Source organism: Periplaneta americana, chromosome 1 (assembly GCF_040183065.1).
Source record: "Periplaneta americana isolate PAMFEO1 chromosome 1, P.americana_PAMFEO1_priV1, whole genome shotgun sequence".
NCBI classification, from domain to species: Eukaryota; Metazoa; Arthropoda; class Insecta; order Blattodea; family Blattidae; genus Periplaneta; species Periplaneta americana.
The window spans coordinates 201805465-201877553 of record NC_091117.1 but is presented as its reverse complement, the minus strand read 5'-3'; positions in this window follow the sequence as shown (position 1 = coordinate 201877553).

Genomic DNA, 72089 nt, shown 5'->3' with positions numbered 1-72089 from the left:
GGTGAAGAATACAATGCATGCAGCTCTGTGTTGTGTAACTTTCTCCATTCTCCTGTAACTTCATCCCTCTTAGCCCCAAATATTTTCCTAAGAACCTTATTCTCAAACACCCCTAATCTCTGTTCCTCTCTCAAAGTGAGAGTCCAAGTTTCACAACCATACAGAACAACCGGTAATATAACTGTTTTATAAATTCTAACTTTCAGATTTTTTGACAGAAGACTAGATGACAAAAGCTTCTCAACCGAATAATAATAGGCATTTCCCATATTTATTCTGCGTTTAATTTCCTCCCGAGTGTCATTTATGTTTGTTACTGTTGCTCCAAGATATATGAATTTTTCCACCTCTTCGAAGGATAAATCTCCAATTTTTATAGTTCCATTTCGTACAATATTCTGGTCACGAGACATAATCATATACTTAGTCTTTTCGGGATTTACTTCCAACCCAATCGCTTTACTTGCTTCAACTAGAATTTCCGCGTTTCCCCTAATCGTTTGTAGATTTTCTCCTAACATATTCACGTCATCCGCATAGACAAGAACCTGATGTAACCCGTTCAATTCCAAACCCTCTGTGTTATCCTGAACTTTCCTATTCAATATATTCGCAACTACCCTCCATATCTGGAGGCCGTCTCCTCTATCCGCAACCTGAGGACGCGCCATGCCGTGGTGATAGGGATCTACAATACATGGATTAATAATAATAATAATAATAATAATAATAATAATAATAATAATAATAACTTATTTTACATACAACGTCAATCATAGTCTTTTGTTACTTGGATGCAGTTTGGGGGTACGAATGTAAAAAAAAAAAAAAAAAAAAATATTTTGAGGATACGCTAGCAACCAATATTGAACGCCACTGTTCTAGCCCCTATCAGCAATGGTATCAGCTACAATCTGTTCACAAAATGTTTAGAATCGACATAAACAAAGGTGGGTGGTTTGCGGTTTGCGCTAAGCGATAGTTCACGCTGGGTGGGGCATTGAAACGGATTTGTCACTGAGTTTTACTGTAAACTACTGTATTATACTGTATAGATCTGAGAAATAAAAAAAACAACATGTCGAAATTGCATGCAATAATTTCGCGATAATAAACAAGTTTTTTCGACACATTTTGCCCCACTTGAAATTCGAAATATCCAGCTCAGTACTTGTTTTGTATGCTGTGAAGCCCATCAAATCATTTTTATTGCCCTCTACGGCTCTCAGCTAATAGCAAATTCGGTAGGCTAGAATTTGTTTTGCTCACTCTAAACATTTTCTGAATTAACTGCACACTGGAATTTAGCAAATCATTCTATATACATACTGTACATCGGAATCTAAACTTACACTGTATTGATTTCTGAAGCTCTTTGCTGCATATAGCCTATTGAAACTGTGTTGCTCAAAGCCAACTCCGAACTGATATTAAAGAATTACGAATATAACAAACCAAAATTTTGGTAACGAAAGAGTATGATATTCAAAAAATGAGTTTACGATGGTTGTTTCCAAGAGGAAAGGCACAAACCTTTGTGGTCTGAGTAATCAGACACTTTTTTAAGGAAAGCAGTCAACCAGAAATTAAGGATAAACAAAGACAATCCAAATTATTATGTCTCATGACGAGAATATTGTACGAAATGGAAATATAAAAATTGGAAATTTATCTTTTGAAGAGGTGGAGAAGTTCTGGAAGCAACAGTAACAAATATAAATGATACTCGGGAGGAAATTAAACACAGAATAAATATGGGAAATGCCTGTTATTATTCGGTTGAGAAGCTTTATCATTCAGTCTGCTGTCAAAAAATCTGAAAGTTAGAATTTATAAAACAGTTATATTACCGGTTGTTCTTTATGATTGTGAAACTTGGACTCTCACTTTGAGAGAGGAACATAGGTTAAGGGTGTTTGAGAATAAGGTGCTTAGAAAAATATTTGGGGCTAAGAGGGATGAAGTTACAGGATAATGGAGAAAGTTACACAACACAGAACTGCACGCATTGTATTCTTCACCTGACATAATTAGGAACATTAAATCCAGACGTTTGAGATGGGCAGGGCATGCAGCACGTATGGGCGAACCCAGAAATGCATATAGAGTGTTAGTTGGGAGGCCGGAGGGAAAAAGACCTTTAGGGAGGCCGAGACGTAGATGGGAAGATAATATTAAAATTGATTTGAGGGAGGTGGGATATGATGATAGAGAATGGATTAATCTTGCTCAGGATAGGGACCAATGGCGGGCTTATGTGGGGGCGGCAATGAACCTCCGGGTTCCTTAAAAGCCATTAAGTAAGTAAAGACAATCCAAACGATGTATTTAAATGTAGACACAAGACTACCGGGTTAAAAAGAGAAGTTCATGACACTAACATTAAGAAGGTTATTTTGTAATTAATTTCTTAAGTAAGATAGTAAAACGTTGCCGTCGGTGTATCTCCTAGGTGGCAAGAGGGACTCCTGACCTGAGGCTGAGTTCGTGCGTGGGTTCGAATCCCACTTAAGCTGAATACTAGAGTTGAACAAAGATCGAGAAAGCAAGACTTAACAGCGCCCGCAAAGCCGAAAACCCGCACGACAATATTGTCTACGTCGTTGACTGCTTGTAGTGAGTGAATCAAGAGAGCGTTGAAGTCATCGGGAGTGGTCAAGCAGCTTGAATCATCACAGTTGTTTACACCAGACTGAACTTTTATCTGTTTTGGCCAGGGTTGCCAGATAAATGAAACGCAATCGTCGTACCAACTTATGAAAAATGTTGTACTTTAGCATAAAATTGTCGTACATTCATCATTTTACTATTTTATAATAGATAGTGCCCACAAATATATTTCACATAACACCCATAAAAAAGTGGTTCATAGGCCTATAAATTTATATTCATTCATTCATACTGTTGTGTTCAAGGGCAGATCTTTCACTGCAAACCCAGCATTCTCCAGTCTTTCCTATTCCAGCATCCATTTCTTCATCCAATCAAGAATTTAGTAATTATAGTTGATATCCACAATGGCATTTAGCATTCAAATTACCATTTCTTCACCAACATTGTCATTTTCGGTAAAGCATGCATGATGACGCTTGGTCGGAAACAACATTATTATACTGAAAGCCAGCAGAAACTTTATTTTTGGCCGGCGTGACGGCAGATATTTAAAATAACAATTAGTCTGGCAGCTGATGATTACATCAAATTAATCCACCTGTAGTCGACTCAAATCTGACACCTCAAAAAGTTTAGGGCGTCTAGATTTCTTAATCCTAGCGCGGTAATATTTTATTCATAAAAAATACTTCCATTGCTGAACATACAATGAAATTAGCAGATCTCTGAACTCGTGTTACTTTGATATAACCTCACCCTACATGAAACCTGGAGCTCAAGATGACAAATTTATGATTTGCATAGCAAGTGTAGTCACCATATTGATTTTCAAAGCATCTTTTATCCCTTTAACGTATATATACGTGTGATCTGGGACATACTGAATGAAGAAAAGTTGTCTAGAAAAGGGGCAAATTAACTGTTATTTTTTAAATTATAGTCCGACATTGTGAGTTCCAAAATAATTTTGTCCCTTCAGTAAAATAGTCGTACAAAATTGCGTACGACTTAGAGTTCGGTCGTACCTCGTACAATTAGTCAAAATAGTCGTAAGCGTACGACTACGACTATAGTCGTACGTATGGCAACCCTGGTTTTGGCAACTGTTATGTATGTATAGCTCGCGCTCGAAAAGCAATGGTAGCGTTGCTGTCTGTTTTGACGTGTGTATGTAGGCACGCCGAGGGAGGAGAGGTGCGATCCGATGAAAGTACTGTCTCTTCCAAGAAGATGAACAAATGAGGACATCGTTGTGGAAATAAAGAACGCAGCAAGAGAAAAATTCGAAGCTAATTAAACGCGCAACATATGTTTACAAATGAAATAATAATACCGTGCGATACAAGACACGTATTCACATGCAATGGAACAAACCAAAGTCGTAATGTAGGCTAACTATCACAACGCAAGACTGATTCTATCGATGTCATTTCTCTTCCGACTATACTCTTGAATGTCATTCAAGCTATCTCGTGACCTTTCCTGTCGTCCGCTCTTCCTTATCGCAGTGTTTGATTCGCGTTCCTTCCGTCGGTAATCCGTACTTGCGAGACCAACAATCCAGTAGCCTACTGTACTCTAACCACGAGAAAGTCTTTGGGAACTGAGACGAAGCGGGGTAATGCTGTGAATGAATGTTGATGTCATAAGATGCCATAAGGTCACACACGTGGGTACTTGTATCTGTATTGGCTAGCTCTCACAGCACAAACAATAACATTGATACACGTACATATTGATACTACCCTAGTTACAAAATTATATCACTGTTAATCTCCTGGTCTTTTAATCTCTCCATACAGGAAATAACATATGCAGGAGAGAACATGGTTTTTAAACTGACATTATAACGGTAATATTATCTTTCTACTTCGCTCCAATAGATGACGCAATAGTAAGCACATTCCTTTCACGGTTGATCTCCTGGTTGGAGAACAGTATTTGAAACATATCTACCTTCCAGTGTATAATAATCCGTTCCCCAATCTTTATTTAATTACTAGGTCATTATTAAAAGGCTAGGATTTTTTTCTTATGTTTGAGATCAAGTGTACAATCTCAAGTAAAAAAAAAAATATATATATTAACTCTTTATTTAACGTTACGTTATATGTTTCTCAGAAATGCAAATTTATTTGAGAATTTTTTTTTACTTATATAGGCTAAAGATAGGTAATTGATACAGCCTTGTTAAATAATAAACTAAAAAGGAGAGGTTGTTAAAATGTGTAGTGGTGATGCATAACATAAAGTACAATTTTATTTGCGTTGAGTGACCGAAATGCAATTAACCATAATTTGTAAAACGTATGTGCAAAGAAGTTTTTTAATCGCAATGAACGTGAGGCGTATATTTTAGTTTTTTGCTCGAAAAAGGCAATTCACTAATCATTTAAATCTGCGAAAGAGGAAATAAGCATGTATAAAAACGAGAGTATACAAGAACATTAATACAGATTAAGCCTCACAATCTGCTTTTCGTTTGATTGAACTTCACTAGTAATATATTTATAAATATTTTCGGAGACCAGTGAAACGAAATAAGAGGCTTTAATTATTTATGTTGAAAAACGCGTGGGTATTGAGGCTTACACGAACAACGTACAGTACATACGTTCGCGTGCTCTTCATGATTAACTGCCAATGTGGCCGATTGATTTAATGCAACAATTTTCCCCTTTCCTGTTATTCACATTATTCATAAAATCGTTCTGGCTGCGTAGCCCCTATGCAGGGAATATCCATCTCTTTATCACTGAGGATTTCTGCAATATCCAAATTCAGTAAACGAGGCCGGCCGTTTATCCACTTTATTTAATTGACAAACAAGGGAGCCCCTGGCGTAACATGCACAAGCTGTGTAGGGCCATAACCTCGTTAGCTGTGGCGGAAGTTCACACAGCGTTGGGTTCAGGGAACCAAAATAAAAATTTAAATACAGACGTAATGAGGCAAATTGTGGTTACTTTCAGTACCGTATGTAGTCATTTAAATGCAGAAATTCATTTTGTGCAACAGAACGTTCAAACACTTGTTCCGATGTTGTTGTTATTATTATTATTATTATTATTATTATTATTATTATTATTATTATTATTATTATTATATTGTTACTACTACTATTACCCAAAGGTAGAGAGCACAATGATTTATCAACAGTAATCTCACTAGAGGTTTTGATTTATCTAGAGAAAATCAAAACACGAGTGGGATTTAATTGACTATTACACGATTAGAAGAGAGTATATAAAGATTAAAAGAAATAAAGTATTTTAATACAATAAAATATTAATTAACTTACTGAAATTATATTTCACTAATGTTAGCTTCATCAAAACGTTTTAACGGAGCTGCCATTTTCAGTTGACAATCTATACGGGAAACAAATGACGATCGCAAAGCCTGTTTTATAGTACCGTAAAGAATTTGCAGTTTGAAATGTTTTCAAACAAAGAAACAAATGCTAAGGAAGTGACAAAAATAAACAAATGGTAGGAAAGTGATGAAAATAAACAAATGCTAGGGAAGTGATAAAATTGTAGCGATAAACTGCCAGGATTGGTTGAAACACATCCTTTAGTACCGTTTTATTGGTCAAAAGTAGTATGACGTAGTAAAAGTGTAATACTTACTTACTTACTGGCTTTTAAGGAATCCGGAGGTTCATTGCCGCCCTCACATAAGCCCGCCATTGGTCCCTATCCTATCATTCCCATCAGAACACTGTTAGCAACATTCCGATCCCAATGCAGCAATCTAAGGAACTTCCAAGATAATGTGAGCCGTTCAGAGCAGAAGTGGTGGAAGTCAAAATTGGGTAATGAATTTTGAAGTAAAAATTCTGTAAAATACAGCGCAAAGTAGCAATTAGTATGTCCTTCGTGCTATCCACTGACTACTATTAGTTTAAATAAAATGAATATTAATTGCTAATTTGCGCTGTATTCTACAGAATGTTTATTTTTATATGGCTTCTTTCTGTTTAATATTATCTATATTGTCTGTAAAACAAAAGTACTAACACTGATTTCTTAATATTGCACTTGTGTTTTAAATCTTAATAACATAAAAGAGAGTTAAGAAGGAATATTCACTTAAATTCCATAGTAGTATAATATTATATTGTATTAAGTGGATGAAACACATCATTCATAAGGAAAGTGATATTCCAAAGAAGGAGATTGAGTATGACATGATAAGTTGGAATTTATATTGATGGTATCTTTAGCCTTACAAAAGTAATCAATAAACTAATCTAAACAATATTACAGTACAAAGCAAAGTTACCTATGTACTGTATATGTTTATGTGTAACTAATATTACATAACAAAACTCTTATCGCATTATGCTTTTAAGGTGATATTTGTGAGCAACTTCCTATCATCATAATATTAAATTATTTTCTCGAAATCTGCTGAAGCTATAGAGCTGACATTTTTACAACACATGGGCACGTATTTTTGCTTATGATGTAACAGTAGTTGCTTTATTAATTCATTTCCTTACAAACAATTACCATGCGAATATTTTCAAAATTTTCAATACACTATCTTCAGTAATACGTATGTACGGTATATTAGATTTACGAAAACATTCGTTAAGGCTATTAAATAAATAGGCCTATACCTGAAAATTTCACTTTTCTATACGAAAAGTTGAGAAAATATTTCTTTTGAATAAAAAATCAAACTTGTGAAAAATGAGCATTAAAATTAAAACTTACATTCTTATAATGCACTTATACTTCTCAGGCAAATCTAAAAATTAACATGGATACAGTTTTAATAAGTTCTCTTCCCTTTATGTATTGAATCAGTGCTGGCCATCTCTGAATATAGCTCGACCAAGCGGCATATACAACCTCTTTCGTCTGTCTCTTTCCTTTCCGCTGTAAAGCGCTCAGGCTCTCCAGGGCTCTTAAGCGCGTGCTTGCTCCTGTGGGCATCAATTGACATTTCTGGCTTATGGTTATAAAACTCCAAGAAACAAATTACTTAACTTTTTTTCTGCATACTTTGTTAATTTTATCTTTTTGCGCAATTATTTATAATATTGCACAACATTTCTAAATTTGCACAATATAATTTTTCTCTCTTTTCTGTAAGGGCTACTTTCTTACTTGCTCCGAAAGTTCTATCGTACTCTCTCAATCAGCTGCATTCCCTAGGATCCCGCACAAGCACGTGTGAGTAGAAATTTATGACAGAGCTGACGGCTAGAATTGCACCTTCCTTAAGTAACTTCTAACTTATACGTTTTTGTATAATAACTGCTACCTTGTCTCTATATTTCTCTTTTTTATACGGCGCAGAGAGATAAATAGGCTATAACTTACTCCTATATAAATAAGAAAACTTGAAGTCTCCAAGCTATACGATATTTAGGCCGTGTCTCAGAGCTCAAGTCTATAGCAAGTGCTAATAACTAGCAACTAGCTGACTTGTAAACTACACACTACAGAGCTTTGAACATGCATGCTGGAATCATGGCCTTTTTCATAGATTATTTTTCTCAAAGCCATGAAATTACGGTATAGCACTAAATTAAGAAGGCAGTGTCCTAATGCAGTTTAATTAAGAGTTATCAGCTGTTATTTTTTGCAAATTCGAATTCTTTGTTTATAAACAGTTCAAGAACTTTAATTCTCAGGTTTATGAACTCAATAGTAATTTCCTGAGACAATGCAAAAGAAACGTAGAAAGATGTAGAAATGTAATAGATGTTCAGAAGATATCTATGAAAATTACGTTTGGCTATCAACAATCGAAATACAGTAGCGTGCAAATTAATCCGAACAACGTAATTACTTATGCAAAAACACTCAAACGGGATAAAAAAAAGGATCTAAGACATACCTCAGTAATCTATGTGGCCTCCCTTGTTCCTAATAACAGCTCTGAGACGATTTGGCATGGATTCCACTAATTTCCCACAAATATTCTTCATTTCTTCATCGCGAAACCATACACCAATGCGGGCAGAAGTCATCTTCTCCTTTGTAGAACAATCCATTTTTTGCATTCTCCTTTTGCAAATTGACCACAAGTTCTCAATGGGGTTGATGTCGGGTGAGTTGCCTGGCCAGGGGAGTACCTGAATATTCTTCTTGTTGAAGAATTCTGTAGTTTTTCGAGACGTATGGCATGGTGCCAGGTCTTGTTGGAACACACCTCTGCCATCCGGAAATGATTTTTGCAGCTGGGGTACGATTCTGGTTTCCAATAAGTGAATATATTTGTCAGAATTCATCATTCCCTTGATAGATATGAATGCTCCAGGCCCTTCATGTGTAAAACAACCCCAATACATTACTTTAGGGGTGTATTTGGGTGCTTGTTGGAGATGAGCTGCTGTTACTTTTTCGGATCCTTTCCGTACGTAAGAAACACGGTGGCCGTGGACCTCGAAATGAGACTCATCGGAAAAAAGTACATTCTTCCAGTGATTCACTGTCCAGTGTTGATGTAATTTTGCCCGCATTAAGAGTTTTTTGCACATAACAGGGGTTAGCAGTTGCTTCTTAATAGGCTTACGAGCCTTCGTCCAGCTTCCAAAAGCCTACGCCGCAGTGTTGTGACGTGAATATTCGCCCCAGTGGTAGCCATTAACTCGCGGGTTAAGTCAACAGCAGTTAGTCTAGGATTTAATTTACTTTTCTTGACAATTAAACGATCATCTGCAGGTGAAGTCTTCCTTTTCCGGCCACAGTTTCCTTTTTTTCTGGGGTGTGATGGATCCAGTCTCCCTGTATCGTTTTATGATCGAATTAACAGTAGGTAGCCAAACCGATGTGACATTCTGCAGCAATTTGCCTCTGTGTCATTGAAGAATGCTCTGCTAATGTTATAATTTTAGACCGTTTTCGTGGAGTTGTATCCATTTGTGAAGACGACAGAATGTACACAGGATTGCAGTATTAAGTCTTCAACACAACTGAAATGCTTATAAGTACAAAACCACAGGCAAAATGTCACATATTATAAAAAAAATAATAACGACAGACCTTCAACAATGGAATTACAAGTACTACAGATGTCAATTAAAGCGGTATGAGCCGCTGTGAGGCCAACAATGACAGAAAATGTAAAAATATGTCGTGTTCGGATTAATTTGCACGCTACTGTAAATGTGGAAAAGGTAAGGGGCTGAAATATTACAGTATTAAAAAAATGTAACACAGATACGAACAATGTCAATGTTCCAAGTTACGTGTTATTCTACATTGAATTCACATTTTGTTTCCAAAGCATCATTAGATTTCATAACCCCCAATTGTTGATGAGGTATCCATGTTTGTTTAGTGCACAAGTCATCAATCAAGCAATCATTTTCGTTTACCAGCTACTATGGGCTTGATTGCTATGCACTATGTAGCTTTGGATCGTAACTTCTGACGTCACATCCGGCTATTTAGTCAACAATCTAGTTCACTTCAGCTGAAAATGCAGCTTTGAGACACGGCCTTAAAATGTTTAAAATTTAGAGCTTGGTATCACTATTCGCAGATAATCCCAAAAATCGAGTGCGTTGGAAGGGAAGACAAGTGCAGTTGATTGATGACGTGCAGCTGTCCGACTGCGCGCGTGGAATTGTTTCAATTAGCCCCACTGTGCGCCATGTTTAATGGTCTAGCAACACTCGGCTCTTTTTTATTGCCAATTAACTTTGTAACGAATTATTTCCATTACCGTTACTCAGTCCAACAGCGCCACATCCCATGAAACTATTATTATACAATGTTGAATGCCTATAATTATGGAACGGAGACCAGGGAATTTTTATTAACGTGAATATGACATCCCTACAGTGGCGTGGCGTAGCTTCCGAAAAAGGGGAAGCAATCAACATTAATTTAGTAATAATAATTATTCTTAAAACTAGTTAAAAATAAGATTATAATTAGTTTACATAATATAGGATAATTAAGAATCACAGATATTCGGATAAGTAAAGTAATACTATGCTAACAGTCTTACCTTATCACTTATAATGCAGTAAATTATTTTTATGCTCGACCATGCATTATACACCTGGTAGCAGTCCTTTAATGCATGTCATTAAAGTACACCTACTCATTAAAGTTCAGGTTTTTTCAGCCAATGACAACTCAGCTTACAGGTGTTCAGCCAATAACGAGTCAGCTTTGTACCGTTATAAAACCGCAAGTATCGATTATTCTCGGATATGCAATCGAAAGAGAATTAGCGAAAAGTCACGGAGGCTGGAAATCCAATACTGTCGCAGAAGGTTATGTTCTGTTACTATAATAATTAGCGTCAATTGTAAATAATATTCAAATAAATTCAATTTGTCATCTCGTTTTTCAATGTCGAATTCAATAATCAAAGTTATACCAAGTTTAACGGATTACACAAGGTCAATGACATTATTGTTCCTCGGAAAAAATCAATACTTTCGCGTCTGCGCACATCTCACAATTCACGACCTAGAACAAGGTCACTTCCGATCTTGTCAGATACAAATAAAATGTATACATCTGAATACTGTAATTTCAAGTTAAAAATATGGTCGAGCATAAAAAGTCGTATGAAACTCGCCTATAATGGTAATTAAGAAGCTCGTATGAAAATTATGAAACTCGCTTGCGCTCGTTTAATAAACATCCATACTCGCTTCTTAATTACTATCATTATAGGCTCGTTGCATAATGTACTATTAAATGCTTTATTTAAAAGTTATATACCGGTACTTTTATTTTCAATAACATACGTACATACATACATATATACATACATACATACATACATGCACACATTTATTTATTTATTTATTATTCATTTATTTATTTATTTATTTATTTATTTATCATTTTGTTAATAATTATTACATAACATATAATATATACAGAAAAAACTTTAGCTCGCCCCTGAAAGAGAACTCGTGCTCACACATACACATACATACATACATACATACATACATACATACATACATACATACATACATACATACATACATACATACATGCATGCATACATACATACATACAGCCACAGGCGTAGCTCGGTCGGCTAAGGCGCTTGCCTGCGGATTCGGAGTTGCGTTCGGGCGCGGGTTCGATTCCCGCTTGGGCTGATTATCTCGTTCGGTTTTTTCCGAGTTTTTCCCCAACCATAAGGCAAATGTCAGGTAATCTATGGCGAATCCTCGGCCTCATCTCGCCAAATATTATCTCGCTATCGCTAATCCCATCGACGCTAAATAACCTTGTAGTTGATACAGAGTCGTTAAATAACCAAGTAAAATAAATACATACATACTACATACTTTCACTGCAAACCCAGTATTCTACGATCTTTCTTATACTCTGCCTTCCTCTTTTTCTCCGCATATGAGCCACATATCTTAATTTTTTTATCTTTTTTTAGTGCTGCTTATACTTTATATCTTTATTCTTATAGTCAGCATGGGATATATTATCTGATATCTTTTTCTGCCCCGAACTGTTCTCCCGTTCACTGTTCCTTTCAGTGCATCCTTGAGTAATAATTTTCTTCTCAGCCAGTGACCCAACCATTTCCTTTTTCTCCTTCTAATCAGTTTCAGCATCATTCTTTCTTCATCCACTTTTTCGAACACAACTTCATTTCTTTACTATTTATTTTCTGTAATATTCTACGTTGCTTCTTAATGGCAGCGGACCGATGCAACCCGCAACATATCATTATTGGAAAAATAAATTAAATTAGAATTTCATCGTAAGTTCCCTATATGTATTACATTCAAGTTATCACTACTGGCTTGACCAGCCACATTTCACGCAATTACAGGGATTCTACGAATCCCTTGCTTTGCTTTTTAATTCAAATATTGTTAGGTAATGGATGGCAAATCCTCGGCCTCATCTCGCCAAATACCATCTTGCTATAATCATTTCCATAGACGCTAAATAACCATGTAGTTGATACAAAGTCGTTAAATAACCAACTAAAAAAAGAAAGGAAAAAATAAGCTTCAGATGTCCCCGATCTCAGAAATTTCTTCTAGTAACCCTAGTTTAGTGTTGAAGAACTATAGATATCGAACAAATTTGTGGAAGAGATTTGTGTATTTAACATTGTAATGGAATCTTTCTGAATGCACAATAGGTAGAATACGAAAGATCGGCTTGATTAGTAAACGAAGATTATTGTATAAATATAGCACTCCTCCCGAGTGTCATTTATATTTGTTACTGTTGCTCCAAGTTAATTGAATTTTTCCACCTCTTCGAAAGATAAATCTCCAATTTTTATAGTTCCATTTCGTACAATATTCTGGTCACGAGACATAATCATATACTTCGTCTTTCCGGGATTTACTTCCAACCCTATCGCTTTACTTGCTTCAAATAGAATTTCCGCGTTTTCCCTAATCGCAGAAATTAAACGCAGAATAAATATGGGAATTGCGTGTTATTATTCGGTTGAGAAGCTTTTGTCATCTAGTCTTCTGTCAAAAAATCTGAAAGTTAGAATTTATAAAACAGTTATATTACCGGTTGTTCTGTACGGTTGTGAAACTTGGACTCTCACTTTGAGAGAGGAACAGAGATTAAGGGTGTTTGAGAATAAGGTTCTTAGGAAAATATTTGGGGCTAAGAGGGATGAAGTTACAGGAGAATGGAGAAAGTTACACAACGCAGAACTGCACGCATTGTATTCTTCACCTGACATAATTAGGAACATAAAATCCAGACGTTTGAGATGGGCAGGACATGTAGCACGTATGGGCGAATCCAGAAATGCATATGGAGTGTTAGTTGGGAGACCGGAGGGAAAAAGACCTTTGGGGAGGCCGAGACGTAGGTGGGAAGATAATATTAAAATGGATTTGAGGGAGGTGGGATATGATGGTAGAGACTGGATTAATCTTTCTCAGGATAGGGACCAATGGCGGGCTTATGTGAGGGCGGCAATGAACCTCCGGGTTCCTTAAAAGCCAGTAAGTAAGTAAGTAAGTATAGCACTCCTTTTTTGTTCAATTCGCGAGCAAGCTTCAGTTTAGGAAGATTAAGTTTTACAACAAAGGGCAGTGACACAACACTCACCTGATTCTACACCGAGCTTTGTGTTTTTGACAACAAGGCTTGGTATCGCTGGTTTCAGTCGTTGCACTCTGCCAGCCTACAGTGACAGGAACCGGAAGTTACCTCCAACCTTATCAGCGACGGTAGAGTGGCCACACAAATTGTCGAGCCTCACTTGAGCGGGTTGTTGTTCGAGTCAAGTGACAAGGTAGTAATTTACCAAGTTACTGAATATCACTTACAGTTATTTCTTCTGTGATGGCGATGTTCTCCTGTTTATTGTAGTTCTGATTTTGAACTAAGGATTCATAAGTATGCAGAAAGCGATAGGAAGGTGTTCCTTAAAGACTGAGGAAGAACATCTCAAATGCTTCAGAAATATTTTGAGGTTTCATCGTCGGCGAACAGCGAGGAAGGTTGGTTTGTTTGCACATCCTCCCCAGTCACTGAAACATTACGAATTCTTCACCTTCCCCCATTTAGCCCTCATATTGTCATGGCACTTCTTTGTTGATAAACTTCCAATTCTTTGAAATGTAGAAATTTGTATTATAGTAACTTATAAATGTTCTTTCAATACAGAAGATTAAACAAATAATATTAAAGTTTTACTTATTTTCCTAATATGATTAGCCTCCTTGCTAGACATCAGTTTAAAGAGCAGAATCAGAAACGATAGGATTGCACTAAATGTCTAGAATAATAAAAATGCACAATACTATATAACAGTGATCGCCAAAAGCTGTGTCGCGACACATGCTCCTGTCTCCACTCAAGCGTAACCATGGCATCATAGCCCCCCATCTTCTGTTTACAGCCTTCACTTCGATATAAGTAAAGACATTTATCAGCAGCGGACGTACACATGTGATGTTACAAGTGTGTAGAATAAAATGTTTCGATATCTTTTCCAAAACAGAAAATTTAATTTTAAGGAGGATGGAAGCAAAAGTATTTCTTTTGTGCAGACAAAAATATGAGATAGTTAATTTGTTGTAAAATTTTAAACGAAGTATAAAAGAACAATGTACGTTGTCATTATTCTTCTTAATATAAATACTACCACGCCCTTACCTGTAAGTTGAATATCTTGTTAATAAACGAAGAATAAAAAGTTTCGGCTTCTATGTCTTAATCGGAGTAAAATACTTCGACTTTGTTTTCGACGTATGCAATATAATTTGAATATTTAATTAATAAACGAATAATAAAAAGTAACGGCTTCTATGTCTTAATCGGGGTGAAATACTTCGACTTTTTTAAGTATGTAGTGTAGTTTACAACTTTGTGACCAGCCTGGTACGTTTTTCTAATTTCAAATATCTGCTGATGTAAAGTACACGTTCTTTTTATGGTAAATAAGAAAATATGTTTTATTTTATTAATAATACAAAAATAATGAATAGGAGGATAAAAGTTAATATGGAAAAAAGGGTGTGTAGTTAATAAGTAGAAGAATATTATATTGCTTTTGTTTTTTGGTCACAGTCCGTCTCTGCACTGTTATTCACTGCATTACCTGAGGAGATACCCACTCCACCCCTCTCCCTGCGATAGTGATGTGCGGGTTGCATTTCTATTACGTCACAATTTCGTAGTGTTTGGCAACCACTACTATATAATGCAGTATATTAATATTGAATCTATAAAATAGTATAACTCAACTTTTTCCAAAATTTGAAAAGAGGTATTCTTTCACTTGTGTCTTCCTCAGCTGATTCCTCTTGAGATGGCACTTGTGTTATAACAAATGAGCCTGGATCGTTTATATCAGAGGGTTTTAACTCTTAAGATGCAGGTATATGAGCCGTTCAAAGCAGAAGTGATATAAGTCAAAAAAATGGGTAGTGAGTGTTTGAATGATGTGTTTCATCCACTTAATACAATATAATATTATACTACTATGCAATTTAAGTGAATATTCCTTCTTAACTCTCTATTATGTTATTAAGATTTAAAACACAAGTGCAATATTAAGAAATCAGTGTCAGTACTTTTGTTTTACAGACAATATAGATCATATTAAACAGAAAGAAGCCATATAAAAATAATGACATAAAATTTCACGTTCCGTTTGAAGTTTGTGCACCACTGTTTTCTTAATCCAACAGGCTGCTTATTCATATACACAACCCTTCCTCTTTCCATACTTAGCGTTTGCTGCCCGCGCACGACGTCAAGGTCAGAAAAATGCGCTTGCTTTGACATCACTGCCATAACGTATAATCACAGTCTACTATATACAGTCGCGAAGCTTGAGGTGATTTTTTTAAAATCTCGTGATAAAGCGCTCCAAGCGGTTAGCAACTAGAAACAATAGACTATCCACGGTCGACTTTGGACTGTGTCGTATTTCCATCGACTGCTAGCTCGTTGAGTATTTCACATTGATGCTTGTGAAATGTTAGTTATTGGTTGTAATGAAAATGTTAATGGCTAAAATACAATAATTGGCATAATAATATTTTACTAGAGACGTAGAAAAATTAAGTTTGTTTTATTTTCAATTCTGGTGGGATTATTAGACTGCTTAGGCCTACTTTTTTTTTTCAAAGGATATGTTTTTAATTATAGCTGTTAATTTTGTTGTTATTTTTATTTGTTACTTTACTAGAGACGTACAAAAAGTCTGTTGCAATAAAAATTTATTAATCACGTTTTATTTCCAATTCTGGTGTGATTATCCCCTTTGTTAACTACGTAAGCCTACACTTCAAGCACCGGTACACGTAAGTTACTCCATTAATTCATATTTCCATTATTATTGCTGTAAAGGGAAATGCAAATTAATATTTATTGGTTTCATAGTTAATTATCGCTATAATCTTGAATGAGTGAAGCGATTATAGTAAATTTCAGTTCGTTTTGCACAAACAAAAATAATATTAGAATAATTTCAAGGGAAAAATTGTTCCGGGGCCGGGTATCGATCCCGGGACCTCTGGTTGAACGTACCAGCGCTCTACCACTGAGCTACCCGGGAACTCCACCCGACACCGTCTCAACTTTTCCCTTTATATCCACAGAACTCGCGTGGGCTGACGAAACGCCAGAGACCCACATCGAGTGCACACAATCTCTGTGTGACTTGGAATTGTGGTTTTCTGTTAACGTACACAGTAACGTATATATTATGCAAATCTAGTCTTTAAGGTGAAGCTCCCTGTAAAGCAGATTTGAATAATTTCAAGGGAAAAATTGTTCCGGGGCCGGGTATCGATCCCGGGACCTCTGGTTGAACGTACCAGCGCTCTACCACTGAGCTACCCGGCCCCGGAACAATTTTTCCCTTGAAATTATTCAAATCTGCTTTACAGGGAGCTTCACCTTAAAGACTAGATTTGCATAAAAATAATATTAACCTATTTCTTGCAGGTATCTTCGAGTTTATGGTGGAATTTAATATACTTCATTAAAATAATAAATTAACTTTATGCATTTAATATTTCAATAATGGAAGGAAGGTGTTAATTTTTCCAAAAGAACACAACGAAAGTGTAACATATTTTGTCGTCTACTAGGAGAGAGATCTGCGATGATGAGGCGATAGTAGCGATCCTAGTGGTGGGCAACTACCCACGTTTGCATTTTTACTATATGTTGAGCTTCGCGACTGTATATAGTAGACTGTGGTATAATATTGCAGGTATTGCATTACTGTTATAGCTGCAGTGCTGTCTTCCTCTGGAGTTCAGAGAGGGAGAGGGAAAACGGAATCACGGACAGGAAGACCGGAGCTTGAAGAAGAGCAGGTGATTGAAGTGAAAGCTTGTAGATTGAGTGTGAAGTGTATACTGAAGAGTTTTATTTCCCATAGGTTTAAGCGGTAGAGAAACGGGAGTGGGAAGAACATGGCTAGGGTGCCTACACAGACAAGGTCGACACAGATCGAGGGGGCGCTCCTTTTACGATCTCAGTCGCGATGCTAGATACAAAAAGAGAGGGAAAGTTACAGTGCGATCCTGTTAACAAATTTTGGGGTAAATATGCGTCGTAATAAAGGAAGGTTTACAGAGACTATTACACTTTTACTACGTCATACTACTTTTGACCAATAAAACGGTACGAAAGGACGTCTTTCAACCAATCATGGCTGCTTATCGCACAATTTTATCGCGTCCCTAGCATTTGTTTATTTGTATCCCGTCCCTAGCATTTGTTTATTTTTATCACTATCCTAGCATTTGTTTCTTTGTTTGCCAACATTTCAAACTGCATGGGTCTGGACGTCAAAAAAAAAAAAAAAAAAAAAAAAATTACAAACCACTCCAGTCGATGCACAGCACTTTCAAATATGACTCGCATTGGCATTCAAGAACAAGAATTGATAAAGATCGCTGGTCATAGCTATGCATCTTCCCTGAAATCCTATTTACAAATAAATGAAGAGCACCATTCGGAAATCTTGAATAAGTTGAGGAATACATCATGTAGGCCTACATCAACGAGTTCCACTTCTTTTACGCACACGTCCAATATAACATCAACTGAACCACCAACCACTAAAACATTCAAATTTGAAAATTGTACATTCAATAATTATTCCTTTTAAAATTATTCATGTTTATTTTTTATGTCATCGTCGTTAATTAAAACTTTTCTAACCTTTGTATATATTATTTAGGTTATGTTATAGCTTCTGCTATATGATATTATGGATAGTCACGTATCAGAGATTGTTTAATATTAAGATTTATTGAAAATCATCGGTCAAGTGACGTTGATTACTGGGATTCGGATAATTGAAGTGGAATGCAACTGTTTTAATAAAAATGAAACTGCATCAACAAAGCCTTCTTGACTAGTAACACTGCCATTGTGATCTAGATCGAGAAGGCATTGCCAATAATCGTTTACAGAGTTCAATGAAGATTCCAAAGTTGGCACAACTGATAGCAAGATAACAGCTAATCATAACACACTACTGCCATCTAGCATGCAACTAGCCTTCTAGTGTAATATTTGTAATGTTGAGATGGTACAGTTGAAGTTGTATTTTGAAGACAGTTGTATTTTCGTAAGTCAATTAATATTTTATTGTATTGGAGTACTTCGTTACTTCTAATCTTTATATACTTTCTTCTAATCGTGTAATAGTCAATTAAATCAATACCTCTAGTGAGATTACTGTTGACTATTACACTTTTACTACGTCATACCACTTTTGACCAATAAAACGGTAAGAAAGGACGTCTTTTAACCAATCATGGCTGCTTATCCCACAATTTTATCGCGTCCCTAGCATTTGTTTAATTTTATCACTACCCTAGCATTTGTTTCTTTGTTTGCCAACATTTCAAACTGCACTGGTCTGGACGTCAAAAAAACAGAAAATTACAAACCACTCCAGTCGATACACAGCACTTTCAAATATGACTCGCATTGGCATTGAAGAACAAGAATTAATAAAGATCGCTGGTCATAGCTATGCATCTTCCCTGAAATCCTATTTACAAATAAATGAAGAGCACCATTCGGAAATCCTGAATAAGTTGAGGAATGAACCATGTACATCAACAAGTTCCACTTCTTTTACGCACACGTCCAATGTAACATCAACTGAACCACCAACCACTAAAACATTCAAATTTAAAAATTGTAATTTCAATAATTGTTCCTTTTAAAATTATTAATGTTTATTTTTTATTTCAATATCGTTTATTAAAAATTTTCTTGTTTATTTCATCATCCCTAATTAAAACTTTTGCAACACTTGTTTATAATAGATTATGTTATAGCTTCTGCTGTATGATATGATACTGGTAAGGTTTATCTTGTCTCAGTAGCAATAAAACCAAGTCCCTTCAAATGAGGGTGGAGATTATAGGAGGGTTGTAAATTTTCAGGATTCCTTTCAAAACCTTGTTATTGTACAGGCTACCGGAACTCAGTTTCTTGAAAGACAAGCTCAGTGACGGAACTACACAGTACGAAGAGAGATATTTTGTTATTTTATTTTGTAACACAGACTGTATCAACTAGTCCCTTCCGCCACTGGATGTATTGAAGGCATCGCTCCACTCCCCCATCGCCATAACAATACAGACGAAGTAAGACATATCTCCTTTCTCTCTCTTTTCACAGTGAGACAAGATAGATCACACAGACTTTATGAATAGTCACGTATCAGAGATTGTTTAATACTAAGATTTATTGAAAATCATTTGTCAAATGACGTGGATTACTGGGATCCGGATAATTGAAGTGGAATGCAACATTTTAATAAAAATGAAACTGAATCAACAAAGCTTTCTTGACTAGTAACCGTCCACAGAGTTTAATGATGATTCCATAGTTGGCACAACATGGTTTTAGAACACAACTTCAAACATCACCAAACAAGAGCATCATAAATGGTTTATATAATCTGTACGGGGCTTAGATAAGTTTCCAATTATTTTATCGGGAAATGAATACAGATCATCAGGAAATATTGTGTCCAAGAAAGCTACCAATGAGCCTCACTTGTTATAAAAAAGTCAGTTATATTTTTATCACAGTATACACGGTGGAACATAAGGTATAGGTCGCGCCAGGGATTTTGGCAGATGGATTTTCTTAATGCAATCTGGAGAGCGAGTTCTCACCGCTTGCAAGATCGGCTGTTATCTCTGTCGCAGTGGAATGGGTTGGACATAAGAGTAAACATGCACGCCCGAGTATTTGTGCACTCTGGACAGTCACCTCCAAAAACGAAACAAATATTACAGTAATCTATACGTGTCTTTGGTATTCCCAAGAAACTTGTTCGATTAATTAAAATGTGTCTCAATGAAACTCACAGCAGAGTCCGTATAGGCCAGTTTCTATCTGATGCTTTTCCAATTCACTGCGGGCTAAAGCAAGGAGATGCACTATCACCTTTACTTTTTAACTTCGCTCTAGAATATGCCATTAGGAAAGTTCAGGATAACAGAGAGGGTTTGGAATTGAACGGGTTACATCAGCTTTTTGTCTATGCGGATGACGTGGATATGTTAGGAAAAACTCCACAAACGATTAGAAAACACGGAAATTTTACTTGAAGCAAATAAAGCGATAGGTTTGGTGGTAAATCCCGAAAAGACAAAGTATATGATTATGTCTCGTGACCAGAATATTGTACGAAATGGAAATATAATCTGTTATATATATATGGAAATATATATGTATATGGAAATATGTATGTATATGGAAATATGTTAATCCTTAGTCAATACATAAGACTGAGTTTTACGAAGTACGAACATTAAGGGATGGAAAATGGGAGGCAGTAATGATCAAAATAATTATACCGATTTATTTTGTTTAACCAGCAGACGTGCAGCCTTTAAATTTAATACAAAGATTCACACATAAAATTGGGTTAGACTATTCATCTCATCTCTCAGAATTGTTTCTAAAATGTATAAGAAAAGTAAAAAAATTCAATTTCATGTAGGCTAGTCCCTTGAAATAATGTGTTTTTTTTTTTTTTTTTTTTTTTTACTTCCGAGCAGAGAAGAGAGAGAAAGAAGTCGACGATTTTAAAAATTCACTAAACTATGTTTAACTGGAGACGTAAAATTTAAAGTGAAGGTTACGCTCTACAATATTGGTTAAACATTCTTAGATTTTTTAAATACCATATTCTAAGGTACTAATGAAAAGGCAGAAGGGAGTGAGAAATCTCACGTCATCCGATCTCGATGAAAGTCGATATATGGGGATCTTTGCGATCACAGAATACGATTAAGGTATTATTTAGTCCGACTTTGTCCCTAAAGTGGTGGAGTGGGACAAAAATGGGTGAAAAATTAAATTAGATATCTTAGGGGTTTTCGAGACGAAAATTACGAATAATACAATTTCTGCGAATTCAATATGGCAGTGTCAGTACTATGAATTATATTTTAAAAAATTAAACATCGGATATCGCACAGGTAACACATGTACAGTATTTAAGGGGGTATGTAACACCTTTTGATAGTAGGCCTATATATTTAGTAAAATCCAAATTGTAATTTCTACATATTCTGAATGAATGTTGTGCTGGAATTTAGTATAGTCATCAGCCAATACCTCTAGATTAATAAACAACTTTTTAGAATCCATAAAATACAGTATTTATTGTGAATGATAATTATATTTTTCAATTGGTGCAATTTGTGCAGGGAAAATTGGTTTCTCCGATATTTTGTACGATTTAGAATATTTTAAAATGCTTTCTTCTCTGTTCTATTCAGAATATGCGTGTGAAGAAATTATTGCCCTTGTAATATCCATTACAATCCTATTTATTATACTCTTATATAAATCTAACTTCCGCAGCATGCAATTTTACCCAATTAACCAAATTATATTTTGATTATTAAGAAGAATCGTAATTTTATTAACTTCAATTGTCGCACCACCAGTAGACGATCCCTAGATTATTACTGGACAAATCTTGTATATTGATCTGGTAAGGGTAGAATTTTCCTTTTAATTAAGAATTAATTTAATTTAGAAAATGTAGGAGACGTATTGTAAAATCATTGCGAACGGAAGTCATTTACATTTATTAACGGTATTCTTTGAGTAGGACTGTACCGTGGTGTGTTTCATAATAAGGATAATTGATATGAGCTGCTGTTATGAAAATATGAACGACTCAGAATGTTATCGCATCTCATTCTCGCAGCTTACAGAAACAATACTGGCTCGCCTACTGGAAATGTCATCGAGGTCATCTGCCAAAATCGGTGCCTCCGACTATAGTACATTAATTGTAGGATGTGATTCCTTAAAATATAACGAACAAAAAAGTCTAATATCATTTTGCTCGTTTTTGCGAGGTTTTTGAAGAAATAATACTTTTATGCCGACATTTCGATCGCGAATTTTACGAATACTGTTTAAAATACGCTGTACGTCCAACTGCACACTAATGCAATGTAAACATCACAACAGCTGATCAGTTGCGAGTACTACGCAAAACGTCTGCCGTCTCGACAGCGATGCCAGATTTTTAGACCTTCTGTACGTGACTCGACAATCAATGTTTCCAATGTTTCTTCAATCGATTAATTCGTTATCTGTAAATGTTCTAATTAAAATACTGCTGCAACGTGAACATAACAAACGTTCTCTTCGTTGTTATAGAAGAAATTAAACCGTATTTTAAACAGTATTCGTAAAATTCGCTATCGAAATATCGGCATAAAAGTATTACTGTATTTCTTCAGAAACCTCGCATAAACGAGCAAAATGGTATTAGACTTTTTTGTTCGTTATATTTTAAGGAATCACATCCTACAATTAATGTACTACGTTATGTTCCACCCTGTATATACCCGACATGAAAAACATAGAAAAGAACCAGTTCAACCAGAAAAGTTTTCTGTGACTGACAAAGATTCTTCATTTCAGCAGGAGTATAAGTTCTCTACTTCAGAGAAGTTCAGTTCCTAGTAGAGGTGAAACTTTGCACCCACTACTGCTGAACCGACCGAAAAGTTCTGCTTATTCGACGGAAAGAATCACTTTACAAGCAATGCCCACAGTCGTCGAATTTTCCAGCTAAAAATACGACCAACTTCCCAAATGAATCCCGTGCCTCCCTCACAAGGTTGCAGGGCTTACGTCACTTCATCACTGTGATCTCTTCTCAAGAGAACCATCTCCCCTCCTCTACTTGCCTAAGAATCTGTCAGAAGTTACTGAGAGTTGGCCATTAAATATTTATCTTTGCTAGCTCGACAAAGAGGCCTGGAGTGAAAGCGGTATATGGATCCAACAAGTCTACAACTAGGTTTATATTCAAATAACAAGTTCTTCTCTCCCGCTTCGAAGAACTATCCAAGTCTTACGTGAATAATAGCGACCAAGCAATTATCAACAGTAATCTCACTAGAGGTTTTGATTTATCTAGAGAAAATCAAAACTCGAATGGGATTTAACTGACTATTACACGATTAGAAGAAAGTATATAAAGATTAGAAGTAACGAAGTACTCCAATACAATAAAATATTAATTGACTTACGAAAATACAACTGTCTTCAAATGTATTATTGTACCATCTCAACATTACAAATATTACGCTAGATGCATGCTAGATGGTAGTAGTGAGTTATGATTACTAGCAATGCCTTCTCGTCGAGATGGTATCGATCTATACACGATGGCAGTGTTACTAGTCAAGAAGGCTTTGTTGATTCACTTTCATTTTGTATTAAAACAGTTGCATTCCACTTCAATTATCCGAATCCCAGTAATCAACGTCACTTGACAGATGATTTTCAATAAATCTTAATATTAAACAATCTCTGATACGTGACTATCCATAATATCATATAGCAGAAGTTATAACATAACCTAACTAATATACACAAGTGTTAGAAAAGTTTTAATTAACGACGATGACATAAAAAATAAACATGAATAATTTTAAAAGGAATAATTATTGAATGTACAATTTTCAAATTTGAATGTGGTTGGTGGTTCAATTGATGTTATATTGGACGTGTGCGTAATAGAAGTGGAACTCGTTGATTTAGGCCTACATGGTGTATTCAACTTATTCAGGATTTCCGAATGGTGATCTTCATTTATTTGTAAATAGGATTTCAGAAGATGCATAGGTATGATCAGTGATTTTTATTAATTCTTGGTCTTGAATGCCAATGCGAGTCATATTTGAAACTGCTGTGCATCGACTGGAGCGGTTTGTAATTATATATATATATATATATATATATATATATATATATATATATATATATATATTATATATATATATATATATATATATATTTTTTTTTTTTTTTTCTTGACGTCCAGACCAGCGCAGTTTCAAATGTTGGCAAACAAAGAAACAAATGCTAGGGACGCGATAAAATTAACCAAATGCTAAGGACGCGATAAAATTAAACAAATGCTAGGGACGCGATAGAATTGTGCGATAAGCAGCCATGATTTGTTGAAATACGTCCTTTCGTACCGTTGAATTGGTCAAAAGTAGTATGCCGTAGTAAGAGTGTAATAGTCAACAGTAATCTCACTAGAGGTTTTGACTTATCTAGAGAAAATCAAAACTCGAGTGGGATTTAATTGACTATTACACGATTAGAAGAAAGTATATAAAGATTAGAAGTAACAAAGCACTCCAATACAATAAAATATTAATTGACTTACTAAAATACAACTGTATTCAAATGTATTATTGTACCATCTCAACATTACGCTAGATGGCAGTAGTGTGTTATGATTAGCTGTTTTCTTGTTATCAGTTGTGCCAATTATGGAATCTTCATTGAATTCTGTGGATGGTTACTAGTCAAGAAGGCTTTGTTGATTCAGTTTCATTTTTATTAAAACATTTGCATTCCACTTCAATCATCCGGATCCCAGTAATCAACGTCACTTGACATGATTTTCAATAAATCTTAGTATTAAACAATCTCTGATACGTGACTATCCATAATATCATATAGCAGAAGCTATAACAAACATAACCTAAATAATATAAACGAGTGTTAGAAAAGTTTTAATTAGGGATGATGAAATAAACAAGAAACGTATTAATTAACTATGATGAAATGAAAAATAAACATGATCATTTCAAACACGTTACAAAGAACACAACACAGACATGGAAATTCTACACATCCAACCAAAAAAACAGAAACTAAACATACTATTGTAATACGAAATATATAGACCCACAAAAACACATCCAGATGAAATTCTCAATACACAACTCAATTTCAGAACACACACACTCTTTGACTCCACATTACCATACACAAACACACCTCCACAGGAAACAAAATAAAAGGCGCCAAGACGAGCAACAACCAGTTCTGAAGATGCCCAATAGCAGGGCGAAACATGTTAACAAGGTAATATAAACTTAACACGTTAAAGATACACAATACGTTTTCCGAAGTATTTCTTTACTTGGTTATTTAACGACGTTGTATTAACTGAGAGGTTATTTAGCGTCGATGAAATTGATGATAGCGAGATGAGATTGAGGATTCGCCATAGATTACCTGACATTCGCCATACGATTGGGGAAAACCTAGGAAGAAACCCAACGAGGTAATCAGCCCAAACGGGAATCAAACCCGCGCCCGACTGAGCTACGCTGGTGGCTGAAATAGTATTAAAATAACGAACGTGATTAGTTGAAAACAATGCCTAAACAGATTATATACTCGTAACCCATTGCGATCCGCAGCAAACATAGGTCTTTCTTGCCATGAGGACACTTGACAAACTAACAGATTGTACCGCCAGACAACATTATCCTGTAATTGGAATTGGTAAGTTGCGTCCCAGGAGTTCAGCTTTGGTTACATCGGAAATTTACTGCGGTTGACACGAGTCAAGATCTGAAGATTCTGCTAACGAGACCGCAAACTTGGGAGCCCTCGGCGTCAATCTCAGCCCCTTTGTTTAACTACGTACAGTTTGCATCATGAATTATTGCTGAAGGAGATCGCGGTAACACAGAGGTTAATCAAAGAGCAGGGGCTTCCAAGACAGTCCGGGCGTCACACAGGCACGTCAATGAAGTGCGATGTATTATGAGGAAGCTGAATTTTCAGGTAAGTAACCTCATTATTGTCTATTTCTTTATTAACATGAAATATCATCCCATTTAAAAAAAAACTCACAATCATTTCGCTTTTAATTATTACGCATAGTATAAAGGCGAAGTGCAGAATGCTGCACAGTCTAAATTTTTAGATTTTCACGAAAATAAACATTTTCAATATCACTGCTAATGAAAAACTGATTTTTAGCATGTCGTCTGACTATTACTTTTGTTTACTTAGGGGCAGAATACAAAGATAATGAAAGAAATTGTCTATCCAAGTATTCCATAAGTCATTAGCCAGTTTCACATGGAAAAACTTCTCTCGTCCCGTCAGGTGTGGTAGAGAACATAGTAGAAGATGATGTAGAAGGGGATGAACTCTCCGAAGACTAGAATGATGTCTACAAAAAGCATAAACAATCCAGTCAGTTGAGCTATGCAAAAATATATAATACATAACAAACAGATTAATTCAATTTACAAGTATAAGCAATTCAGTCAGTTAAGCTAAATAAAAATAAGCAATACATTCCTAGCAGATTAATTCAATTTATGGGTATAAGGAGAAAATCCTCAAACGATTAGGGAAAACACGGAAATTTTACTTGAAGCAAGTAAAGAGGCAGCTTTAGAAGTAAAAACCCGAAAAGACAAAGTATATGATTATGTCTCGTGACGAGAATAGTGTATGAAATGGAAATATAAAAATTGTAAATTTATCCTTTGAAGAGGTGGAAAAATTCAAATATCTTGGAGCAACAATAAGAAATATAAATGGCAATCAGGAGGAAATTTAACGCAGAATAAATATGGGAATTGCCTGTTATTATTCTGTTGAGAAGCTTTTGTCATCCAGTCTGCTGTCAAAAAATCTGAAAGTTAGAATTTATAAAACAGTTATATTACCGGTTGTTCTGTATGGTTGTGAAACTTGGACTCTCGCTTTGAGAGAGGAACAGAAGTTAAGGGTATTTCAGAATAAGGTGCTTAGGAAAATATCTGGGGCTAAGAGGGATGAAGTTACAGGAGAATGGAGAAAGTTACACAACGCAGAACTGCACGCATTGTGTTCTTCTCCTAACATAATTAGGAACATTAAATCCCGATGTTTGAGATGGGCAGAGCGTGTAGTACGTATGGGCGAATTCAGAATTACATATAGAATGTTAGTTGGGAGACCGGAGGAAAATAGACCTTTGGAATGGCCGAGACGTAGATGGAAGGATAATATTAAAATGGATTTGAGGGACGTGGAATATGATTGCAGAGACTGGATTAATCTTGCTCAGGATAGGGAGCGATGGCGAACTTATGTGAAGGCGGCATGAACTTCCGGATTCCTTAAAAGCCATAAGTAAGTAAGCAATTAAGTAGGGGAGAGTTGGGTAGTATCGGACATCGGGTAATATCGGACAGTGAGTTTCTTTCATCTACCACCAGATGATAGTACCTGAATGACATGGTTACGTTTCTGTGATGTCGCATACAGAAACGTAACCATGGCATTCAGGTACTACCATCTGGTGGTAGATGAAAGAAACGCACTGTCCGATACTACCCAACTCTCCCCTAAGTAAGCACAGACAATTCATCAACTAAGCTATAGAAAAATGTACAATACATAGCAAGCAAATTGTGCACAATCATAAACAATTCATCGGTTAAGCTACCGGTATACAAAATTATGCAATAATGCCAAATAGATTAATTCAGTTTACAAGCATAAATAAATCATCAGTTGAGGTATACAAAAATATATAATACATAGCAAGCAGATTGTGTACAATCATAAACAATTCATCAGTTAAGGTACCGATATACAAAATTCTGCAATAATGGCAAATAGATTAATTCAGTTTAGAAGCATAAATAAATCATCAGTTGAGGTATACAAAAATATATAATACATAGCAAGCAGATTGTGTACAAACATAAACAATTCATCAGTTAAGCTACCGGTATACAAAATTATATCGCTCACACAACGTTGGATGTCGCTTTAATGCTCTAGTTTTAGATCAGTTTCACCTTTCGGATGGAAATAAAATTTATTAATGTCGAATATCGAGATTAGAAGTGATAATGGATCAATGAGGAAAGAAAAATCTGCTTCAGTGAGTAGGTGCGTTTTCATGCGAAAACAGCCGTTAACTGCTCGTATCCAATATGGCGCATACACATCTGTAGACATTTTATCGTTACTAAATAATTCATACTAGTAATAGTTACTCTTTATTATAATGCCTTTAGGCAGAACTCACTGCAGATAATAATTGCTCCAATGACGGGAAATGTCTGCGTATGAGCTATTCCATCTCAAATCGACCGAAATACAGAGAAAATTGACCTTACAATTTCTAAATACAATGAAACTATTTTTGTACGTAGAGAACTGTGATACAATGCTTTGTGCAAAGTTTGAGGCATCAGAACTTCATAGTGTTTAAATTTAAAATATTTTAATTTATCGTATTTTCATAAAATTAGCAACTTTAAACTGTTGTGGCTCCGAAACCCTTTCACCCAATGATCAAAATCATGGTTTATTTTGATGCTGAGAAATTAAAGTTTACATTGACATATAAATAGATTTTTTTACCTTTTATGGAAATGGAGAAATTTAGATTTTTCCTCATTAAGACGCTTATGGCTAGGAAAAAATATTTTAAAAATATATAATTAGATTCCGCATTGAAAGTACAAATAAACATATGTTTTACTGATGGCACGTTGATAAAGTATTGAAAATATCAAATAAATAAAATAAATAGTACGCGCGTGAACTAACCAGCTGACTGTGAGACGGGGGCTGGCCGAGACAAGCAAGGCCAGGAGACATAAACACGTGATGTGTCGTCTAGCAGTCATGACTGTGCTAGCTTTATCACAGGTTTTCGTAAACACAGGAGTAAAATGACTCCCAACGCTCGCTTATCTTCAGCTCTCGGCCAGTGCGTGCGGTACTGCGCCTTTCAAGTCTAGGCGTGTGAAAATAATCTATTTAATACCCTCGAAACTTATTGCCTAGCCACTAAGCAAACAATGACGAATTCCTCTTAATAATGGAAGGTTTTTCTCTTTTTTTTTATTTTTACAAATGGCCAAAAAGCCTAAAAGCAAGTAAAATCAGATTATCTGTCTCTGTGTACAATAAAAATAAGGATTAATCTTAGCATGCAGGCTTTCACGGCCGGTGTCTAGTTGAACAGAGCTTCCGGGCTAAGATGCCGTGGTCTACTGGTGCTGACGTTACCAGACGTTTCGTCTACTTCTACGGCAGACATCTTCAGTGGTTAGGTATCCTCGGTCGAAGTCTTCTGCTCGGGATACCTGTTGCTACAGGTATCCCGAGCAGAAGACTTCGACCGAGGATACCTAACCACTGAAGATGTCTGCCGTAGAAGTAGACGAAACGTCTGGTAACGTCAGCACCAGTAGACCACGGCATCTTAGCCCGGAAGCTCTGTTTCAAAAATAAGGATTACTTCTTATCATAATCTACCAAATGTCAGCTTCAAAATAAGCTCTCGTTCAATGTTCTGCAGTAAATGGTTCCAGAGGTCTGAGCGCTGAAAGAGGCTTGTTTTTATAAAATGCGCTAAATTTGTCGCTCAATAATACGAAAACCGTTTGACTTTCAGCACCTTGTGTAAGTAGGGAAAAAAATTAGAGTATAAAAAAGTGCGAGGTTTTTTACTGATCGATTTCATATGGAATGACGTATGTTCACTGCGCTGTGAGGAAGCTGATAGACCTGAACGAGGATCATCATCCAGATGTTGTCTGGTTGCTTGGAAACGCAAGAAACATCGGACAATCAACCGATGCGTGATTTACACAGTCATTATCATTACTGTGCGCATTTCGCATGTCAAAGTACACTTTCGTAGCATTTTCTCCCGATTTAAAACCAAATTTAATAAATGAGCGTTCCTCCACGTCGAAAATGTTGACATCAAAACAAACACGAGCCTATTTCAGCAACGATAAAACGACAATTAAGTTATTACTGATTTCACAGAAATGAACATGTCCTACTTCGAAAGAACACTAATAGTCAGAATCATTTACTGTACTGCTGACATGTTTCTAGATTACTAAAATATCTTATTTGGAGGACGCAACACTTATTTCAAAATAATGACGCAAAAACTTTAGTGTAACTTATAACCATACATAGGAAGTTCGTACCAAAACAGTAGATTTCAGTTGAGTACAGCGAGGAGTATAGATGTCACTAGCACCTCGCCTTGCTGCCGCTCGCCCGCAGTGTGTTCACATCGTTGCTTACGAGATTATACAAGCTGGCGCATAGAGCTTGAAAAACGAGTCTGAAGTGGTTCCCTCGTAATGCCAATTCCGCCGCTCGGAGCGCTGTTCTGCCCTATATATTCATAGCAGAACACTTAAATGACATTGACATTTGGGACATTTAAAGGACTCACCATTGCTTATTAAATGCTTCGTACAATATTTTATGGACAATAGACGTAATTTCCAAACTTCTACTCCTCAATTATATTACAATAAAAGGCTGTCATTCTTGATATTAAAACATATTACATATAAACTGAGGGACTGTCTGCTCTGTACTTCAGTTCATACACCAAACATTTCCGGAAATAAATTAACTTGACATCTTACATATACGCACTATAGCCTACCCTTTTCACCTAATATTATTAATATTGTTATTAAATAAGATATTGCAACTAATTAAGGTACTGCATTATCTTTAATTTCCTTGAATTCATAATTACGCATTTGCAAGAAGGCCTAACTTTTCCCTCTCTTTAAAAAAAAAAAAAATACGGACGTCACAATAACTGAGAAGTATAATTATTGCGCGATTTTTTCTTGCAGTGGTGAAAATATTTCTATAGGCCTACTGATTAATCTATTGAGCATAGTAATAGTAAACGCTGTAGTATTTTAGTGCGTGTACGCGTAATGTATTGGTAATGATACAAGAATAAAAAGAAATTAGGCTAGACATAACCTCACAAAATTACAAACACATGCTAAAACAAAAAAAAAAAAAAAAAACCTTTACGTATCCGTATATAATAAAACTAGATATTCCAGATATAATTTGTTTCACACGATAACCACCTCAGCCTATTTCGGAAGCAGCCATTATTAGTTACAGTTTGAGGTGCATTACCTAATCTCATACTAACCTTGTTAAGTTCTCTAACCTAATTCACTGATAATTACGTAACAATACACAGGTCTAAAATACAGACAAATACACATTAATTACCTAATAAGTACAGCATGAAGATGATTCATTACTTTTGTCGGTATTTTCTAAAAGAGAAAGGGAAAACAGTAACAACATTATCTTCAATATTTACATCACGTCGTTCAAATTTTCATTAGGCCTATATCAGTAATGCTTGGTAAGTGAAACAATGCATGAAATTATTTTACATTTCGGGTCACATCATTCGAGAGTCGGAAAATGCAATTCGCCACTTTTAACATAGCATTGCTTGTTATATGAGAGAACTTTGACATTTACCTTAACCTATAAAGATACGACCTGTTGGTACAGAGTTCTTCACATAGCAAAACACAGACAATTTTCGAATATAACTTAGCTGAACAAACTTCAAATAACACTGTAATATGCTTGGCATATTTATAATATTCGTACTCAATCAGTAATGCACAATTAATCGAACTATTTTCACGATGCACAATGCTTTGTAATGGTACTATTCATCATTTCATAGGGCAGAGAGGCGAACCTAGCGGCAGAAATTGTCATGACTCACAGAGACCTACTCTCGATCGTGCTATGCGCCAGCTTGTGTAATCCCGTAAGCAACGGTTCACATAAACAACGCATAGTGGCATTCTGTGGAGTTTGAAGAATATTGTTAATTTATATTAATATTTTAGGTTCTGAACAAAATGAGCTATTCTGTTATTATTGTATTATTTACGTAATGTTAATATTATGCATGATTCCAAAAAACTAAACTCATCTGTTATTAAATAATTACGCTAACAGCAGTGCGTAACACGTTTATTTTTTTTTTTCCCCAGTTATTTTTTTTAATGTTGACGTCTCGTGCTGCTATGCATTCAGTTCCGTTACAGTCCAAGTTAAACATCGGAATTACGACACGAACTTCGTAACTCTCTGTCATTACAATAGAAACGAAAAATTTTCTTGAAAACAATTATGGGTTTAATATTATGTCCCACATACGAGATACACTATTAGATTCACAAAGTAGTTATTCACCTGATGATAGTACGATATACTGTATCATATTTCAGATTTTCTCCAGTAACGTCTTGTTATATGATATTCTTATTGAATTTGGTATTCCCAAGAAACTAGTTCGATTAATTAAAATGTGTCTCAATGAAACATACAGCAGAGTCCGTATAGATCACTTTCTATCTGATGCTTTTCCAATTCACTGCGGGCTAAATCAAGGAGATGCACTATCACCTTTACTTTTTAACTTCGCTCTAGAATATGCCATTAGGAAAGTTCAGGATAACAGGCAGGGTTTGGAATTGAACGGGTTACATCAGCTTCTTGTCTATGCGGATGACGTGAATATGTTAGGAGAAAATACACAAACCATTAGGGAAAACACGGAAATTTTACTTGAAGCAAGTAGAGCGATCGGTTTGGAAGTAAATCCCGAAAAGACAAAGTATATGATTATGTCTCGTGACCAGAATATTGTACGAAATGGAAATATAAAAATTGGAGATTTATCCTTCGAAGAGGTGGAAAAATTCAAATATCTTGGAGCAACAGTAACAAATATAAATGACACTCGGGAAGAAATTAAACGCAGAATAAATATGGGAAATGCGTGTTATTATTCGGTTGAGAAGCTCTTATCATCCAGTCTGCTGTCCAAAAATCTGAAAGTTAGAATTTATAAAACAGTTATATTACCGGTTCTTCTGTATGGCTGTGAAACTTGGACTCTCACTCTGAGAGAGGAACATAGGTTAAGGGTGTTTGAGAATAAGGTGCTTAGGAAAATATTTGGGGCTAAGCGGGATGAAGTTACAGGAGAATGGAGAAAGTTGCACAACACAGAACTGTACGCATTGTATTGTTCTCCTGACATAATTAGGAACATTAAATCCAGACGTTTGAGATGGGCAGGGCATGTAGCACGTATGGGCGAATCCAGAAATGCATATAGAGTGTTAGATGGGAGACCGGAGGGAAAAAGACCTTTAGGGAGGCCGAGACGTAGATGGGAGGATAATATTAAAATGGATTTGAGGGAGGTGGGGTATGATGATAGAGACTGGATTAATCTTGCACAGGATGGGGACCGATGGCGGGCTTATGTGAGGGCGGCAATGAACCTTCGGGTTCCTTAAAAGGCATTTGTAAGTAAGTAAGTAAGTAAGTAACGTCTTGTGACGTAGAACGAATTTTTTTCAGAGTGCAAATATTGTTTTCTTTTCAACCTAGAAGGACTATTTCTTTTGATAGAATAAAAATGTTTATTATTATTTGTTATAATGAGACTAGAATCATAATTGTATACTTTGTATGTTATTTTTATATTCTTGTTTATTGTTAGTAAAATAACACGTACAAAAATACAGTCTTAATTCTTCCCTGAAGGAGTAAAAAGTCGTGCTCAGGGAGGTATCTAAACATATACTTAACACAAACAAAGATAATTATTTGACACAACGTGGGGCAAGAAAAAAAATTATAGGAATAAATTAACTTTAACAATATAATTTCAATTTTAACAATTTAAATCATACATACACATATTAAATCATTATATATTCTTTAAAAATTAAATTCCTAACGCTATTTTTGAAATTTCTGATATTAAAATTTTCCAAATTTGGGTATTTTTCAATTATTTTTTTTTATATAACCTTGGACCAAAGTAGGTACCATGACTAAGGGCTGTACTTGTGAAACACGTTGGTTCCTCTAGTCCAGTTATGGGGACTGTAAGCAAAGTAGGAAGGGAACGTTCCTACCCACCCCACATTCGTTTGATTGACAGGCGAGGGGTAAAGCAGCTGTTTTGCTAAGTCAAGTGCAGTGGTGGATTCGACACACCTTGCGCATCAGTAGTATCTCCGCTCTTATTTCTTGTTTCAAAATCTTTCCAGTATTTTGTTTACAGGAAGTACACGTATCATACAATAATAAATTATGACGGCCACCTACTGTCATTAGGAAAATTATATATTTTTCAATTGTATAACTACTCATTTATCATGTGCACAAAAAATTCTTGAACTGCCTTGTGATCGACATAATAAAGTATTTCTTTTTTAAAAACAATAAAGAAAAAAGCAAAGCTCCATTGTCATTTAACTGCACAATATATTGTGACAGCGACGTGAGATTCGAACTCACGACCAGCGTCCCGCGAGAGAGCATATCGCGCGGGCTTCACGGGGAAAGGGGAAAGGGGCCTACACGCGAGGGGAGGCTGCGCGCGCAGCTGCTACTTAACGCAGTGAATGTGGAACGACCTTCCCGACTATTCCAGAAATCCGTCGAAGTGGAAGACTCGCGAATTTTCGAGGCTACGTCGCTGTGGTTATAAATTACGGTCGCGAAGGAACGACAGCAGTTTTAGAGTTTTCAATTATTCAGTCAGTGAGTAAGCCAGAGCAAGCAAGCCAGACTGGTGTGCCGGAGTTCGACTCGAGTGTGCGTCCGCATCTGCGTCAGCATCCGAAGGCCTGAGTTCGAGTGCAGTGGACCGCAGTTGGAGGGACCTGAGTTCGAGTGCAGTGGACCGCAGTTGGAGGGACCCGAGTTCGAGTACAGTGAACTGTCTCTGAAAGTCTGTGGTTCGAGATACTGTGAACTCGAGTGACTGAGATAGAAGAACTGTGAACTGAGAACTGGTAGTTCTGATTTGTAAATAGTGCTTTGTAAATATTAGTTAAGATTAACAATTCATTGTTGTGCGTAATAGTCCAAGTAAATTGTCATTGTCGTTTTTTATTTTAGTTGGTTATTTAACGACGCTGTATCAACTACTAGGTTATTTAGCGTCGATGAGATTGGTGATAGCGAGATGATATTTGGCGAGATGAGGCCGAGGATTCGCCAGAGATTACCTTGTATTCACATTACAGTTGGGGAAAACCTCGGAAAAAACCCAACCAGGTAATCAGCCCAAGCGGGGATCGAACCCGCGCCCGAACGCAACTTCAGACCGGCAGGCAAGCGCCTTAACCGACTGAGCCACGCCGGTGGCTATCATTGTTGTCGGTGGAGTGCTATAACGAATACTGTGTTGAGTGAAGATCCAATTGTTGACGAGAGCGTTAAGGTGAATTGTAGAAAGGAATTATTGTTGTGACGAATAAATTACATTGTTGTTACTAATAAAATTTACAATATTAAAAGATACAATGCTCAACATAATAAATTGTTTCTTTTTAAAACTAATAAAGTAACTAAGCTCCATTGTCATTTAACTGGAAAACATATTAAACACAATATAATGATCAACAAAATCAATTGTTTCTTTTTATAAATACTAAAGAAAGTAAAACTAATCTCCACTGTCATTTAACTTTAAAACATATTAAACAAAATACATGAGCTATGAATGAAACGAAATACTACTGTAGGCCTATACTGCTGGTTTTCATTTTTTTGTTCTTGATTGCCCTCGAAATTTCTTGTTATTAACTAAAAACGATATATTTGGCTCTAAAATAGAACAACTCAACCGTAATACTGAAACTAAATGCATGTCTGTGATCCTAGACCTGGAGATACTTTTGGTCATATTCATTTTGAAAAGAAAAACAGCTCACAACAGCAAGTTGAGCCAAACATAGATACCATACGCATTGCAAATGTGCGCAGATTAGGGAATTGCTCCTCTGGTAGGTAATCCATTTTTTCCTAAACACTTTAGTGGCGTGCTCTTTTTCATCTCTATAGTGGCTCTGATGCTTGGGTAACATCAAATACAAATGGATTATTGAACAGACACATCTCCATGTCCATTGCAGTTCTTCTGAAAATCTTTCTTGGAAAGAGAACGCATCAAGTAGGCCTAATATGCATTCAAAGTTTTAAATAACTTCAGTTCCAGGTACTACTTAATAAAATAACAAGTATCTAAATCCTGAAAATACCATAAACATATCTTGTTTTGTATCTTTTCACAAATATTACGAAAATAGCTTTTAAAATTGTAAATAAATACTTGTAAGATCACCGAAGTCAGCTTTAGCCTATGCTTCCGATTAAAATGGCGTTTAATATTGAAGCGTTTTATATGCGCAATTTTAAACCCACATATTAAGCAACAGACTTTCTTCTTTTTGTAAGTAACAAAAAATTCTTTCTGCCGCTCTTCCTGAAACTGACGTCCCGAGATCGAAGCCATACCCGCCACTGAATGAAGCGTGTCTAGAGAAGTACCAGGCGGAGGAGAGAGTCGGTGGAGTGGGGTAAGGCGGCTTTGAGTGCAGTGGCCCTTCGGAGCCATTTTTCCTCATGGTTGCTCTAGTCGTATAAAGTCGGATCTTTTAGTTCCATATTTATGATGATACAATTTGAATTTATTACGATTTTTATGTATGAAGTTTAATAAGGCAATATAATAAATCTGTTTAATTTTCAAAACATTAAAATCAGTAAACAAAAGCTCGGATGAGTAATCAATTGATTCATTAAGGTATATTTTAATTATTCTTTCCTGAATAAGTATTGGTGGAGTAATATTAGATATGTATGGGTAAATTAATTTATATTGGGATTTACGAACTTCATAATTACAAATTATTGTTTTTTATATTAATTTCTTGTTCTAAGGCTGTGGACGATTGGAGCACGTGATTGATTACCACCCGGCTGTCCATGTTAGTCTTTCTACTTCACTGACACCAAGAGACGCTCTATTACTCTATTACTTTTCACTCGGTAGAGATATAGCCCAGCTCACACAACTTAGCAGTTTTGATACCAACTTCCTAGCTCCCAGACATTGCTTACGAGTCACCCGGTAGTCTATATATAATACACAATATATATGCATCTACTGTATACAGGGTGTTTAAAAAATACGGGGCATAATTTCAGGTATGTATTTCCCACATGTAGACAATCAAAATAGTTCATTACAACATGTGTCCGGAAATGCTTCATTTCCGAGTTATGGCCTTCACAACATTGAAATTCACCGGAACGTTTTTCTTTCCGCAGGTCGTTGTCATTACAGAAGATGTTCAAAATGCCCACCTCCTGCTTGAATACAGACCTCACATCGATGTCTCATTGACCTGTGAACACGATCCCAAACACCAGGAGTATTGCGTATGTCCTCAGAACTTGCCACAATTCGATTCCGAAGGGATTCCAAATAAGGCACCGGAGACGAATAAACCAATGATTTTAAATGGCCCTACAAGTAGAAATCGAGAGGGTACAGATCAGGTGAGCGTGGAGGCCAAGCAATTGGGCCACCTCTACCTATCCATCGATCAGGAAACCTTCGATCCACGTACCGGCGAGCCGTACGACTGAAGTGTGCAGGAGCGCCATCATGCAAGAAGTGAATGTGTTGACGATTGATCAGTGGAGTGTCTTCTAAAACATGAGGTATGGTGTTTTCCAGGAAGTTTGTGTACGCCTGCCCCGTACGTCTGTTTACAAGTACATGGGGTCCAACTAATCGATCACCAATGTTACCGGCCCACATGTTGAGGGAGAACCGCACCTGGTGATGAGATGGAACAGTTGCATGTGGGCTTTCATACGCCCATACATGCTGATTGTGGAAATTTGTTATGCCATCTCGTGTGAACTGTGCTTCATCTGTAAATAATGCTAAGGCAGGAAAGTTCGGATTTACACCACACTCCTGCAAGAACCACTGACAGAACCTAACTCGTGCAGGGTAATCTGCTGGTGACAGGGCTTGTACACGTTGCAAATGATAAGGATACAATTGATACTCTTTCAACAGTCTCCAGACAGTCGTATGAGGGACATTGACTTGCAACGCTACCCTTCGTGTGCTGATAGAAGGAGTCATGTTCACAGCCTCCAGAATCTCCTCCTGTACTTCTGGAGTTGTAGATCTTGGTCGTCCACTTCCCAAACCAGGAGAGTTAAATTTTCCATACTCGCACAGACGGTAATGGAGACGTACAAATGTCTTCCGATCTGGACATTGTCGCTGTGGGTACCTCTCCTGGTACAGGGACATCATTTTATTTTTACTTCAATTTTTATTGTACCTAAGTTTTTGAATGTACTTCACTCCCACTCCTTCTACTAAGGAAGTTCAAGTAGCCTTACGCTCATAGTAAACAGTACGTTCCAAAAATATGTTCGCGTTTTCCAGTGACGAAAGTGCTATCAATATTGAATCATTTTCGCACAGGTACTGTCATCCATTTGCCTACGTCGTATCTCGGTTTCCCCCACCAGCTTTTATTCGCCAGCTAGTGGCTGGGCTGTCTTAGCTCTTTTCTGAGAACATTAATTTCTGTTAGGAATTCGACATCTACGTAATATTATACAACTGTTTAAAATAACTTAAATAAAAGGGCTTCGTTAAGTAATTAACTGTCACGTGATTTCCCTCCTTTCCACGACCCTACGACATAACCACTTGGACGGACAGTAGATAGCATGTCTGAGTAATTTTTATCTTTTCGGATCGGACAGAAGTGAAGATTGAATTTACAATACGTAAGGTACTCTTTTATAGAGTAGGTACAGAATTATTTCAACGTGAGTTACTAGTTACGAAGGACGAAACTGGTAATTGGAATTAAGTACAAAAGTCTATAGTACGATAATATTCACATTAGAACTGAAGCCTGTATCGAAATGAACGGCCACCATTAAAAAAATGTGTTTAAATATCCATAGTATGATTATTTTTCAATTTAACTTCATTCTCTATATTGTACGCTAATGTGCTGTAGACAGAATAATATAGGCTGCACTTCATAATGAATACGTCCACATGGACAGCTCAGTTCATGAGCAAACATTGTTAATACTGTACTGTATTTAGATTAAACAAAAACTTAATGAAAATGATTAAACTCAAAAGCGCAATATTTCCTAGCTTACTTAAATGGATGAACTACTTTTCTTCCCTCCTATACCCAGTAAAGTGATTTGTTTGTATATTACGCCAGTATCATCGAACTCCAGTCGTGGAAGGGGGCAGCAAACGGGGTTGATCCAGAGGTATAGGCAAGTTAATATTAAAAATGTTAGTAAAAATAAAATGATGTCCCTGTACAAACGACGAGCCAGCGCAGCATTGCCGTCCGCCTTACCGTACATGAAGTGTATCTCTGCCAGCTCTTGATTTGAATACATGTCGCACAGTCTAACGCCTACACAACACTGAATGTAACCTTCGCCTCGGAATGAACTGTGAGAGTGCCGTCTTAATGTCTCCTTTGACGGCAACGACCTGCGGAAAGAAAAACGTTCCAGTGAATTTCAATGTTGTGAAGGCCATAACTCGGAAATGAAGCATTTCCGGACACATGTTGTAATGAACTATTTTGATTGTCTACATGTGGGAAATACATACCTGAAATTATGCCTCGTATTTTTTAAACACCCTGTATAATGTATAATATATAATATTATAATGTAGGCTAAGTAACTTTGGTCCAAGGTAATTGGAACTATCAGATACTGAGAACTTCTCGCTTAGTGTTCTGGGAGGCATGACATCAGGGTAGTGCAGAGGGAATTATACACGCATAGTAAAGTTAAGAGGGGTAGATGACAAGATAATGTTAACGAAGCTTGACGAAACTGACTGATGTACGGGCGGGGCCCACTGAGAGTGAAATTCAGACTTCGTTGTGTCATGCCCTTATTACCTTTGATAAAATTACACAGAACTTCCGATGTAAGCGTGCAGAGATATAGAAACGAATTTCATCTGTTGTCATACTGTTCTTACAAGAAAAACATCACTGTTATTTATTTCTGCTACTACGATCGTTAACTTAATTTACTATGGAATAAATAATAATAATAATAATAATATTAATAGTAATAATAATAATCCATGTTAAATCTTTCGTATACCACTTTTAATACTTGAATATAAATAATTGATTATATGGCGATCTTACTCGTGTTAATTATGTAAACATGTGCGGCTTACAGCTGTTTCGGTGCTAATTGACACCATTCTCAGAGGGCTGTGTTTCCAGTAAAGTTATGCTGTACTGCATTTCTTTGCTGACCGCCCGCCTTTATCTCTACTCACAAGGGAAGGGTTTCGGCTCGAACAGGAATTTTTGGTTAAAAATTTGTACAGACTCTTACCTCACAATGGTGATGAAGACCGTAAAAGCATTCATTTGTGTAACTCTCCGTTTGGTTGGTATTGGTCAATACACTTCTTTAAAAATGTACATGAGGATTCTCTATAAAATGCATGAAACAGCATGGAGCAGAGCAATAAGCACAACACGCAGAAGCAACACCTGAACAACCTTCTGAACCACACTCCAGTGCTCAAAAATCAAATGCTACCTGAATTACATTTCTGAAGTCTAAGACTTGTTCAGGATTCACGTAACCAGCTGACTGCCAGGAATACTGAAGCATAGGGCGGTACACTGGAGCAGATAACTGGTTATGAATAACAGAGTGCATTTTCACTATAAACACTCGATTTTCCAAGTTAAGTTCTGGATTATCAGCAAGAGTCCTTATGTAATGTGTTATCCTCCGAGCATATATTTTGTATTGTCTAAGGAAATAGATATTCAGAGGCTGGATATATTTAGTTTTTTTTTTCAGGTGGAATGATCATACATTCCATGTCCTAGCCTTGGAATGATTCCTTTATTAAGGTTGCGTCCTTATACGCATTCAATGACTCACACAACAATGTATACTTTTGATTAGCTGCAATATTTTCAGACAGAACGTTGGAGAAAAATGTTCTTAAATGGGCTCTAGACATTTTACCACTCGCACTAGTTTCTAGGCTAGGCTAGGCTTACGGGTAAAGTGTCCCATCCCCTTAACTTGTGCAGTGCTCTCCCCACCCCTCAACTTGTACAGTGCTCTAACAGACAAACCACACATTACACAAACGAATGCTTTTGGGAGCTTTACAGAGATGTAAAGATGGGCCTGTATACAAATTTTGGATACGAAATTCCTGTTCGAACCGAAACCCTTCCCTTGTCAGAAGTTCTCCCCACTACTCCTATTACTTCCCCTCTCTCGCGTCGCCGAGCTGCCAGGACTAAATAATCGGTCTGTTACTGCCGCGGCGGGTCCCGGCCTTACCCGATCGCTGTCTGGTGACGCACGAAAAGGGTTGGCCTAGAGACGAGGGGCAGTGTTGCCAATTCAGCGTTTTTCCCGCTAAATCTAGCTTTTTTGGATATCCATCTCGCGGGTAAAATTATATTATCCCGCTTAGCGGGAATACTAGCGGTTTTTAATCTTTAAAGTTTCTGAAATAAAATTCATATTAGCATTATAAGCGGCTTTCATAATTACATTTAATTCGTTCAGTGTGTGTTTTGTGAAATAATCGATGTAGTGATAATTCCATATTATATATTATGTTACCGTTAAAACCCGAAATCCGTCAAAATAAGTTTCAACTAGTAAAAACTAGTTTAAGCAAATTAAGAAAGAAAGTGAGTTTTCGTATGATATAGAATCAATAGACTATTAGGTTAGGTTTGGTTTGTTTAGGTTTTTGTTTGGTAAAAGCCTAAAAAAAAAAACCTATTCAAACCAAACCAAACCTGTCATTGATTCTAGATCTTACGAAAATTCGCTTTCTATCTATCTATATTTTAAAACTAGTTTTTACTAGTTGAAACTGATTTTGTCGAATTTTGGGTTTTAACGGTAACATATATCGTGCAATAAGAATTTAAATATGTTGTGTCTGTGATAAAAGTGTTCAAAATTGCTTTATAGCGCCACATTGGCAATAATAATAGTGTGTAATATTCGTTACATTGGCGGGTGGATACTCTATCTTGACCGTTATTATTATTATTATTAATAATAATAATAATTATTATTATTATTGAATAATAAGTATACATTAAAATCTAGAGATATTTGTTAGAAAATCGCGGATTTTCGAAAGCCATTTAGCGGGATTATACGAACAACTGTTGGAAACACTGACGAGGGGAGTTGCCTGCTCGAAACCAGAGTACGCAGTGAACTTCAGTGTATTCAGCCGGTGTGGGTTTAGCTTGAGGGTTAGCGCAATAGATCGTAACAGATCGCAGTGCTGGGTCATAGTGCCCCCCTCCCGTAAATTCCATTTCAAGCCTAGAATTATGAGTTACTTTCAGCCCTCTTTGATTGATATTTTAAATGATCTTTCATTTTCAGACCTCATAAGTAAATAAATAAATAAACAAATAAATAAAGGAAATATGCACTACGTTTTCAGCCTCTTCTTATCGTTTACACTGACTTAATTCATTCTCATCATATCTTATCACATATTGTACTTGTGTCAGGTAAAGGCATTTCTAAACGAATATTGTGCCGTACACAGAATATTCTATGAGATTTATCTTCATCGTATGGCGCTTTCCATTTTCCTGGCACCTGTATAAATAATATATTCGCTGTATAATGAAAACATACCGAGTTTCACATTTAATTAAGTTCTATTAAAGCTTTGGCTCAAAATAATGAGACTGGTGGCGGGGTAGTGATGCTGTGCTTCCATAAACAACAGCTTTATTTCTTTTGAATATCTGTTAGTCATATTTTATAGTGAGTAATATCACTGCTGGGAATTAAATTAAATTAATATAGGCAGCATATTCATTCATTAAAACAAACAATGATTTACAGACTACGTCCTGACTCTACGTAGTTCTGTGCCACGAAGTTTAAAATTAACCCTTTCCATAATTCAGGATAGATTTCTGAAGAACCAAGTCGAATCAAAATGTACTTAGTCCACACGAAAATACTTTCTACGAGAGAGCAATATCTGCAGTCGATCTGCATATAATATAGTGATAATCTCTTTCAATTCAGTGTGGACTTTAACAGAGAAATCAAGGGCATTCAAGGGAATAATATGGCTGAACGTGAGGAACTTGAATTGATAACACTGATACGAGTATATTTGTTTTAAAAGCAGAACTTACAGTCTTTGGGGAGCAGGAGATACAAAAATGCTTCAAATACTGCGGAGTGTTTCTTTCAAATATCTGGCTATGTTTGAGACAATCTGTCTAGGCGAAAGGAAAACTTCCTCGCTTATGAAATATCTCAAGAACAAAGGACGATCACAATTAACTAATTCACATCTGTAGGACTGTTTATGTATAGCTATGAGAGAATTCTCTTGGGAATCACTGAAATTCTAAGTAACATTTAATTTCAAGGATATCATTATCCTGGTGAGTGTTTCAAGAATTAATTCATTTATGTACCGGTACTTATTTATTTATTCGATTTATTCATTTGATTGATTGATTGATTGATCGATCGATTGACCGGATTTATTTATTTTATTATTTATTTATTTATTTATTATTTATTTATTTGATTGACAGATTGATCGAATTTATTTATTTATTTATTCATTCATTTATTCGATTTATTTATTTGATTGATCGATTGATCGGATTCATTTATCTTATTTATTCCATTTATTTATTTGATTGATTGATTGATCGATTAATCGGATTTATTTTATTTATTTATTCGATTTATTTATTTGATTAATTGATTGATCGATTGATCGGATTTATTGATTTATTCGATTTATTTATTTGATTGATTGAATTTATTTATTTTATATATTTATTCGGTTTATTTATTTGATTAATTGATTGATCGATTGAATGAATTTATTTATTTACTTTATTTATTTATTTATTTATTCGATTTATTTATTTGATTAATTGATTGATCGATTGATCGGATTTATTTATTTATTTATTTATTCGATTTATTTGATTGATCGATTGATCGGATTTATTTATTTTATTTATTTCTTTATTTATTTGATTAATTAATTGATCGATTGATCGGATTAATTTATATTATTTATTCGATTTATTTATTTGATTGATTGATTGATTGATAGATTAATCGGATTTATTTTATTTATTTATTTATTTATTTATTTACTTATTTATTTTATATTTGAATGATTGATCGGATTTATTTATTTTATTTATTTATCCGATTTATTTATTTGATTAATTGATTGATCGATTGAATGAATTTATTTATTTATTTATTTATTTATTTATTTATTTATTTATTTATTTATTTATTTATTTATTTATTCATTCATTCATTTATTCGATTTATTTATTTGATTCATCGATTGATCGGATTTATTTATTTGTTTATTTATTTGATTAATTGATAGATCGATTGATCAGATTTAGTTATTTATTTATTTGATTGATTGATCGATTGATCGGATTTATTTATTTATTTATTTGTTTATTTATTCATTTATCCATTTATTTATTTATTTATTTATTTATTTATTTATTTATTTATTTATGTAGCCTATTAAACCTATTAGTCCACACCTGTGCAATAACGGTCAGCGCTTCTGGCCGCGAAACCAGGTGGCCCGGGTTCGAATCCCGGTCGGGGCAAGTTACCTGGTTGAGGTTTTTTCCGGGGTTTTCCCCCAACCCAATATGAGCAAATGCCTGGTAACTTTCGGTGCTGGACCCCGGACTCATTTCACCGGCATTATCACCTTCATTTCATTCAAACGCTAAATAACCAAGATGTTGATACAGCGTCGTAAAATAACCCAATAAAATAAAAAAAACTATTCCATTTCATGGTGCTCGCTCGCTTACTTAATATTAGATATGGATGGTGCTCACAGTCTTCAAAAGGTTGAGAACCCCGGATATAGAGGACGCGAATAGATGAATAGGGCATAGTCTTTAATATACAGAGTGTTTAAAAAATACGGGGCATAATTTCAGGTATGTATTTCCCACATGTAGACAATCAAAATAGTTCATTACAACATGTGTCCGGAAATGCTTCATTTCCGAGTTATGGCCTTCACAACATTGAAATTCACCGGAACGTTTTTCTTTCCGCAGGTCGTTGTCATTACAGAAGATGTTCAAAATGTCCACCTCCTGCTTGAATACATCGATGTCTCATTGACCTGCGAACATGATCCCAAACTCCAGGAGCATTGCATATGTCCTCAGAACATGCCACAATTCGATTCCGAAGGGATTCCAAATCAGGCACCGGAGACGTATAAACCAATGATTTTAAATGGCCCCACAAGTAGAAATCGAGAGGGTTCAGATCAGGTGAGCGTGGAGGCCAAGCAATTGGGCCACCTCTACCTATCCATCGATCAGGAAACCTTCGATCCAAGTACCTACACAACATTGAATGTAACCTTCGCCTCGGAATGAACTGTCAGAGTGCCCTCTTAATGTCTCCTTTGACGGCAACGACCTGAGGAAAGAAAAACGTTCCGGTGAATTTCAATGTTGTGAAGGCCATAACTCGGAAATAAAGCATTTCCGGACACATGTTGTAATGAACTATTTTGATTGTCTACATACCTGAAATTATTCCCCGTATCTTTGAAACACTCTGTATAACATATGCTGGCCTTGTCACAGTTTTCAAAGTCAAAGGAGCTCCAGAAAAAATCTAGGAATTGTACAACTGTAAATTTTTTTAGAGATTCCTATACTGATTCTGTGTATCATCCACTAGACGTTTAAGGCAGCCCAGGTGTACTATTTTATCTATTGTGGATTATTTGTGGTCCGAATGCCTCTGGGACACACTACGCCAGCGGTGACCAAAGCGGGTGTCGTGATTACATCGTGTAATCACAGACATTCAAACGGGTACGAGGAGTTTCCTGTACATTGCTGTGTGCTTCATTCACGTACTGAAGGCAAGCAGTGGCGGTATCATGTCGCTCTACAAATTCTGTCTCTACAAGCATTAAGAGGTGGTTTCGTAAGAAATGAAAAGGAGAACTTTTTTGTTGTTCTGTCGGACAAAATGTAATATGTTTACTTTGCTCAACGGTTCAATTAGGAGTATCTATAAACATTAATTGCCATGCTGAATAATGTATTATTATTATTATTATTATTATTATTATTATTATTATTATTATTATTATTATTATTATTATTATTATTATTATTCCATTATTGTACCTATTTTTAAGAAGAGGGACAAAACCAACTGTGGTAACTTTCGAGGAATATCACTTTTGTTGACGTCGTAAAAAATTTGGTCCAATATTCTTTGAGAAGATTAACTCCGTACGTAGATGAAATTATTGGGGATCATCAGTGTGGTTTTAGGCGTAATAGATCGACTATTCATCAGATTTTTTGTATTCTACAGATAATGGAGAGAAATGGGAGTTTAAGGGTACAGTACATCAGTTATTCATAGATTTCAAAAAGGCATATGACTCGGTTAAGAGGGAAGTATTATATGATATTCTTACTGAATTTGGTATTCCCAAGAAACTAGTTCGATTAATTAAAATTTGTCTCAGTGAAATATACAGCAGAGTCTGTATAGGTCAGTTTCTATCTGATGCTTTTCCAATTCACTGCGGGTTAAAGCAGGGAGATGCACTATCACCTTTACTTTTTAACTTAGCTTTGGAATATGCCATTAGGAAAGCTCAGGATAACAGGCAGGGTTTGGAATTGAACGGGTTACATCAGCCTCTTGTCTATGCAGATGACGTCAATATCTTAGGAGAAAATCCACAAACGATTATAGAAAACACGGAAATTTTACTTGAAACAAGTAAAGCGATAGGTTTGGAAGTAAATCCCGAAAAGACAAAGTATATGATTATGTCTCGTGACCAGAATATTGTACGAAATGGAAATATAAAAATTGGAGATTTATCCTTCGAAGGAGTTGAAAAATTTAAATATCTTGGAGCAACAGTAACAAATATAAATAACACTCTGGAGGAAATTAAACGCAGAATAAATATGGGAAATGCGTGTTATTATTCGGTTGAGAAGCTTGTATCACCTAGTCTGCTGTCAAAAAATCTGAAAGTTAGAATTTATAAAACAGTTATATTACCGGTTGTTCTGTATGGTTGTGAAACTTGGACTCTCACTCTGAGAGAGGAACATAGGTTAAGGGTGTTTGAGAATAATGTGCTTAGGAAAATATTTGGGGCTAAGAGGGATGAGGTTACAGGATAATGGAGAAAGTTACACAACGCAAGACTGCACGCATTGTATTCTTCACCTGACATAATTAGGAACATTAAATCCAGACGTTTGCGATGGGCAGGGCATGTAGCACATATGGGCGAATCCAGAAATGCATATAGAGTGTTAGTTGGGAGACCGGAGGGAAAAAGACCTTTGGGCAGGCCGAGACGTAGATGGGAGGATAATATTAAAATGGATTTGAGGGAGGTGGGATATGATGATAGGGACTGGATTAATCTAGCACAGGATTGGGACCGATGGCGGGCTTATGTGAGGGCGGCAATGAACCTTCGGGTTCCTTAAAAGCCATTTGTAAGTAAGTAAGTATTATTATTATTATTATTATTATTATTATTATTATTGTTGTTGTTGTTGTTGACCACTAAGTATGTGTTTCTATAATTCTTCTGTACGTGCATGAATATTGATATTTTTAGATCTTCTCCCTAGAAGGATAAAATTATTATGTTTTATCTCAATTTTAATCTTCTTAATCTTTAGATGAGGGTAACTAGTTATCAGTTATTCATTTAATAATAATATTGTAGAAAAACTGATTCAATATTATATGCCAACGAACTGTCAAACGCCAGGAACTGACATGTCTTAAATCATAGCCAGGAAGAAAAGATGAGATAAATAAATGTAATGAAGTCAGCTACCTAATGTGGTTTGAAATATCTCGTGCTCTAAAGCCTTTTAATAGAACAGAATTGCTCGAAAGAGTAAGGATAAAAATAGCTTAAATAACTTGTCCATAAGAAGTTTTTAATTTTGAAAAACTACGAATTTCTCGACCAAGTATCGAGAGAATAATTTAGAAAATTCCTGATTATATTCAAGAGGAAGGTTAAAAAAAGATGCAAGAAAAGTCGTATATTATTCACTGGCTCTTGATGACAGTAGTAACATTACTGTTACAGCAAAGCTTGAGATTTTTATCCGCGGGATTGATCAAGATGTTAGTACAGGAACCATCACTGGTTGTATTTTTCTTGCCAAGTACCTTTCCTCCGTCTTTTTACTTCATAGGCTGTCTGTCGCATGTAATCACTGCAGTTCGAATTTGGTCACAGCTGCTCTATGTTGTCATAGGATTTCCCTCAGTTATCTCTTTTTTGACCTCTTTTATGCGCTTTGAAATTCTCTAAAAGTCACTAAAGTACACTGATTACCCATTTTTCTTGCCCTGTTAAAAGGTATTTCTACCACTGGCCATCATTCATCTCTTTCTGACCTCCTTTACGTGCTTCGAAATTCTCTGTCACCCAAATACACTGACTGCCCACCTCTCTTGCCCTGTTCAAAGCTTTTTCTACCACTCATCTCACTTTTGGTAGTTCTATTGAGGTATACTTCAGATTAATAGGATGAAACGAGTTCTTGATGCTGTAGGCTACGTAAATTGACGCCGTATGGAAATGCTTTCTAGAAACAAATATGATATTACCCATTTAATTAACTTTCTATGTTAAACTGCTCCAGGAATCTGTGTTTATGGAGCCATAAAATTATTTTATTTTCAAATGAATCTGCGTCAAGGAAAAGAAAACCAGCCTTGATCAATCTTAAGTGTTTCCACACTCCCCGTTCCTTACTAAACCTGCAGTGTCTTTAGTACAGACAGACCAATCACCTCCTGTGATCTACAATCCTGGAAGGTAGGTCAGATCATGCGTTTCCGTTACAAACTTTAAGTGAAACTTTCTCATGAATACTACTATATTTACACTTTCTCCGAATGGTACGAGGAAGACACATACATGATCCATGAACATATCTGGTTATAAATAATTTTCAATTTTATTATTATTATTATTATTATTATTATTATTATTATTATTATTATTATTGTTATTACTATTATTATTATTATTATTATTATTATTATTATTATTATTATTATTATTATTATTATTACTGCTACTTATAAATGGCTTTTAAGGAACCCGAAGGTTCATTACCGCCCTCACATAAGCCCGCCATTGGTCCCTATCCTGTGCAAGATTAATTCACTCTCTATCATCATATCCCACCTCCCTCAAATCCATTTTAATATTATCCTCCCATCTACGTCTCGACCTCCCCAAAGATCTTTTCCCTCCGATCACCCAAACAAACACTCTATACTGTTTTCGCTGTAAGAAAAATCCTAATGTAAACATAAGCACGTGGCTGTCACACCCGTGATTGGCTCCCAGTCGAAACACTCACATGACGCAGGAAAATATAGTTCGTATTTGGAAACCACAATCTTGTATTATTTGAAAATAAAAAATTGAATTCTAGTTGTTAAATACGATGAAACATTTAACTTCACTCATATGTAAAATGCTATGTAAAAGAAAAGCTACTTTTATATTTTGTTATGTACTATGAACGCGGATGAATACCAACAGTAATACCGAGGTAGTCTGTTCTTGTAACAAGCTGGCGTCACTTGAGCTCGTAGTTTGTTGTTCACGTAAGCTAGTATTGAAGTATGGCTTCTGTATCCTCAAATATCCATTGTGAAGACATAAGACTTAAAAATAATTTAATTGTAGTAATTATAAAGTAAATGTTTCCTAAACAAATGAATGCATAGTAGTGAGGTTAGGCCTACTTGACGAGTAACGGGAAATGTTTAACATGAAACAGAATGTACAACAGTAGGCAGGAACACGTACTGAGAATCTATGGCGCCAAACAGCGGCCAATGAAGCCTCACTTCAGTCACGTGCTATTGTTTACATTAAGATTTTTCTTACAGCGAAAAGATTATATATGCATTTCAGGAATTTGCCCATAGGCCTACGTGCTACATGCCTGCCCATCTCAAACGTCTGGATTTAATATTCATAATTATGTCAGGTGAAGAATAGAATGCGTGAAGTTCTGCGTTGTGTAACTTTCTTCATTCTCCTGTAACTTCATCTCTCTTAGCCTCAAATATTTTCTTGGGAACCTTAATCTCAAACACCCTTAATCTCTGTTCCTCGCTCAAAGTGAGAGTCCAAGTTTCACAACCATACAGAACAACCGGTAATATAACTGTTTTATAAATTCTAACTTTCAGAATTTTTGACAGCAGAATAGATGACAATAGCTTCTCAAACGAATAACAACAAGCATTTCCTGTATTTATTCTTCGTTTAATTTCCTCCCGAGTGTCATTTATATTTGTTACTATTGCACAAGATATTTGAAATTTTTCACCTCTTCGAAGGACAAATCTTCAATTTTTATGTTTCCATTTCGTACAATATTCTGATCACGAGACATAATCATATACTTTGTCTTTTCGGGATTCACTTCCAAACCCATCGCTTCACTTCCTTCAAGTAAAATTCCCGTGTTTTCTCTAATCGTTTGTGGATTTTCTCCTAACATATTCACGTCATCCGCATAGACAAGAGGCTGATGTAACCCGTTCAATTCCAAATCCTGTCTGTTATCCGAACTTTCCTAATGGCATATTCTAGAGCGAAGTTAAAAAGTAAAGGTGATAGTGCATCTTCTTGCTATAGCCCGCAGTGAATTGGAAAAGCATCAGATAGAAACTGGCCTATAGGGACTCTGCTGTAAGTTTCAGTGAGACACATTTTAATTAATCGAACTAGTTTCTTGGGAATACCAAATTCAATAAGAATATTATATAAATCTTCTCTCTTAACCGGGTCATATGCCTTTTTGAAATCTATGAATAACTGTTATTATTATTATTATTATTATTATTATTATTATTATTATTATTATTATTATTATTATTACTTATCTATTTATTTATTTATTTTTATTCTCTATCCTCAAATCTACCAAATCTTAATCTTCTTTTCCAGCTATTTTCTCCTAAAATATTCATCTACATTTCTATTTTCTCACAACACTTAGATCACTTATTATTTCCCTATTATTCTGTCCTCTAATTATTTACGTACGTATTTATCTTTCTCTTCACTTCACTCCTAAATTTCCTCTTTTATTACCTCTAGAATAATTTAAAAACTCGCAAATGCTGATTCGCGTCACGAAGCGGACTGCAGAATATTCACAACACCAACTAGCCAGCTTTCAATATCCGACCACAACGACAAATTGTTTTTAACAACCAAAGGCGCATCTCTTCATGCATTTATACCCTCCGTATCAAGTTAATTTAACAGCAAATGTTCCAGCATATCACGCTACTTCGTAGCAACGCCATAATATAATTTTGATTAAGGGAAAATACAATACGGCGTTGCTACAGTGACAGGAGTGAGTGTTCCCGTCAAAAACAAGTATTTACTCTGAGCGAAAATTATAAAATGACGTTGCTACGAAATGACAGTGATGTACTAAATGTACATTTACCAATTTAACTTTTCACTTTCCGAAACATCAACCACTGTATCATCTATTTTACTTTTGTTAGACGTAGCGCTACTATCATTACCAAAAAAATTGAACGCTTTAACACTTAACTGCACTACAATATAGGCCTACAGTGACATCATTTTATTTTTACTATCATTTTTAATATTAACCTGGCTATACCTTTGGATCACCGATTGAGACCCGCAAACACCGTTTGCTACCCTCTTCCACGACTGGAGTTCGATGATACTGACGTAATATACGAGGCGCATCCAGAAAGTAAGTTTCCCGATTTTTTTCCCCTTGAAAGTAAACGTAATTAGCCGTGTCAATTGCGCATGCGAAACAGATCTATGACGTATCAATCATATGCCAGCCGGACAGATCCCGCCTCGTGCCAGTAGCGTGGCAGCAGTGGTCCGAGATGGAAGCTCTTATTCCTTCTCCCTTCGCCAGCGAGGTTCGGTCGGTGATAAAGTTGTTTAATTCACAAAGAATTGCGCCAATTGAAATTCATCGGCAGCTCTGTCAGGACTATGGGCCGAACATCATGAGTAAGCAGATGGTGCGTCGCTGGTGTAGGCAGTTTTCCGAAGGTCGTCAAAGTGTCCATGATGAAGAGCGCAGTGGGCGACCGTCCCTCATCAGTGATGATCGTGTTGAGCTGGTGCGGCAGTGCATCATGGAGAACCGTCGCTTCACGATTACGGAGCTGAGCAGCCATTTTCCGCAGATATCGCGATCCTTGTTGCATCAGATTGTCACTAAGCACCTGCTGTTCAATAAAGTGTGTGCCAGGTGGGTGCCGAAAAACCTGACACCCGAACACAAAATGCAACGTTTAGGAGCAGCACTGACATTTCTGCAACGGTATCACGATGACGGCGACGAGTTCCTCGACAGGATCGTCACGGGCGATGAGACTTGGATTTCGCACTTCACCCCGGAAACCAAGCAGCAGTCAATGCATTGGCGGCATAGTGGATCTCCGGTCAGGACGAAATTCAAATAGACGCTGTCGGTACGGAAAGTGATGTGAACGGTGTTCTGGGACAGAAAGGGCATTCTGCTCATTGATTTCCTTCCAAAAGGTGAAACAGTAAACCCTGACTGTTACTGTGAAACACTGCGAAAATTGCAACGTGCCAGTCAAAACAAGAGGCGTGGAATGCTTACTGCAGGTGTTGTGCTCCTCCATGACAATGCTCGTCCACATACGGCTCGGCGCACAGCAGCTGTTTTGACGGAATTTGGCTGGGAGTTGTTTGATCATGCACCCTACAGTCCTGATCTTGCTCCCAGCGACTTTCACGTTTTCTTGCACCTCAAGAAATGTCTGTCCTCCGGTGAGCGTTTTGGCAACGACGAAGAGCTGAAGACGTCTGTCATACGCTGGTTCCATTCACAGGCGGCAGAGTTCTACGACAGAGGGATACAAAAGTTGATCCCACGATACGACAAGTGTCTCAATTCTGATGGTGGCTATGTTGAAAAATAGCTGAAACATTGCTGTACCTGTTGTCAATAAATGTTTTCCTGAAAGTGTGTGTTCTTTTTTTTTTTTAAATAGGGAAATTTACTTTCTGGATGCGCCTCGTACAAACAAGTCACTTTACTAGGTATAGGAGGGAAGAAATGTAGTTCGTTTACGTAAACTAGGAAATATCACACTTTGAGTTTGATAATTTTCATTAGGTTTATGTTTATTCAAAATACAGTACAGTATTAACAATGAGTGTTTTTGCACACGAACTGAGCTGTCCATGCGGACGTATTCATTATGCAGTGTATATTATACTGTCTACAACACATTAGCGTACAATATAGAGAATGAAGTTAAATTGAAAAATAATCATAATATGGATATTTAAACACATTATTGAAAATGGTGGCCGTTCATTTCGATACAGACTTCAGTTCTAATGTGCGTATTATCGCACTATAGACTATTGTACGTAATTCCAATTATGAGATTCGTACTACGTATCAGTAACTCATGTTGAAATAATTCTGTACCTACTTTATAAAAGAGTACCTTACGTACTGTAAATTCAATCTTCACTACTGCCCGATCCGAAAAGATAAAATTACTTAGGCATGCTATCTAATGTCCGTCCAAGTGGTTATGTCGCAAGGTCGTAGAAAGGGAGGAAATCACATAACAGTTAATTACTTAACGAGGCCCTTTTATTCAAGTTATTTTAAACAATTGTATGGGTACAATATTACGTAGACGTCCAATTCCTAACAGAAATTAATGTTCTCAGAAAAGAGCTAAGACAGCCCAGCCACTAGCTGGCGAATAAAAGCTGGTGGGGGAAACCGGGATACGACGTAGGCAGATGGATGACAGTACCTGTGCGAAAATGATTCAATATTGGAAGTTTTCGTCACTAGAAAACGCGAACATATTTTTGAAACGTACTGTTTACTATGACCGTAAGGCTACTATGACTGTATATGCAGTCTTGGATCTGTGTGGAGGACGGTTGAACTTCATTAGTAGAAGGGGTGGGAGTAAAGTACATTCAAAAGCTCAGGTACAATAAAAATTTAAGTAAAAAGAAAATGATGTCCCTGTACAATGATTGCTCTCAGCGAATGACATTCAAAGCTAAGTGCAGCTTGCTTTAAATCTGTGGCCGCGAGGAAAAAGGTCTTAAGTCATTTTTTGTGAAAATGAGATTTTTATATATTCTGAAAACGGAAACAATTCTCTACAATCTGGTAAAACGGTTAAGGTCAAATAAGACTCCTGACTAGATTTATAGAGCGTTACTAAGTGTCCTAAGTACTTTTTGAATCGAGCACACACAGAATAAAGGACTTAAGGATATTTAATACTTTAGTCCTTACAAACATCACATGTTTACTTTCCATGCTTCCCTATTAAAAAGGTTTAACTTGTATTTTAGCCATCTTATCACATACTGATGCCCTTTCCTTTTAAAACTTTAAGCATCAGGGTGAACAGTCCTATAATTGTTTAAGACCCATTTTGCATTCCTAATAATTTACATTTCTCGTTTATTCTGACTTGAAAAATATCTTATATTTACATAGGACTTTACTAATAGACGGTAATTATACACAGTATTTAAAGGGTGTAATTGATATTTTGTTATTGAAGTGTTGTATCAGTGAAGAATTATGTAATGTCAGTGAAGTGTGTTGTGTAAGTGAAACTTGTTCTTGTCAGTGAAGCTATATAGTTTATAGTTGCAGTGCAAAGTATTTGAACAGTGAAATGTTTTTGAAGTGTTAGTGAAATCAGGATAGCATCAGTGAAATGTGTCGTAGTTCCAGTGCAGTGAGTGAGTTGACAGCGAAATAAGTGTAGCGTTGAAAGGTACTTGTGCAGATATGAACATATCATATTCGTGGGTTTTAGTTCGAACTTAGGTTTAAGGTACAAATTAGATTTACTTTAAATGTTATTTTAACCGATCGTGCTTCATTTAATTTAGGATGTTCCCGGTTGTTGTTGTTATTATTATTATTATTATTATTATTATTATTAATTATTGTTAGTATTAATTATTAGTATTATTATTAATTGTATTTTTTATTAATTGTGTTTATTATTGTCTTTATTGAGTGTAATTATTTATCACTGCTACCGAGTATATACCCATTGCAGTGTGAATAAATACATACACAGTCCCTTCTACTGAGTTTGGTTTCTAGTCTTCAAAGGGCTTAAGTGCGGCTATTTTTGGAAATAATCAAGAAAACTGTTAATGTTGCAACATTACCTACCTATTTTAGAAGAAATATAAACAAATAATATCTAGGAGAAACATCTTAATTAAAAAAAAAACTCTACAATTGACACCAATTTCAATCTTTCTACTGCTCTCCTAAAAAGTATAAAATTTTTACTTAAGACCTTTTTTCTCCAGGCCATAGAAATGGTAACGAATGCTACCTGTCCAATGACAAATAATACATTCAGTTTTGTCCATTCTCTTTCACTCAAATGAAATAAAAATTGTGGGAGAAACGAAGTATATTATTAATGTGCTTAATAATATATTTTGTAGTTGATAGTCTATTATTTTTTAATTATGTTTTTGAATACTATATTACATTTTGGTGTATGCGGTAAGAACATAGCACTGAAAGGAAAAACAGTAGACGACTGCCGAAGCAATCAGCAAATGGTTTCAAGGTTACAGACTCTATATTCGTGAAGTGATAAGTACGAATACTTCGTTGATATTTAATTGTGTTATTTCATTTTAAAACATGAGAATTTCCTATTAAATTAATGCTCTTTCTTTTTGTAAAAAATTTTTCTTTCACTTAAAAATTCATATTCTTACCGCATACACAAAAATTCAATGCAGTATTAAAAAATTAAAACATTTAACAACCACTTCTACGATCTGCTACAAATTACAAGCGGTTCGGACGAACAGATGGGAACCGGCTGTGCGATTTATTCGAATTCCGTTTAGAGATTAAAGGCAGGTTCAAAATAAACCGGGAACGGAAACGACAACGAGAACGAAAACGGAAATAATGTTGAAATAAAAGTATTTAAATGGGAGCATTCAAAAATAACTATTGTGAGTGCTCATATTCAAAAACACATATTTTAATATTATTTCCGTTCTCGTTTTCGTTCTCGTTTCTGTTTCCGGTTTATTGTGAACCAGCCTTAACAAAACTAACTGCCGCTCTCGCTCGCTGTGTTCTTTGCATTTGCGTTTTGAGCCTCACCTCGTAACTCTCGTGCGTTTCGAATCTTGCTCACTATTCTCAAAATAGCATTTGGTCGGCGTGGAAAGATTTTGTAACTTTGAATAACATACATCATTGAAATAAATAACATTACAGATGTTTAACTGATACAAAAAGACAAACAAAACAATATCATAGTTATCAAAATGTTCTGGTTCTGTTATCAGATATTACCTACGGTGATATAAATAGAAAAAAAATTCTCAAATAAATGTACATTTCTAAGAAATTAAACACAGAATAAATATGGGAAATGCCTGTTATTATTCGGTTGAGAAGCTTTTATCATCCAGTCTGCTGTCAAAAAATCTGAAAGTTAGAATTTATAAAACAGTTATATTACCGGTTGTTTTTATGGCTGTGAAACTTGGACTCTCACTTTGAGAGAGGAACATAGGTTAAGTGTGTTTGAGAATAAGGTGCTTAGGAAAATATTTTGGGCTAAGAGGGATGAAGTTACAGGAGAATGGAGAAAGTTACACAACACAGAACTGCACGCATTGTATTCTTCACCTGACGTAATTAGGAACATTAAATCCAGACGTTTGAGATGGGCAGGGCATGTAGCACGTATGGGCGAATCCAGAAATGCATATAGAGTGTGAGTTGGGAGGCCGGAGGGAAAAAGATCTTTGGGGAGGCCGAGACGTAGATGGGAAGATAATATTAAAATGGATTTGAGGGAGGTGGGATATGATGGTAGAGACTGGATTAATCTTGCTCAGGACAGGGACAAATGGCGGGCTTATGTGAGGGCGGCAATGAACCTCCGGGTTCCTTAAATGCCAGTAAGTAAGTAAGTAAGATAAGACATAACGTTAAATAAAGCGTTAATATTTTTTTACTCGAGATTGTATACTTAATCTCAAACATACGAGAAAAAAATCTTAGCCTTTTAATAAGGGCCTAGTAATTAAATAAAGATTGGGGAACGGATTATTATACACTGAAAGGTAGAGATGATGTTTAAAATACGCTACTTGATTGTTTATGCATATGCTGGGTGTTCATTTCAAAGTGTGTCATGACGTCACTGTTGTGAGTCAGCGATTTGAAGCGAGTTTCAACTTTTATGTCAGAGAAGTTGCCTATTAATCAAGGCGTTCAATCTGAACTTGAGAACGTGTACGGTAAAACTTGAACGTCGTCGTAGCAACACATGGCGGTCTGTACGGTCTGTGTGCTACCATAATCTCTTTCGAAATGTGTTTTGCGCGGGCAAGTCGTACGCAGGGTATTTGTTATCATCGGTTGCGTACGGCAACATTCCACAACACAATTCAAATGCTCCGTGTCCATGTTGACCACCGTGTCAACAAAACACATAACCCTCTCCCCATATCCCGACAGTAAGAAAAAAACTCACCTCAGTACGTGTTTCCAAACAGTTCACATTCCTGCCACTACCGGCGTTACCGTATGTATCGGTAAGTATTCTTCAGAATGAACGCCGTACTTGCTAGGTAACTTCTCTGGCACATAGGTAATACGCCTCTGCGGAAGTGTAGGAAGATTGAATTTTCTAGGCTCATCGGCTAGCCATATGACGGCATACAGCGAGCCATGACACACTTTGAACTGAATACGCAGTACTTATAACAGTTGCCAAAACATAAAAGTTCAATCTGGTATACATAACTGTGGCGTTTCAAGGCTGCTTGACGTTCGAGAGTTGACCACTCCCCATGTCTTGAAAGTTCGCTCGATTCAGTCACAAGCAATCAACGACGACGTAGGCAATATTGTCGTCGTGCGGGTTTTGGGCTTTGCGGGCGCTGTTACTTTAGCTTTTCGATCATTGTTCAACTCTAGTTCCGATTTAATACAGAAATAAGTTTAATTTGGAAAACTTTTATAATAATAGGACTCAAAGTCTATTATAGATTAGAGGCAGTATACTACAAACAATTTTCTCGGATCAATACGTGGGTTGTTTAGTTGCCATAGTGACTGGAGCGATAACCTCACGTGCTCCAATGGCATCTGTGAGCATTAAACAATTGCTTGTCGTTGTACGAAGCTCCATGGCGTGTGAACTGATTTAGATCCGAAACAATAGCTAGCATGGCCCGATGGGTAAGGTCTATCGTCCTACTCCTACTGTATTGTGATACACAAAGGACAATATGAACTCTCCGTGGCCTCTCTTCTGTGATAAAAACACAACGGTCAGGGGTCACAAGCGTAGTGTCCATAAAGCTGTGGAAGCGTCGTTTCCCTTTGAATTTTATTGGTAATAAATATTTTAATTTTATGAGTTTGATTCAATTAAAAATGATTGGATATTTGTAGGAGTACAGTCTCCTTGCGCTACCGGTACAGTACGGGCTTTCAATTTGTGGTGCGCTACCACGTAACCAATTCAGGGCGTCCATTGCAAAAGATTTCAATTGATGAAGTACGAATGTTTATTCCAGATTCTAAAATTTCACGTGGTTTATTATATTTTCACTCAGAGCCTGAATGCATGTCAGGGATACGGCCCTGATCTTCTCTTTAATTCTTTGGTTGCGATGTTGGGCCGTCCCTTTATGCTGTTCAAGTTTATACTTATTTTCATATGGCACCTGTAGTACAAAAACGAAGTTGGGCCATTCCATGGTAACTCAGGTTACATGCAGTGAATTTTCTCAATTTATCAGTTTTTCTGCAAATAATGAAGTTCTGATGATTACAAGATATTTATAACATTTTTTATAACATTTCAACAGGTGGCCCGGGTTCGATTCCCGGTCGGGGCAAGTTACCTGGTTGAGGTTTTTCCGGGGTTTTCCCTCAACCCAATATGAGCAAATGCTGGGTAACTTTCGGTGTTGGACCCCGGACTCATTTCACCGGCACTATCACCTTGATCTCACTCAGACGCTAAATAACCTAAGCTGTTGATAAAGCGTCGTAAAATAACCTACTAAAAAAACATTTCAATAACTCTTTTCCAATTTTACAAGTTTTAAATTTATGTAATTACAGCGTAAATTTAATAATATAAATTAATTTTGTATGGTAACTCAGGTTACTGTTTTCATGGAATGATCCAGTTGACTAAATGAACACCGTACCAAATAAAGCGAATTACAACTTGCTAAGAAGATATCTAAGTTCCTAATAAAAAAAATTAAGCGTCGTAAAATAAACAAAAAAAATTGACAGGCAATCAAGCACGAGCACTGTAAATACTATTACTACATTTCTGGAATTGGCATTTACATGAAAGAACGACAGGATAGTTAATCGAATTTATGTAATTTTTTTTCTCATGGTTTTAGTTGGGGAGTAGTTTTCGAAAGTATTTTTGTGCGAGATCGTGCGTATTTGCTTGCTTTCCGCACACAACCAATACGCGGTAAGTGTGAAATACCACATTCAGTATTCCCAACGTAACACACACAACAATTTCCCTATTCTTAGCGCTTAAGCGCCATATTCATTTTACTGCTTTAGGCTTTTAATATATTATTTTTAAAGACGTTCAATATAGTAATAATTATAAATTGGAAACTTACCACTGCAATTTCACCTAAATTGCACTGTTAATTATTGTTTTTAAATATTTGCAAAAATTAAGTAAACTCTACAACACCACAAAAGTTACTGCATTTGTAATGCAAGTAACATTAAGGAAGCCGTGAAAAAATCAACAAGATTCCAGAGTTAACATAGACTGGGGGAAAAGAAAGACAGACGTATATCACGGTCTGCTGGAGTATAGTAAACACAGAAAACATTTTATAGGAACAATGTTGAAGATAGATATATTTGTTTTCCAAAGTTGCCGTCATTGAACAGAAACCAAGATGGAGATTTCATTGCAACTAATTAGAAATTCCTCTTTGAGCTATGTAATAAACGATCTTCGCACAAAATAATGTACGATACACGAGCGGTATGTTTGTTTTCATGTTCTCGGAAATTAAAAAAGCTCAACTACGTTTCGCTTTTTCAATCTTTTCCTCGAACATGAAAACGTCAACATACCGCTCTTGTAACGCATATTACTATAATGTTTGGTTTCCCTGACTAGGTTATCAAGGTCTCGAAGTTATACAGTATGTGACTAATGTAAGAGATGTTGTACAGCAGGAAAGAAGATTACATCACTCTTTTGACCTCGAATTTATCTTGTTTGTTTCCCCCCCCCCCCCCCAATGAAGTGTCTACGTAGAATGGCTAGATTTTACCATTTTACCCACTTGCAACCCCAACCAAAATTTCTCGCTCACTGAGGCTGTAAACTCAACGATTTTCTTCATATTCGCAGTTCGATGTTATCGATACTTGTGAACGATTGCCCACGTGCCATAACTGGCTGCGCCGAGCCAGCTAGTGTTCCCAATTTAGAGACAAAAGTCACTAAATCTAGGGTATTTGAGAACTCCATACTTATTTATTTTATTACTTACTTACTTACCGGCTTTTAAGGAACCCGGAGGTTCATTGCCGCCCTCACATAAGCCCGCCATAGGTCCCTATTCTGAGCAAGATTAATCCATTCTCTATCATCATATCTCACCTCCCTCAAATCCATTTTAATATTATCTTCCCATCTACGTCTCGGCCTCCCTAAAGGTCTTTTTCCCTCCAGCCCCCCAACTAACACTCTATATGCATTTCTGGATTCGCCCATACGTGCTACATGCCCTGCCCATCTCAAACGTCTGGATTTAATGTTCCTAATTATATCAGGTGAAGAATACAATGCGTGCAGTTCTGTGTTGTGTAACTTTCTCCATTCTCCTAACTTCATCCCTCTTAGCCCCAAATATTTTCCTAAGCACCTTATTCCCAAATAACCTTAACCTATGTTCCTCTCTCAAAGTGAGAGTCCAAGTTTCACAACCATACAGAACAACCGGTAATATAACTGTCTTATAAATTCTAACTTTCAGATTTTTTGACAGCAGACTGGATGATAAGCTTCTCAACCGAATAATAACACGTATTTCCCATATTTATTTTGTGTTTAATTTCCTCCCGAGTATCATTTATATTTGTTACTGTTGCTCCAAGATAGTTGAACTTCTCCACCTCTTCAAAAGATAAATTTCCAATTTTTATATTTCCATTTCGTACAATATTCTCGTCACGAGACATAATCATATACTTTGTCTTTTTGGGATTTACTTCCAAACCTATCTCTTTACTTGCTTCCAGTAAAATCCCCGTTTTTTCCCTAATCGTTTGTGGATTTTCTCCTAACGTATTCACGTCATCCGCATAGACAAACAGCTGATGTAACCCGTTCAATTCCAAACCTTCTCTGTTATCCTGGACTTTCGTAATGGCATACTCTAGAGCAAAGTCAAAAAGTAAAGGTGATAGCGCATCTCCTTGCTTTAGCCCACAGTGAACTGGAAACACACCTGACAGAAACTGACCTATTCGAACTCTGCTGTACGTTTCACTGAGACACATTTTAATTAATCGAACTAGTTTCTTGGGAATACCAAATTCAATAAGAATATCATTTGGGGTAATTTACCAGAAATTTGAGATATTACGTAGCATTTAGAGATATTCAGTATGAACGGGTTGGCAACACTAGCCAGCTCTCAGGCCGGATCGTGCATCAAGATGACTTGCTAGCGATAGCGAGCTTCACATCTAGCTAAGGATGCCGGTTTACGACCCTTCATTTGGTGTCTGTCGCACTGATAGTCGTGTGAAAGCTGTAAAACAGATTAATGGTAGTCCATTAATGTTGAAAATCATCGTCCCAATCCAGATAAATCGTTTCAATTTAGACTGTGAGCGTGCGAAAACGAAGAGATTAGATGGAGAAGCGTTTACTCTCCTTTTGACGAATACATGGTTTACTGCCGAACACAAGAAGGATGTCAGTCAGACACAATACTAAGCGCATTTCGAACTGGAGGATTAAGCTCACGTACAAACGTATAAACCACGCACGAGTTACTGAACTGAACTGTGAACTGCAGTACTGGTAATCCCAGCTGACTTTAGTTGAAGACAATGGTCCAGGGTTAGAGGTAAGCACACGTGCCAAATGCAGTGCATAGCTTGACCTTGATCTGCCAGTTCGAAATGCGCTGAAATAGAGTTTGGATTGGCAGACATGGTACCATTGAATGGCCACCTATTTCGCAGTTGAGTAACTGAGAGTTAACTGATGTGTACCAGAGACCGGGCATTGATGAACAGATACCGAATGTACAACATTCATATTCAGGAATAATTGTATTTCAGTTTGACATTTAAAAAATCCCCACATTTCTCTCTAAACTATCCGATCTGATCCAAAAAATGGTGCTAATCCCAAACATGAATTTTAGTCGCTATGAATTTCTCAAATATATTTTGTATTCGACAGATAATGGAGAAAAATGGGAGTATAAGGGTAAAGTGCATCAGTTATTTCGCCCGATGGAATTTTCAGTATTCAGTATAGGTACGGGGAATGCTAAAATATACTGGAAGGGTTTATTCAGTGAAAATTTGTGATGTGGAACATTTAAAGCATAGACGGGCATCTTACCTCACTTGAGAAATAATGCCTCGCTGACCTTCACAGAGCTTATCGCTCTGAGTGACATCATCTTCACAGTCCCCGTTCCTCCCTCACGTAGCTCCTAGGCGTGGGCAGGTTCTACTGTATATCAGTTTCATAAGCAAATATCAGTAGTGGCATAATGGCATTATCAAAGTAGTGTGCATGCGTTAGAAAACGATTATTTCATGAGAAATGGGAGGAAGAGTTTTTTTTTGCTGTTTAGAAGGGGAGAACATACCATGTATGTTATGCTCGAAAATCCTATTAGGCATTAATAAATTTAATATACAACGACATTACTCCTTATGTCATAAAGAACATGCTGAATTAGAAGGTAAGACAAATTAAATGTTATTTTTCGTACTATTCCGAAGAAAATTTATGATCTTAACATTTGCATAGTATAGCCTACTAAATACGACATTATACCATTAACACGCTGCATTAAAAGATACGAGGAATTAAATGTTGTTTGTACGTATTATTTCCAAAAGAAATTTATAAAAAAAATATCAAATGTGCGTAGAAAACGAAATATGATTTTCTGGAATTATTTTAGATCGAGAACGTGCAAATCTATTAAGTAATCTTGATAAACGCCAGAATATTCAAGAAAATAAACGTAGACAACGTGATAGAATATTATTGGCTAGTTACGCAATTTCTCGCCTGTGATTTAAATCAATTCAATGATGGAGAAACAGTAAAGAGGTTTATGATTAAAGCTGCCGAATTAATTTGCCAAATCGAATAAAAGTTTTTCGAGTCTCTCACGTTAACCAAGCGCTTTCCTAATAATTCGCCACTGATCGCCTTAGCGATTATGATAAGGTGACGCAGATCACAGCAGTTTATACAGGGACATCATTTTATTTTTACTAACATTTTTAATATTAACCTGTCTATACCTTTAGAGAACCGGAAACACCGCTTGCTCCCCCCTCCAAGACTGGAGTTCGATGATACTGGCGTGAAACACAAATCACTCTACTAGGTATAGGATGGAAGAAAAGCAGTTCATCCATTTACGTAAACTAGGAAATATCGCGATTTTGAGTTTGATAATTTTCATTAGGTTTTTCTTTAATCAAAGTACAGTACTGTATTAAGAATAAGTGTTTTAAAATATAGAGAAAGAAGTTAAATTGAAAAATAATCATAATATGAATATTTAAACACAATTTTGAAAATGGTGGCCGTTCATTTCGATACAGGCTTCAGTTCTTTTGTGCATATTATCGCACTATAGACTATTGCATCTAATTCCAATTGCAAGTTTCGTCCTTCGTACTAGTAACTCATGTTGAAATAATTCTGTACCTACTTTACGTACTGTGAATTCAATCTTCACTTCTGCCCGACCCGAAAATATAAAATTACTCAGACATGCTATCTACTGTCCGTCCAAGTGGTTATGCCACAGGATTGTAGAAAGAGAGGAAATCACGTGACAGTTAATTACTTAACGAGGCCCTTTTATTTAAGTTAAATTAAACAGCTGTATAATATTACGTAAACGTCCAATTCCTAAGAGAAATTAATGTTTTCAGAAAAGAGCTAAGACAGCCCAGCTTTTACAGAGGGGCGAGCAGAAGCAGGTGAGGGAAATCGGGATGCGACGTAGGCAAACGGACAGTACCTGTGCGAAAATATGATTCAATATTGAAAGTTCTTTCGTCACTGGAAAACGCGAACATATTTCTGGAACGTACTATACTCAGTAACTCAGTACTGTTTACTATCTGCGGTCTTGGTTCTGTGTGGAGTTGGAACTTCCTTAGTAGAAGGGGTGGGAGTGAAGTACATTCAAAACCTCAGGTACAATAAAAATTGAAGTAAAAATAAAATGATGTCCCTGTATTTCCCATCCTACTTGCAGTCTCCTCTCCTAGTAAACAAACTATTTCAAATCGAGTGCCTCACGTAACCGAAAATTGTGCCCATGTATGATTTAAAGGAATGTCTTAATTCGAAAACCTACTCTTCCAGAATATTTGTATGACTTGGTACTGGTTATCTGTCTCCAGCTCTCCACTGTGTTTACAAGCCACAAAGAATACAAGGGTAATCGAGTTTACGACTCTAATATGCGATATGTTATCTCTTTGCAGAAATCCTTGGCTGCATCAGCATAGGAATTGGCATCTTAACATCTCGTCTGTTGATAGACTTTCAAAGCGGTAATTCTATTTCTTTTACCTGAGCTGTTACGTAGTAAGCCATCCTTGAAAACTTGATGGAAGGAAGTTGTAGTCATCGCTACAGCTTCTTTCCTTTGCAGAACTATGAAAAAAAAAAACAGACGCGTGGCAAAACATACGACAAATAGCAAATTTTACATTACTTCCATATCACACCATGTTACTTATTTAAAGAGTTATGACGAATAAAACAGAAAATATCTGAACATGAATGACGAATTGACTTGAACTATTGACAATAAATCGTTTTTTTAAGCGTCCACTATTTGCGGATACCTATTAATGTTAATAATTTCCTGTTAATGCCTGTAACGGAACACAATGACAACGATACAACGAAAACTGCACGACACATTTTGTCTAACTTGTAGAATTATAATAGTCACAGCAATTAGTAATTATTAGGGCTAGGATTTTGATGAAATTGCATCTTTTTTCTAGTAAGCCAGAAATATAGCCGCTTTAGTATTTATATGTTATGTGATAAACTGAGTGTTTTAAGACATATTTGTTAGGACTTTTTTTTTTTGCATTTTTGCCTGTTTCAACTCATAAGAGCATATTTTGTATTATTCGGACATTTTTTAGGCATTTTTATTTAATTTTGGCCAAAAATCCCCATTATTATTATTATAAAATAATGTCTATATTTCCTTTGATATTTTGTCTACATATTTTGTCCATTAATACCCATTATTTTTTACTTGGTTATTTAACGACGCTGTATCAACTACTAGGTTATTTAGCGTCGAGATTGGTGATAGCGAGATATTTGGCGAGATGAGGCCGAGGATTCGCCGTAGATTACCTGACATTTGCCTTAGGGTTGGGAAAAACCTCGGAAAAAACCCAACCATATAATCAGCCCGCGCCCGAGCGCAACTCCGGATCGGCAGGCAAGCGCCTTAACCGACCGAGCTACGCCGGTGGCTAATACCCATTATTTTGTATAATATTTTAATCGTTTTTCTACACAAATATTGCCCTTTTAACGTAGTACATTCCATATAATGGATCAGTCCACCCATCCCTTCAATATAGACTCCTCTATACCTGCTAATTCCGTATAAGAGCGGCCTTGTGATGGGCTACATGGAAACTACATCAGGTAAAATAATTAATTAAAGTGTACCACTTAGAAAAAAATTATGTAAAATTAAATAAACTTAAATGTTGGTACTAGAATTTAATTTAATTACTAGTCTAAATATTAAGTAGCACAAAACTCCTTTTCCTACTAAGCCAATTTTAGAATGTAAGATCAATTTTTAGGGCATTTTAAGGGCATTTTTGAAAGATTTTTAGGACATTTTTTCATGATTTATAGGTCATCAAAATCCTAGCCCTAGTAATTATTGTGCTGTTGTAATAGTTTAACTTCATGTTAATTATGCCATTACGGAAAATGAAAACCAGTAAAGTTATTTTGCAACAATTTATGGAAAAAATATTTGCCTGGCAAACAGCCCAAAATTTCCATTGAATGAATATGAAACATTCTACAAAATAGTTGGTACACTATCTCATAGAGTAAATCCGCATTAACGATTTGCTGCTCCTAATGGAAAAGAAGGAAAATATGACTGTATCCATGGTGATATTTCTCTTTTACCAGTTTTGATAATAAAAACATTAAAGTTTGCAGTAATGTACTGAATTAATACATCATGACATTAACCTTAAGAGAATTGTGACTTTTATTGGGTTTCCCGTGTACTCTTTATATGAGGAGTTCACAACCAGAGTGGACCAAGTCCTTCTGCAATAATTTTGAGTAACTGAGTCTTAAAGTTCCTGGCTCATTCTTAGCAACCTTCACCTTCCATAGGAAATGCTGCTCTCTATGAAGTCACAATTGAGTTATGGACTTGGTTTGTTATGGCAATGAATAAATCTATGTTCTCTTCATCCGAAATTGTATTAATCCACAAACCGACCACTGGTGGACTTGGTCCACTCTGGTTGTGAGCCCCTCATATATGTATACAGGTGAGTCATAAGTATGTTTGGAAGCGTGCACCTGGATCAAAAATAAGAACAATTCCTTTATGAAAATTTGACGGAAAATGCTCTTTTCAACAATGTGGCCTCCGCGATCTCCAGATTTCAACCCGGCCGACTTTTGGTTGTGGGGTTACCTTAAAGAACGAGTTTTCCTGACACATCCAACAACCCTACTGCAACTGAAAGATGCCATCTCGCAAGAAATTGCCAATATTCCAAGACATTATCTGCAAAATGATGTGCATGTTGTCGCAGACAGAATGCTGTAGATACGTTGAACAAGAGAATGGCGGACATTTTCCAAATGTTTTGTAAACCCAGTTGTTTTCCCAACACTGTGATCTTTTTGTTTTTTCCCCTATTTCAAATATAATATTTACAGCGGTTTAATATTTGAACTGACCTTTGAAATGTCCTAGATACAGATAATGTTGCTTTTATTTTTCACTGCGGATAACGGAGCGGAGAGTTAATGTGGGAATTATAGATCAGTGACGACGAATCTGAAATTAAAACGAAAAGTAGAAAAATACTCGTAAGTTCGGTATTGAAATTGTTAACACACGCCTCTTTCAAATCATAAAAATCATAACTTTTGCTGAAAATGTACTAGATGCCAAAGATATTTTGAAATTTTGTGTATAATAATATATGTACCCTTGTAATATAAAGAGGCTGAATTTAATGCACTGAAATTTTGTGTATAATCAATTATGTAACCTTGTAATATAAAGAGGCTGAATTTAATGCACTGAATTTTTGTGTATAATAATTTATGTACCCTTGTAGACCTAATATAAAGAGGCTGAATTTAATGCACTGAAATTTTGTGTATAATTATTTATGTACCCTTGTAACATAAAGAGGCTGAATTTAATGCACTGAAATTTTGTGTATAATAATAATTTATGTACCCTTGTAGGCCTAATATAAAGAGGCTGAATTTAATACATTGAAATTTTGTGTATAATAATTTATGTACCCTTGTAACGTAAAGAGACTGAATTTAATACATTGAAATTTTGTGTATAATAATTTATGTACTGTATGTACCCTTGTAACATAAAGAGGCTGAATTTAATACATTGAAATTTTGTGTATACTAATTTATGTACCCTTGTAACGTAAAGAGACTGAATTTAATACATTGAAATTTTGTGTATAATAATTTATGTATGTACCCTTATAACAAAAAGAGGCTGAATTTAATACACTGAAATTTTCTGTATAATAATTTATGTACCCTTATAACATAAAGAGGCTGAATTTAATACACTGAAATTTTCTGTATAATAATTTATGTACCCTTATAACATAAAGAGGCTGAATTTAATACATTGAAATTTTCTGTATAATAATTTATGTACCCTTGTAACGTAAAGAGGCTGAATTTAATACATTGAAATATAATAATTTATGTACCCTTGTAATATAAAGAAGCTGAATTTAATGCACTGCCGCATAAAAATCATCACAAGATTTCAATATTAAATGAGTCATTTGCGTCATACTGTTGGGCATCTCAATCCAGATTTATGTCTGGTTTATGTGTGGCTGTAAAGTGAAAGAGGGAGATTTCGTTCATAGAGAGAGGGGACGGTATTTTATCTTTGCCATAATTTTCAGAACATTGTGGTTCACCAGTCCTGTAAAATGACGGAATAAAATGTGGTCACAATATGATGTGAACCACTTATTTTCTACCAGTGCCACGATAAACAGAGATGGAATTGTTCCTTCCCCTGAGTCATAAATTTCGTGACATGTTATGGTCTGAGTTCTTAATTAAACCCCAAGAGTTACCATTTTCCGTGTGACGACTGACGTGAGACTCATACCACATGCGGGGGTCACACCGAGGTTGTTAATAGGAGTTTACTTCTCCAAGTCGGGTAACAACTTCATCCAGTTAGACTTGCATACGGAATTTCAAATAAAATTACTGATACATACAGGGACATCATTTTATTTTTACTAACATTTTTAATATTAACCTGGCTATATCTCCGATTAACGCTCGAGAACTGGAAACACCGTTTACTACCCCCTTCCACGACTGGAGTTCGATGATACTTGCGTAAAATAGAAACAAATCACTTTACTAGGTATAGGAGGGAAGAAAAGTACAGAGTGATTTATATAGAACTGACACATTTCTTTCATTAATTGTTTCAAAACGAATTGTGCTATCGACAACTTATTATACCTAAAATGTAGAGGAATTTTGGGAGATTATTTACCTCTGTAGCAAATGTTGTCCGGCGTTGTCAAATCCGGAGATCTCGGTGGCCACAGGTTCCTGGAAATTATTCGGTCGTCACATAACCGGATAAATGGAACCATGCTCCATCTGTGAACACTGTGATGGACAATATGGCAGGATTTTGCACATGAACGTCTGAAACCAACGACAATAATTCAATCTTTTATCCTTATCTGGTTCCTGTAGCTGATGAACAACCGTAACCCTATATGGCTTTAGGCTCTCTGACACATTGAGTAGGTGTACCCTGTCTCCTGCGACAAACGTCTTAATGATTTTTTGGGTGACTGCTCCAGTCGTACTCTTACGTCAACAACAACCGTGGGAAGCCTAGATGAACGATGCTTGCCCTTTTCACTTACCAGAGATCCAGTTGTTTCCAATTTGTTTACCAGTCTCAGTATTGTGTTTCTTTTGGGAGGATTGCGAACACCAAATTCTCTCTGGTATGCCCTTTGAGTAGCTGTAATTGAATTCGTAATCCAATATTGCTTCACAAGAAAGAGTCGTTGATTTAATGTGTACTGCATTTTCACGTTGACACAAAATGTCGAAAACAGCTGCCAACAATAGGAATAAAACATAAACATCTGCGCATCTAGTGACAAGGAATCGAAACTCCAGAACATTCTGCTGTTGGTTTCAGACGTCCATTGTGCAAAATCCTACCATATTGTCCATCACATGGTTCACAGATGAAGCATGGTTCCATTTATCCGATTATGTGACGACCGAATAATTTCCAGGGACCTGTGGCCACCGAGATCTCCGGATTTGACAACGCCGGACAACATTTGCTATAGAGGTAAATAATCTCCCAAAATTCCTCTACATTTTAGGTATAATAAGTTGTCGCTAGCACAATTCGTTTTGAAACAATTAATGAAAGAAATGTGTCAGTTCTATATAAATCACTCTGTAGTTCATCCATTTACGTAAACTAGGAAATATCGCAATTTTTAGTTTGGTAATTGTCATTAGGTTTTTGTTTAATCAAAATACAGTACTGTATTAACAATAAGTGTTCTTACTCATGAACTGAGTTATCCATGCGAACGTATTCATTATGCAGTGTATATTATACTGTCTACAGCACATTAGCGTACACTATAGAGAATGAAGTTATATTGAAAAATAATCACAAAATGGATATTTAAACACATATTTGAAAATGGTGGCCGTTCATTTCGATACAGGCTTCAGTTCTTTCGTGCATATTATCGCACTATAGACTATTTCATCTAATTCCAATTACCAGTTTCGTCCTCCGTACTAGTAACTCATGTTGAAATAATTCTTGTACCTACTTTATAAAAGAGTACCTTACGTACTGTAAATTCAGTCTTCACTTCCGCCCGACCTCACAGATAAAATTACTCAGACATGCTATCTACTGTCCGTCCAAGTGGTTATGTCACAGGGTCGTAGAAAAAGGGGAAATCACGTGACAGTCAATTACTCTTAACGAGGCCCTTTTATTTAAGTTATTTTAAACAGTTATATAATATTACGTAGACGTCCAATTCCTAACAGAAATTAATGTTTTCAGAAAAGAGCTAACACAGCCCAGCCACTAGCCTTTATAGAGAAGCGAACAGAAGCAGGTGGGGGAAACCGGAATGCGACGTAGGCAAACGGACGACAGTACCTGTGCGAAAATATGATTCAATATTGAAAACTCTTTCGTCACTGGAAAACGCGAACATATTTCTGGAACATATTATACTCAATAACTCAGTACTGTTTACTATATGCGACCTTGGTTCTGTGTGGAGGGCAGTTGGAACTTCATTAGTAGACGGGGTAGGAGTGAAGTACATTCAAAAACTCAAGTACAATAAAAATTGAAGTAAAAATAAAATGATGTCCCTGTACATTTTAATCGAATAAGATTTCATGCAGATTAAATATTGAAAAGAAAATTGTCAACAATGAAATTATGAAATAGATACGGAAAGAAGAAGAATACATTTGCATTTGCTATGGAATCTTGAGGGGAGTTGGTTCCTAAGCAATGCAAAAGTTGTGAAAATATCTATATTTTATTTTGTCACATCTTAGGTTCTAATACTCACAAATGCGAGATTTTTTAGTTATAACCAGAGCTGCGATTAGAGCTGTACTATATGAGTAGGTTTCGGTAAACGGCTTTTAAAGTTAAATATATAGCTTATTACTGGTCATTATAGCTCCACGATTCGAATAAGCACATTTATTTAATACAAACATTCCCGGAATATATATAAATTACATATAAAATTAGTTTGGAATGAAGATAAAGGGAAACAAGACGAAGACCATGGTTATCGGAAGAAAGATAAAGGAGGTATACCCAGCGAATAGGGATTATAAAGAATGGACACTGAGCGAATTTTCCTGTGTTTTGTTTCTCTGTGCGCCAGCGGCTAGTTCCACTTTCAAACGCTAGAGGTAGTGTAATCGAGCATACGCTAAGATAATAATCATAGACTTACTAACTAACCACTAGACCGCTCTCTGGCGCTAGTGTTATGCTCCCAAATTGAACAGCCGACGAGCGGCCATTTGTTTGGTTGAGCTGAATAGCTATGGTTCGTTCGTGTGCTGTTTTTAATTGCAGCAATATGCACGGAT